General features: G+C 39.6%; 2 protein-coding genes and 1 long non-coding RNA gene across 35 annotated transcripts; 2 read left to right on the top strand and 1 right to left on the bottom strand.

The window, feature by feature from the left end:
* The first annotated feature begins 11,382 nt into the window (after positions 1–11,382).
* On the top strand, positions 11,383–21,199 carry LOC131233327 (serine/arginine-rich splicing factor SC35-like). 26 transcript variants are annotated; one of them, XR_009165213.1, is made up of 12 exons: positions 11,383–11,541; positions 11,634–11,712; positions 11,805–11,884; positions 11,993–12,059; positions 13,198–13,269; positions 17,566–17,775; positions 17,858–18,038; positions 18,132–18,266; positions 18,535–19,596; positions 19,842–19,920; positions 20,034–20,101; positions 20,721–21,199. XR_009165213.1 is itself a non-coding variant. In XM_058230072.1 (8 exons), the coding sequence occupies exons 1-8, from the start codon at positions 11,466–11,468 to the stop codon at positions 18,135–18,137; spliced, it is 771 nt and encodes a 256-aa protein (XP_058086055.1). In that variant the 5' UTR covers positions 11,383–11,465; the 3' UTR covers positions 18,138–18,477. The 26 variants fall into 26 exon arrangements, 1 of the variants encoding a protein (XP_058086055.1); XR_009165205.1 differs by having other exon boundaries at positions 20,676–21,199; XR_009165189.1 differs by having other exon boundaries at positions 20,646–21,199.
* A 4,324-nt stretch (positions 21,200–25,523) lies between these two features.
* Positions 25,524–28,540, top strand: LOC131233395 (uncharacterized). Its single transcript, XR_009165236.1, has 2 exons — positions 25,524–25,641; positions 28,168–28,540. It is a non-coding gene; the product is annotated as an uncharacterized LOC131233395 (long non-coding RNA).
* A 3,953-nt stretch (positions 28,541–32,493) lies between these two features.
* LOC131233278 (uncharacterized) lies at positions 32,494–47,528 on the bottom strand. Of its 8 annotated transcripts, none has more exons than XM_058229943.1 (11): positions 47,298–47,528; positions 46,897–47,113; positions 46,352–46,477; positions 46,109–46,264; positions 41,178–41,307; positions 40,615–40,656; positions 37,887–38,066; positions 35,920–35,997; positions 33,847–34,019; positions 33,687–33,753; positions 32,494–33,511 (listed from the first exon to the last, which is right to left on the bottom strand). In XM_058229943.1, the coding sequence occupies exons 1-10, from the start codon at positions 47,375–47,377 to the stop codon at positions 33,718–33,720; spliced, it is 1,218 nt and encodes a 405-aa protein (XP_058085926.1). In that variant the 5' UTR covers positions 47,378–47,528; the 3' UTR covers positions 32,494–33,511; positions 33,687–33,717. The 8 variants fall into 8 exon arrangements, 5 of the variants coding, with proteins under 5 accessions (XP_058085926.1, XP_058085934.1, XP_058085911.1 ...); XM_058229951.1 differs by having other exon boundaries at positions 32,494–33,500; XR_009165165.1 differs by lacking the exon at positions 32,494–33,511 and adding an exon at positions 37,742–37,784 and having other exon boundaries at positions 33,571–33,753; positions 47,298–47,518.
* Positions 47,529–53,449: the final 5,921 nt, after the last annotated feature.

Raw genomic sequence — 53,449 nt, 5'->3', positions numbered from 1 at the left:
TAGGAACTTCTTGTGATGGGAAGGTAGGTGGGACTCACTATGATGTTTTTGAGAAATTTATCTTGTTTATTCATTTTTCCATAACATGTTATGACGTGAGCTCAAAAATAAAGGACATCAAAAGGTCAGTGAGCCAATGACGAGAAACAGTGAGGATTGAACATCCACCACTAAAATGTTTTGGATTTGACAAATATTTTTGTGTTTTCAATTCATCCTAGGTATGGATGAACCTACGAATGATATATAAATATCATGGCGGACCTTGGCAAGGTTTCAAGGGTAAGCATTTCCATACTCACTTTTTCTTGCTGATCCACTTGAGTTTCAGATCTGCCTTATTTAATAGACCCATGTCTTAACATGATATGACAAAACATATCAACAAGATGAACTTTCCACAAAAATCATGGTGGCCCCACCTAGCTTCCCAAAAGGCTTTTGCGGGTAATCCGCGTCCCTACATGGCACTAGATGCACATGCGGTTTTTTTTTTTTTCCCTTACTGGCATAGGGCCCAAGCTGGAATGGGACTTGGATTCCATGGTGACCTCTCGTGTTGAGCTAGGTATTGGATAGTACTGGAAAAGCTCCTTAGGCCTTCTAATGATGTATGTATTTTGTTCATCATATCCATCTATTTTGCCAACTCATTTCAGGCCATGGCTCTAAAATGAGACAGAGCCAAATGTCACGCCCCGAACTCGGAAATCGGACTCACAAAATTTTCGATCGCCGAATCCGGCGCCGACAGCCTCCGTAGAACCCCATTCTCGGCTCCCGATACCCATTCACCAGGTTCCGATCCTGGGATACTACAAGGAGGATTTATAATCATCAGTCTGATTCATAATGAGCATAACCCACGAACAATAACCACAAGAACACCATCACAAAATCCACTAATATAATCATTTGAGTACAATGCTGAAAGGGAAATACATAAATTGAAAATCAAGCTCCAAAAGATCACTGCATGCTCCAAGCTCAACACTGCTGCACCCTAACATCACTTGCACGCATCTATTGTGCAGAAGCTTATAGAAAGCTTAAAGGGTGGTGTAAGTGTGTACACAAGGTAAGTGCCAAGTATTCAATACAATGTCATCATCATACAAACTGGAAATACTGGTAATCTGTAAATCGTACAATATCGGAATAAGTAGAAATATTGACAAGATCATGAATTATCTGAGTAAGCAGAAATACTGACAAGATCATAAATCATATAATAACAGAGTAAGCGAAAATACTGAATAGTCCATGAGTCAAACCATATCAATGTACACAATACAGGTCAGCTATACAAATGAGGAGCCAAATATCAGATGCCGATGATACAACGTAATCTACAATTCTTGATGAGTTCACGTATAACATCAGCCGTACTTAGACCATATAAATGCAGAAACACAGTAATCCAAAATACCATAAGCCACGGATGTAATGCAATATACGGTGCGAATGGAATGACCATGCTGAAGTGTGAAGTCGGGATGATAGTACGTAGTATCGCAGGCTACGGGGTCCACCACAAGGGACTTCTATTCAAACCAGTCCCATACCTAAATTTGGATAGTCAGACTTAATGTGGTAAACTTCTGATCTCAGGTTAGTCGCGCACCCCAACCGAAATCCTGGCCATTGCGAAGGCACACATAACAAATAGTTACGCACCACCAACCTGAGTGGATAGTGAATGAATGAATGTATGAATGAGTATGCAACTCCTGCTCACTAAATCCATATATCATTACAGTTCATCTCTGGGATCATCACCGGGGTTTAGTATACTCCAAATGGCACTGCCTCTCTCAGAGAAATCCAAGTGAGCGTAAGAAACCTCACTATCCGTTCGGCCAATAGTCAGCAATACCTATCCGACACAGTCGATATACGAATCCATTCACGAGCTTATGTCAAACTCCATACTTTATTGCTTCCCTACCCATCGTGGCGAGTTCAAGGCCACACCCTCCCAAATCGACCCTACAACACGTGGGAGACGCAGCTCATTGGTATATCAGAGCACTCGGCGCTTCATTAATCCACTCGGTCTCGAACGTTGGGGCGTCTCCGCTACGGAGGTTTAGGAATTTTCACCTATGGACATCCTATATACATGACGCCAGTATGCTAGAACCAAACATTTCCTATGTCCCATATAGCCATCCACGATATGCACCGTGGAGGCTACGCCCGATGTCGCTACAGGGCATACAAACCTCATAATGCGAGATGCATGAGTCTAACTATCAAGTCATGCATCTGCGCATACCGCGTGCTCATGTGAGATAACATCCGCCTATCGTGGAGATCTCATAACAACACATATTGTCATTGGACATTATGCAATGTATCTAGACCATCATCTCATAACGGACCACATGCATGAGATTGGTATGAGCATGTATCATGATGCTATTCTGTCAATGTACTCATAATCGGTATCAATAATCGGCATTAAAAATCGACTTCGACAATGTGGACATTTAACCAACATTACCCTTAAGGAATGACCCACATAGGGCCAAACATATAATGGGCTCAACTTGCACTCATACAAAGGCCTGGTATACAATCATAGTGAGTCTGTACTCATAGAGGACACATATATCACAAATGTGCCCCGCTCAATGAGGCTTAACATACATCACTAATGGGCTCCTTCGCACGGCCCCCAAATGCATCACAATGGGCCTCAGTAATCACCTAAGCCTCAATATACATCACATGGGCCTTAAAAGGCTATAATACAAGGACCTTAATGTCCAAAGCATTCAATCTTCCCATAAATGGAAAGAAATACCCCTAAAGAATCATATCCCACTTATAATGCTATCAAAATGCACTCGATATTGAAATTGGCCATACCATGACAACGATCGTATTATCATATATAATGAATGCATCGATAATGCGCCATTAATCACCACATCAATCTAATCGATCGATAATCGAATCGAAATCGGCCTCGCTAATCGATCGATCGATAATCGAATCGAAAATCGGCCACGATAATCGAAATTGATCGATAATCGAATCAGTAATGGTCAGAATCGACAAATCGGTCATTACAATCGGATCAATCGATAATCGAAATCGGCAAATGTCACGTCGATCGAAATCGGCAATCGGTCACGATATTCGGATCGATCGATAATCGACCTAAGTCACGATAATCGAAATTGATCGATAATCGACCATCGCAATCGGCTACGCCGATCGAAATCACAATCACCACGTCAATCGGGATTAATCGATAATCGACCTCAAGTCACCACGCAATCGATCGATCGATAATCGGATCGCAAATAGTTCCACGATTTCAAATCGACCTCGATGATAGGTCGATCAAGGCTTAAGGGGAGGTCACAATGTGGACATTAAACCATCATTGCCCATCAATGTGCTCATTTAACCAACATTACTCCCAAAGGGTGGCCCTCATAGGGCCAAACATATAGTGTGCCCACCGTCTCGCACCAGGGCCTAATATACATTACATGGGTCTCAATTGCATCAAATGGGCCGATCAAATGGGTTGAATCAAATAAGCCGAATCAAATGGGCCGATTCAAATGGGCCGGTACAAATGGGTCGAATCAAATGGGCCGATCAAATGGGCCGAATCAATTGGGTCAATCGATGGGGCCGAGTCGAATACATCATGCATTCATTGCAAGGAATCATTATGGTGCATAAAAAAATGAGTCATATCCAAAGGATCATATGGACCATGCCACAAATGACAATGGTGACAATGATTTCCATCGTTATATTTCCGGTGGGCCCACCACAGTATTTATTTTCCATCCATACTGTTCATAAGGTCACAAGGACCTGAACATGGAAGGAAAATAAATATTATATTGAATCAAAACTTCTGTAACCCAAAGGGGTTTCAAGGGTGGGCATTCAACACCACTGTTTTCTGTAGGATTGTCCACTTGATATTAGATCTGTCTTATTTTAGTCTCAAGCCCAAGGATGAGTTCACCAATTGTATAGACGGTTTGGATAAAACACACGTGGCATGGTGGGCCTGCGTCCAATCTAATGGACGGCTTGGATATGGACTACATACATCAAAAAGAAAGGGGGGTCCACCATCCCACCATATGAATGGTGTGGATAAGACCCATACATCACGTGTGGCCCCTCAAAATTGGATGGACGGTAATGATACAGCACACGGATCATGGTGGGACGATGCACGTCAATGCGCGGCAGTTACATCAAAATTGTTCCACCGTAAGATGGATGGACAAACTCCTAGATACGTCCAACGCAACAGGCCCTACAGAACTATTACGGAGGATTCCACCCTTTTGAGGTGAGAGAGAGTCTAACTTTTTTATGGTAAACAAGCTAGCGCAGCATAAGGCTACGTGAAGACACCATTATTTTTTGGCATCACTCCTTCAATCGGGTTTTGCCAGCTAATGTATGTGGAGGAGAATTTTACCTCGCACGACCCATTTATGGCCCATTTACCTTTTGAAGCCCACTTCTTTTTACCTCACCAAAGAATAAGCCCTAGCTGTATGGACGACTTGCCAAAGGTTGAAAATGCCCCCGCTTTTCCTTCCGCAAGAGGATCGGTGCTCGAAGACGAGTTATACAAACGGTTCAAAAGAGATCAAAGTTGCATGGGCCCCACAGTTATGTATTTATTATATCCACAGCGTTCATCCCTATTTCGAAATCATTCCGGAGCATTATCAAAAAAAAGAAAATCATATCCGAAGATCAACTGTACCACACCACAAAGAGCAGCAGAAAATTGATTTTCACCGTTGAAACTTTTGTAGAGCCCACCATAACATTTATTTTCCATCCTTTCTATTCATAAGGTTACCAAGACGTGGATGAAGAGGAAAAACAAATTTCATAATGATCCAAAACTTCCGTGACCCTAAAAGGGTTTCGATGATAGATTCAAAGAAGCATGGTAATGTCTTATGCTATGGTCAGACCTATGAAGAATTCAAAACTTACCTTCCCAACTCAGACCATTAGCGTACGGACAGAGCATTTGAGGACGAAAATACCCCTGCTTTTCTAAGTAATTATCGTTTCTGCAGACCTAAGACTACGGATTATAACCGTAGCGATAGGTAGAGTCAACAGGGGCATTTTCTTACATGGAGAACTTTATTCTACCTACAAATTTTCTAATACATATTTATATAAATATGTATATATTAGCATATAAAAAAATTTCTCTCTTTTTTTCATTTCTTTCTTTATTCATTTAACAAGAATATCTTCTAAACCGAAATTAGTTACTTGATGTACCCTATATGATTTTGGGGTAGGAGAAGCTACTTTAGCCAACCACCCTAGTTATTTTCCAAGATTCCATCAGGTCGATGGTCGAAAATCCATTTCATTCACTTCGTGGTAAATTTCAATCAATTAGCGGTCAATTTCATTCATTTCATTTACTTCGCGATCAATTCCATATATTTCACGGTTAATTCCATGCATTTCACGGTCAATTCCATTCACTTCACGGCCATTTCACGTGCATGTCATGGTCAATTCCCTTCATTTAACGGTCAATTTCCATGCATTTCACGATCAATTCCGATGATTCCCCTTTACGGTCAATTCCATGCATTTCATGGTCAATTCCCTTTACTTCACGGTCAATTCAATGTATTTCACGGCCAATTCCCTTTACTTCACGATCATTTCAATGCATTTCATGGTCAATTTGTTTCACTTCACGATCATTCCATGCATTTAATTCCATTCACTTCATGGTCAATTCCATGCATTTCAAGGTCAATTCCCTTCATTTCACGGTCAATTCCGGTGATTCCCCTTCACTTCACTGTCAATTCCATGCATTTCACTGTCAATTCCCTTTACTTCATGGGCAATTCAATGCATTTCACGATCAATTCCCTTTACTTCACGGTCATTTTAATGCATTTCACGGTCAATTCGCTTCACTTCACGGTCATTCCATGCATTTCACGGTCATTTCATGCATTTCACGGTCAATTCCCTTCACTTCACGGTCAATTCCATGCATTTCACGTCATTTTGCGATTCCCCTTCACTTCACGATCAATTCCATGTATTTCACTCCAATTCCTTTTACTTCACGGTCAATTCAATGCATTTCATAGTCAATTACCTTTACTTCACGGTTATTTGAATGCATTTGACGGTCAATTGCTTCACTTCACGGTCATTTTGTGCATTTCAGTCGATTCGCTTCACTTCACGGTCATTTCATGCATTTCACGATCAATTCCCTTCATTTTATCGATTCCATGCATTTCATAGTTAATTCCTTCATTTCACTCGATTCCATGCATTTCACGGCAATTCGCGATTCCCTTCACTTCATGGTCCATTCCATGCATTTACGGTCAATTCCCTTTACTTCATGGTCCATTCGATGCATTTCACGGTCATTTCCATGCATTTCACATCATTCCGGCGATTCCACTTCACTTCACGGTCGATTCCATGCATTTCACGGTCAATTCCCTTTACTTCATGGTCGATTCAATGCATTTCACGGTCAATTCCTTTACTTCACGGTCGATTCAATGCATTTCATGGTCAATTTCGCTTCACTTCACGATCGTTTCCATTTCACGATCGATTCCCTTTACTTCACGGTTCATTCAATGCATTTCATGGTCATTCCTCCTTATTCACGGTCATTTATGCATTTTCACGGTCTAATTCGCTTCACTTCAGTCATTTCCATAGTGATTAACTACATGGGTTTAAATGCATGGAAATGACCATGAAGTGAAGCAAATTGACCGTGAAATGCATTGAAATGACCGTGAAGTAAAGGAATCGACCATGAAATGCATTGAATCGACCGAGAAACGATTAATTACACGTGAAGTGAAAGGGAATTGTCGAAATTGACCATGAAATGAAGGTAATTAACAGTGAAATGCATGGAAATGAGTTACAAAGTAAAGGAATTGATCGTGAAATGCATTGAAATGACCGTGAAGTAAAGGAAATTTACCGTGAAATGCATTGAATTGACCATGAAATGCATGGAATTGACCATGAAGTGAAGAAGAATCATCGGTATGTGAAATGCATGGAATTGCCGTGAAATGAAGGGAATTGATCGTGAAATGCATGAAATTGACCATGAAGTGAAGGAATTGACGTAAAACGCATGGAATGACTGTTAAGTAAGCGAATTGACCATTGAAATGCATGGAAATGACCGTGAAGTGAAGCGATCGTGAAATGCATTGAATAGACTGTGAAGTGAAAGGAATTCACCGTGAAATGCATTGAATTATGTGAAGTGAAGGAATTAGACCGTGAAGTGAAGGAGAATCACCGGAATTGATGCGTGAAATACATGGAAATGATAGTGAAGTGAAGGAATTGATCGTGAAATGCTTGAATGATTGTGAAGTAAAGGAATTGGCCGTGAAATGCGTGGAATTGATCGTGAAGTGTAGGGAATCCCGGCTCGATGAAATGCATGGAAATGAGAGTGAAATGAAGGGAATTGACCATGAAATGCATTGAATTGGCCGTGAAGTAAAAGGAATTGACGTGAAATGCATAGAATTGAATTGTGAAGTGAAAGGGAATCGTCGGAATTAACCGTTAAATGAAGGGAATTGACCGTGAAATGCGAGGAAAATGACCGTGAAGTGAAGGGAATTGATTGTGAAATGCATGGAATTGACCATGAGGTGAAGGAGAATTACCGGATTGACCGTGAAATGCATGGAAATGACCGTGAATCAAAACGGAATCGCTGGGATTGACCGTGCAATGTATGGAATTGATCATGAAGTAAATGAAATAAATGAAATTGACCGCGAAGTGAATGAAATGGATTTTCGACCATAAACTTGATGGAATCTTGAAAAATAATCAAGTTGGTTGGCTAAAGTAGCTTCTCCTACTCCAAAATAATATAGGGTACGTCAAGTAACTAATTTTGGTTCAAAAGATATTCTTGTTAAATGAAGAAAGAAAGAAATGAAAAAAAAGAGAGAAAAAAAAATTATATGCTTATATATACATATTTATATAAATATGTATTAGAGAAAATTGTAGGTAGAATAAAGTTCTCTATGTAAATAATAATAATAATAATAATAATAATAAATTCTTAGAGTGGCACAGATTACAGTTATGGCTACGGTTAGAATCCGCAGCTATTGGTCACATCATCAAAAATTACAGGATTTTTGAGGCAAACTCGCTGGACAGCTCGGACCTTTTTCGATTAATCGAAAGATCTTCAATACATAACTGTTACGGAGGATTGCACCGTATTTCTTACGGTAAACAAGCCAGCGCAGCAAATATCTGCGTGAAGACACTGTTATTTCTGTTTGACATGACTCCTTCAATCGATTTTGCCAATGTGCGTAGGCAAAGTACTCTGCGAGTCCAAAACTCAGATGCACCGCAGAAAACAGTTGGCCACGTGTTGTTTATATGTATTCCAGCTGGCTAACAGAGTGAATCCTAGGAGGAAAAAAACAAATGTAAGCCTGATTAAAACTTCATGGTATCCATGGAAATTTAAATGGGAATTCATGTCCTAACGGGATCTTCGGACGGACTGGATATCACACCGACGTCATGGTGAGCCATTGAAGCGTTTTGATGGCCGGTAACCCCAAAACCGTTGGGCAACGAAAGCGTCTAGAGTTCTCCATTGGTGTGATGGTTTGTCACCATTTTGAATATTAAACTGAGCAATCTAACTATCCAATTAATGGCTATCATGGTTAAAGGTAAATCACTGTGCTATTCGAATTAGAAGGGAAAATTAGGATGATCGCGAGGGTATTCATATGGAAAAATTGATTTTATGCATCAACACGGCCTGAACAGAGAATTGGACGGTTTGGATTGCCGTAAAACCATGCAGTATGTGAAGTTGAAGAGTCACCACCAGTTTTTAGATGGTGTGAAACAAACAAAGGAATCAGTACAGAGTGGGTCACGTAGTGGCCCGCCCTCGGAACCACCGTCGATGGGAAACGGACTGGCTACTCCCCCTGCCACCAGCCAATGGCTGATGGTCGGTGCTCTGTGGGACCCAACATGATATATATGTTTCATCCATGCCGTCCATCTATTTTTTCAGATCATCTTATGATATTAGACCAAAAATGAGTTACGTCCCAATCTCAAGTGGACCACGTTACAGGAAACAGTGTTGAATGAGCATCGACCATTGAAAACCTTTTGGGGGCACAAAAGTTTTGGTCAAGATGATTTTTGTTTTTTCCATTCATCTGGGCCTTAATGACCTAATCAACAGATTCGATCTCAAAAAAACAGTACAGCGGGCCGTAGGAGGATTTTAATGGTGGATATCCTTTCACTATTGTTTTCCTGTGGTGTGGTCCACCTGAGATTTATTTCCCCCCTAAAATGATCTGTAAAAATGGATGAACGGAATGGATGAAACACATACATCATGATGGGCCCACATAGCACCGACCACCAGTTCTGAAAATGATGACCTATCAATTTTTGGCCTAAATTAGACGGTGGAAAAGGCCAACACGGCAACGGTCTATATTAGCCAAGAAGAAGTCCTGATGGCGAGGACACCGGCACCCGGGATATCTTGGGATGATCTCTCGATTGTAGGATGCAGCAGATGAATGGTATGGATTACTTAGGAATGGCCCACTTGTCAAAGCTGGAAAATCCGCGTGTCGTGTGCAAAGGGTGCGCGGATTACGTACTACCCAGCCTGTTGCGAGCTCGGGACAGGCGGAGGCTCTGAGCAGCCATCGAGGGTCCACTTGTATGTATGTATTTTATCCACACCGTCCATTCATTTTCCTATATAATTTTAGATTATTATGCCAAAAATAAGACAAATCCAAGGCTCAAGTGGACCACACTAAAGGAAGCAGCGGTGCTAAGGATGCCCACCATTGAGTAGGGCCCACTGTGGATTTTATTTGCCATCCAACCTGTTGATATGGTCATATACAACTGGACGAAGTAAAAATACAAATATCATCTTGATACAAAACTTATGTGGTCCCCAAGAATTTTTCAACGGTGGAAATGTAATCCCGTGTGGTCCACTTGAGCCTTGAATCTTCCTTGTTTTTATTCTTCTAATGTAAAATAATATGGAAAAAATAGTTGGACAGTGTGGATGAAATCCATATATCATGGCAGTCCTTCAAAGCCCGGCTTGTCCTGAGCTTGGAACAGGTTGGGGCAGTACCTAATCCACGCCCCAAACAAATCAGCCGTTTAGATTACCATACGTTGTAGGGATAAAAGTTGGGCGGGTTAAACCTGACTGCCCCTTGACCGACCCGACATTGGGTTGGGTTTTGGCAAGATGTATCCAGTTCGATCTTAAACTTAAGCTATACAAACACCAACCCATTAAATACTGGGTCAGGCTCAGGTTGAAGTCTTGGGTTGCTCAACCGAACTTGAACCCGATGAATATATAAATTACTTATAAATTATAATTAAGTGTGGATCATATATATTGAAGATAGAAAAAATTCCGATGTTACTGGGTCTCATTGGTCCACATCATTTATGATGGCTCAAGCCAACAAGAAATGTTGAATTTCTCTCTCCTAAGTAGATTCTGTGCTATACAGCACAACTTTTAAATGAGTAATTGTTTTATATTTTAGCTTATTTGTTTAGAATAAATGAAGTTTTTTATATTAAATAAATATATATATATATATATAACCAATAAAATCGTAAAGATAAAAAATAAGACGTGTATTAAAATATAATAAATTAATGTAAGCATTGAAATATTAATATGTATCAACCTGACTTCAACTTGACCGAAAATGTTTGGGTTGTGCTTGAGTTGAGAATTCCAAAACCGAGGTCAAGTTAGATCCGATTAGAGTTAGGGTACAAGAAACTTGGGTTGGGTTATGGTTGAGCACCAATTCGACCCAACCTGCCTGACTTCCAGCCCAGTGCATCGCCCCCACTCGGCCCAGTTGAAAAACCGCGCATTTCCGTTTAGGGACGCGCAGGCATACCATATGAAAAGAAATCCGTAAGTCAAGGATCCACCATGCGTCGCTGCCCATCGGGTCCCTCATTTCACGTGTTACGAAGATCGGACCGTCCAAGTTATATATTTTATGCTATAAGGGCCACCGCCTGAAAATTTCTCTGGATGGATGATTGTGTCCGTCACTAATTGTAGATTAATTTATAAAGTAATAAAAAGGAAATTTTCAATGGCTTGAATTCAGCTCTCAAAAAAATGAAAGGATAGGGTAATCAATGGAGCTTATTATGGGAAAACAGCTAATTTATGGGTCCCACTGGGGTGGCGACACACGCTGGATCGTGCGTCGCGACAGAGGGAAAACGAAATCCTTCAAGAAAGTTCCTCTGCTCAAGCCCCTCTTTTATCTCTCTCGCACCCAACCGCCCCTCTCCCTCCCTTTCTATCTGAAAAAGGCAGAGAAATGTCGCATTTCGGAAGATCGGGCCCTCCCGATATCAGAGATACCTTCTCTCTCCTCGTTCTCAACATCACTTTCCGTAAATACCCTTTCCTCTCTCTCTCTCTCTCTCTCTCTCTCTCTCTCTCTATCTCTCCTCTCTGTGATCAACCGTCTGTTTGTGTGGACCAGGAACTACAGCCGATGATCTGTTTCCCCTCTTCGATAAGTACGGAAAGGTCGTCGATATCTTCATCCCCAGAGACCGACGGTACTTCTTCGAGCTTGATTAGGGTTTCAGTTCCATTTTCCATTTTTCTTTTTTCCATTCCTCTTATAATTTTTATAATTTCAATTTCGCAGGACGGGAGAATCCCGAGGATTTGCGTTTGTTCGGTATAAGTATGCAGATGAGGCGCAGAAGGCCGTGGACAAGCTTGATGGCAAGTCCTCTTTGTTATTCCTTTTCTTTTTAAATTATTTTTTGTTTTCAATTTGGATGATTTTCACTGATCGATCGGATTTCATTTCGGTTCTTGCCTTTCTTTCAGGAAGGAATGTTGATGGTAGGGATATTATGGTCCAATTCGCAAAATATGGGCCCAGTGCCGAACCTATGTAAGTTCTTTCGAACGATAGATTTCAAAGAGTTCCTTTTATTCTTTACGCTTTTCTCGACGGTTGTAGGAAGAGAATTGCTTCTGTAATATAGAATTTGTTGTCTGATACATGTTACCTACCGCTTATATTTCTTTCACAGTTTTTTTCTGCCTTCTGTTTTTTATTCTTTTCATTCCAATTTTCCTTTGATTGGCAACCGTGAATTTATTAGAAGTAAAAATTAGAGCCATACAAATCCATTATGGCACTATATTAGATTCCCCATCTTCAGGCAACAGTACCACAGCTTATGGTACTGTGCCACCTAATAACTACATGCGGTACCTTTCCAATAATAATAATAATAATAATAAAGAATACAACATGCAGTTCTTTTTTTCTAAATTTGTTGTAGTTATAAATTCTTCTGGCGTGAGTTTGTTACTATAATGGGGAGTAATGGAGATCAGTTTTCCATGGTTTTGGTTTGTTCTATTTTTCTTTGTTATTATTCTGTGGTTGTGTGTTGGACGTCTTAGTAGGGCTGCAATGACCCTGCCAAAGGCCTGTTGGGCGCTTTTATTTGAGATCCTTCCATGTGCATGAGCCAGGCTAGCGTGGCCTGAGCCTAATTTTTGGGCATGACAAAAACTGGTTAGAGCAGAACTGACAGCCCCACGTCTTTGCTATTTACTGTATAAATCCACCTTCATGCTTTGGAAATTCTACTGGTTTAGCAGGTTGTGCCTGCATGCGCATTTGAACTGAATTGCGAACATTCAGTTCAATCAAGTAGAAATGAATTAAAATGGCCATAGTGTAATAATGTTACTTAATATTCTCAACGATGTAGTAACTTTCAAATTGCATTTGGAATCCTTTCTAATCTCAACTTGGAAGTAACATTACTACAATTTGGAGCCAACTACCTACCTGTATGAAGAAGAAAGTGCCTATCTTAATTATGAATGATAAGGATGGTAATTGCAATTTGGTAACGCCCACTTTAATAATTAGTTATTGGAATTCAACTCAATAATGCATCAGAATGCAGCCTCAGTGTTTTGAAAGATCTGAAAGTGGAATGTACTTTTGTATGGTTATTTGATGGGCTTGGTTTGTGATCACTTTGTGGATTATGTTTTCCTATTGGCAGTCACAAAGGAAGAGTGGTAGAGATGCTTCCAAGGACTAGAGGAAGGTCAAGAAGCCGTAGCCCTAGGCGAAGGTAAGGATTCATGAGAGCTTTTCATTACCTGTTGTGTGAAAGAATTTTAGATTCCAGGAGAGTGGGCCACAAGTAGTCGAGTCTTTGATCAAGGATGTACTTCTATCACAGGCAATGTATTTTTTTATTTTTTTAATTTTTAAATTTATTTATTCATTTACTTTTCATGAAGTAGTTCTTAAGTTCTTCTAAAATCCACTGACATGTATGTATTTTAGTAGAATGTGCGGGTAGGAATAAGTTTCAATCTAGTTTCAACTCTAGTTATGAGAAACTTGACACTATTCTGAATCATCATAACATGTCTCTCTTTATTCTTTTTTTTTTTTTTTTTTTTTTTCTGATTTTTGGGGAACCTTCCAATTGAAGGATGCTTCCTGAAGTGATTGGTCCAGAGCTCAACTGTTCAGGGCTTACCTTACAACTGTAAAGTTGATTGTTCTATTCCCGCCTACCAATAAAGAAGGGGATTATTCCAAATAATTTGAGAAAACTCATATCTTCTGTGCAAAGCAATGCTGCAAGAATAGATGATCCAGTCCCCTCAGCCCTTAGACATAAAATACAGCCATTTGGAATTACGCCCCCCCCCCCCCCCACACACACACACACACACATTTGAAGGGTAACACCCCATCTGTTCTGCAAATCTAGCTGCCAAAGACATAACATTCTTTTATCCCCGTCTGCCACCATACACCGAGCTTTGAGGAAATCCCAATTGACATTGACATAACCTAATCCATTCTGAATAACTTGAAAAAACTCTGGCATATTCCCTGCACAAAGCAACAATGTGAGAATAGATGATCAACAATCTCATCAGCCTTTATACATAAAATGCAAGCATTTGGAATTACCATAATTTTGTTCCTCAAATGTGTGATCGTAAGAACCTTGTTTTTACCTACAAGCCATGCAGAGGCCACAACACGAGGCGGCCCTTCAAACGTCCAGATATGATCAATAAGATTTGGACCAGGAGGAGGAAATCTCTAGATGAAATGATTTTTGGTAGATGGTCAACCTAAGCTGCCTAGATCATAAGAACTTTGATTTTACCAGCAAACCATGTGGAGGCCACAACGGCAAGGCAGCCCTTTGAACTTCCAGATATGATGAATAGGATTTGGACTAGGAGAAGAGGAAATCGCTAGATGAAATGATTTTTGGCAGAGAGTCGACCTAAGCTGCCTAAGTTTCATGCCACCCATTCCAATTAAACATCAGCAAGCTCTGAACATGAAGCAATTCCATGAGATGAACACACTTGGTGATCCCAACATTCGAGAGGTTTCTATGGAGTCTTGGACCCCAAACCACATTACCCCTCGTCATCGAAAGACGCTGGGATATGAGGGATCCTTCATATCAATTCTAGAGAGATTAGTTGAAGCTATGGAAAGGGACCAATCCCCTCACCACCAATCCAACCTGAATAAGATCTGAGTGCTCTACCATTCCCGCTGGATGGAGTTTTCCTTTCTAAATTGGATATTCATTTTAAGAACTGCATTCCAAAGACTAGGAGCGCTGTATTGAGAGAACTACTGAGAGAACCGCACCCCTCTACCAGCCCATACTTGGTGCAACCTGGTTATCATGTCAATAATCATGACACTCAAATCACAAAGAAATGGACAATTGTACCCCCACAAGAATATTTGATTAGAGAGAAATAACTTTATCGATATCAAACTTCTTCTTACAAGTAAATTTTTTTGGAAATGCTTCCCTCTTACCTCCCCCATTATAGACCCTAAATGAATCTTTAATGAAGATTCTCCCGACTAAGAGCCTGATTTCAATCATTTTATTCTACCTAAGATGGTAATCCTCAAAATCTTCAATCACATCTTTAAATTAGTGTCATACCATCCATCACATCCTCAAAATCGTCAACCTCATCCTCCATTACATCTTTAAATCAGTCCCAATCCATCACATCATCCTATGTCCTCCCACAAATAGTAAATTGTAGCTCTTGATATTTAGGCTCCAAATGTATGAACAAACAGTTCAAAATCAACACATGATGGGTCCACACCGATACTTGCTAACACACTTCTCTACATGCCACCTTCCTTCCCAAATCCCCATAACCATTTGCTGAGAGAAGCCATATTTGTAGTCTTAGGCTTTTGATACTTGGCCATCGATAATACTCTTTTGGTTTTCCCACCTGTTCTACTATATTTGTAGACCTTAAGCTTCTTCCAAATTTCCAATCTAACCAGGTTAGAGTTTGTTTTCCAATCCCTTGCCAAAGAAGATCCCTTTAGGTCCCTTCCAAATCTATTTATAACTCTATCAAGACACCAAAACAAGGACATGAAGCATAATTAAGGCCTTGCTGCCTAAAGCGGACTTAATCAGGGTGATATGGGCCCCAAGGTATAAATAGTGGCTTTTCCACCCAGATTTTTCCTCCCCATCTTCCCCACCAGTGCGTAGAAAAGCTCAGGGCTTTTACTTGAAGCAGTAAATGACTAAGCAATGATAGGAAAAGAGGAAGAAGAAAAAACAAAAAAAGAGATTTCTTTTAAAATTTTGGGTCTTTATTGCAGCTCTAAATGACCGTGCAGTGATAGGAAAAAGAAGAAGAACAAAGCAAACTGGCAAACATGCACAAAAAAAGGAGAGTTTTTTATATTTCTGATTATTTTTCTCAACGTATCTGAGCTGTGAATATTGGTCTTACATAAATTTTCCATACCAAACTGCAACTATGATATCAACTGTGCACTGAATGGCCTTAAATGTAGCTCGGCCTTGTTAGAAACATGTGGAACTGATTGAATTAGGGCCCTGAAAAAAAAATACAGCATATGCTATAGAATGCCATAAAAGAATGTCTGATGATTTCACCTATCAGTACATAACACACAATCTCGTTGTATTTCTAATGATAATGACAGTAGAATGCTGTAGGTGCTTTATTCTACCATGATGTTAGTCATATTACATTTACCATCGTGTCCTTTTCCCAGTTACATCACATTGTACTTTTACCAATGGAAATGGCACTTGCTGTGCTGTTGGAGAGAGAGGAAGTGGTTTGCAAGATGCAGCAGAAGGGGGGAGAAGTGGTTGAAAAAAGAGTCCCTTTTAATGAGGGGTTTGTCATAATTTCTCCTGGTATTGTTATTTTTATATCGGGATTGCATTTTTTGAATCTGAGGTCTTGTTTCAATGATCCAAACTATTAATATGATGGGTCTCATTGTGGATGGGGATACCTGGGAACAGAAAATCTAAGATTGGTATATTTCAATCCTTTGATTGTTTAGCTCCTCCATTGAACATGTCTTGTTTCCTTTAAACATTCCTTTGTGGACCATCCAGTTTGTGGCCCATCATATGAACAATTTGTGGATAATTGCAAAATGGCCCTCAATCCAATAGCAATAAGTTGCATGGTATTTACAGGGCCAGCTTTTGACGCAATATTTTGTGGGTTTGGGCATGCATTAAAAAATCTCTGCTGTCCTCTCATCTCAAGGGCAGTGGGAAAATCCCAACTGCACATTGTGAACATGAGGTTGTACTCGCTGTAAATTATAAATACCCTTGACTTTAGCTAAAAACCCTTCCCATATTCTCAAGTAATACAAAGTTTTAGTCACCTCAAGAACTAATTGTCTTCAACTTTTGACCCTGGATACTCTTGTTATACATTAGTAGAGATTAAACATTGCAACTTGATGATTGCAAAAAACATGACACCATATGATTTTATTTTTATTTTTAAATTACCATAACATGAAATCATTTGATATATTATTTACTTGAATAATTTGCATCTTATGTTGTTGACCCTGATTAATTGGGTTAAGGTGATGATGATGGTGGTGAATTTTCGTTTTATGTTGTTCAGTATAACATGTGTTATTTAAAAATGTTCGTGTGTCGACAGATCTTTATATTACATTTTTAGTTATTTTAGTGTATAATTTCACCTCCACCACCATCATCTAAGCCTTATCCCAACTTTAACGTATAATTTAGCTTTACTAAATACTTCTGCTATTATATTTGATTCAGGTCCATGACCTTGCTGAGTTACTGTGAGTTGTTTTAGTGTATAATTTCACCATCACCACCACCACCATCATCATCTAAGCTTTATCCCAACTTTAGTGTATAATTTAGTTTTAACAAACACTTTGGCTATTATTATATTTGACTCAGGTCCATGACCTTGCTGAGTTAATTGCGCAAGTTGGGGGTTGGTGATTTTTGATGAAGAATATCTTCATGCGCATTTTTTTGAACAATTTATTGTTACATTTTCAGGTATCGAGATGACTACCGTGGGAGGGATTACAGAAGGCGAAGTCGGGGTCGAAGCCGTGATAGGTATTACCGTGATAGGTACTATGGGAGGGAAAGAGATTACCGCCGTCGTAGCAGGAGCCGCAGTGTCAGTCCTGATTACTACAAAGGCCGCAGTAGAGGCAGGCATGATGATGAACCAAGGAGGAGCAGAAGCAGATCAATAGAAAGGTACATTTGTGATGCATCTTGTTCTGAATCTCATTTAATCCCTTGTTGGCAAGCATATGTTTGATTTATGTTCTCTTTATAGTGCATCCCCTCTGCGTCGCAGTCTTAGTCCCCGAAGGAGCCCTTCCCCGCGAAGGACACCTTCCCGTGACGGAAGTCCTGATAGGCGCAGTCCTGATGAGCGATCCCCATCTCCAAGGAGTGTTTCACCACGAGGTCGACGTGCTTATTCCCGAAGTCCATCTTCACAGTACTCTGATGATGTATGCTCATCTTCTTACTTTGAAACTTCTGCTTTCTATTGCGACATGAGTTTGTTCATTTACCTGCTTGTTGTTGGAATTTTCTTTTTGCAGGACTGATCACAGTACTAGGATCCTTGCAAGGAGATGTCTCAAGGCAGAAGATATATCTTTGTTTGCTATTGACGGTTACCAGAATTCCTTTCAGATTCTGAATGCTATTTTGTTAGCCCTGGGCTTCTTATCAAGGTTAAATTTCTGGGCTGAGCTTGATGCATCTTCCTCTTTGTTGGGAAGATTGGTCATATGTGGACTCTTTGGTGTTTCTCTTTGAGATGTGAAAGGCAGTTGGTAGTGAGGTTTAGAACCTAGGGTACCTGAGAGTAGTGTTTATATAGAAATGCTATGGATGCCTTTTCTTCTAGACATATCTTTATGATTTTTTTTTATTTTTTATTTTTCTTTTTTTCAGTTGGTATGACTGACTCATGATAGATCATATACTGGGGTTTTATAGTTATGTTCGTGAAAGGAGTGATTGTGGCTGATCAGCGAGATGGTTGCAGAGTGGTGTCCTTGCTTGTTGCTGATGCTATTTATACTTCCTAAATGATGATGATGATGTTCGTTTTGATGCCGGTAACATCTAACAGTATGCTATCAAATCCGCCTAGACACCAGAAGCGCATTCCAAGTTCTAGATGAAAAGTGTATGGTAAATTATTCTTTGACGATCTCCTGATTGATAAGCCTAATATTTTTAACTCTCTATCTAACATAGTATTATCCATCGGGATTTTGTCTTTTGGCCTGATCGTGCTCCCTGGGACTTTGGTGGTTTTGAGTTATGGGTCCTGATCCTGATAGTAGTTGTAGCTGTGACGAACAAAAAGATGGTCGAACGGGGTACGTGTCTTTACCTGTAGCTGATGCTGCTGATGGGCCAGCTACGTGCAGTTCACTTCCAACACTGACGCTGATGCTAAAGATGAAACCTAATATGCTGTGCTGACCCTTTCATCTAGCTGCGAGATTGGGACAGGGTAAAGGATGAACACTGATTGCTTACTTTTCCAGTAGGGTTTCTGTTTGGATTTCACCTGTTTTTAGTGCAATCTAGTCTTAGGGCCATTTTTCAGATGCCAAAAAATGAAGTCACCTGATTTAAGCTAATCATAATTATGTATTAGAGATCATCATTGTTGGTTATTGAGATTATTTTTAATCCTTTGCAAAAAAGAATATGATCTCTATACATAATTACGATTAACTAAAATGAGACAATCATTTTTAGGCTTATACCAAACAGGCCTGTAGCTGTTAGGATTTTCTGGCTCACATTGCATCATGTACTCGGATGTGATAGCATGCGGGGTCATGATTGTAGCTGTGAAGTGCTAAAGATGGGGAGGGCTGGTAAATGTTATACAACTGTGGGCTGTGGTGTTGATGTTGTCACTATCCTTGGTGGGTGTGGAGTTGGGGTCGAGTTTATTGATTTTGGTGCTGCTAAGTGATGCCTGAGTTTGGTTGGTGGATCACTGTCTTCTCCAAGTCTCCAATGGATCAGCTTCCATTGGTATGCCATTTTACTTTGCATACTCGGAGTGTTTGTTCTTTAACATTCACACACGATATGTATCACTGATAGCAGCCTGCCTGCAAATGTTCGTTTCAATGACAAAACTGTTTTCGTGTGATGTCATCCTATTATGATGTTTTACCTAAATTATAAGTTGCATTACTCCAAGCTCTCCAGTATTATTCTCTGATATCTGCATGAAAAAAATACATATTTACTTTGTTAGTTTTGGAGCTGATCAGATGCTGTTATTGCCTTGATGTTTGCTGTATGAGGGGAGCCATTTCTCTTTTCTACATTGACAACATCGCCATTGCTTGGGTTAGTCATGTACCTATTTATGCTAGACTGCTTCTGGTTGCAAATATTTTCTGTGCTATTCTTTTGGCTGCATTTTCATGCTGTGCATAATTATGTAGATTGGGTCATCTCAGGTGTTATTTCCTTCAAAGATTGGAATCTTCCTGTCTGTTTATTTGAGGCAATGCTTTCTTCTGATATTGTAAGACTTGCAAATGTTTTCATTTTCTCCTTTAAATGTTATGCAACTTGCACGATGAGGCATTGCATTGTTGTGATGTGCCTGGCAAGTGGCAAGTGCAAATTTGCCCATGGTTTGGTGATCTAGACGGTTGACAACACCCAGGTATGGATGGGGGATGCCTGAAAAATATATATGATTGGATGTCTACCCATCGCATCATTAGCCTTTTCTTTGGCTCTTGCTCCATTCTTGTCTTAGCCTTCTATTTGAAAGCCACTTAATCAAAACGGCTAGGTCTTGGTTTCTAGGGAATGCTCGAACCATGGTAGGGCAATGGGATCAACAGTGTGGATGACTAAAAATTGCGCCATGTAAATTGTTGCTTCGGAACCCTATAATTAACCATAATAAATTGTGAATGGAAGTTGTGTTTGCATTAACAAAAGTGAGGATGCTTGTGTTTTCTTCCTCGTCTTGAGTAAATGATACTTGCGTTATGTTTTATGTTTGTTTAGTTTTTAACTCTTTTTAACGGTCTTGGGTGATGTGTTCATTGTGTAAGATACTGATGTGAGGTTTGCTTACGCGGTAGTGCCGAGTGAGCATTTTGCTCCCTTGCTGTCTTCCATCCCTACAGCGCACCTGGCACATGCCCATGGTGGTACCGATCCTTCACTTAGTAGGTTACCATGGAGTTGAGCCACATCCCAAAAATAATGGTGATCCATCTTAGAGGTTGAACCTGGTCTGCAAAGGATGCTAAAGAAGGAAGTAGAAGTAGTAGGTTTGACTCTTGAGCTGTGGACCTGTGGTACATGCATCCGGTGATTGACTAGATCAATGGCCTGATCATCCTAGAAGTTTGCCCTATGTATGGTGAGGACGTAGGAAAAGAGGGAACTGCTTAATTTCCAAGACTGTATATCATCTTTGCTGCTAGGGGCATTTCCCTAATTTCAAATCTTACAAGTTAGGTGGCATGCTATAAAAGGCAAAGAGATGGCAATTTTCTGTTTGCATAGAAGAATTCCCCTTGTATGTGTTCCTTCAATGGACAATTAACTGTAATGATTGTTTTTTCAGTATGATGATATGCCAAAAGACTAGATTTTCCTACATTCTCTTCATTTCTAATTAGTATAGGCCAAGTGTTGGGGGCTTGGTTATAATTAGTGGGGCCAATTTCTTCTCTACTCAGCTTGTTCCGTATGTAGCGGCAATTTTTATTTTTTTTAAAAAACTGTGTTTTTGCCTGTGACTATGGTAATTTATGGCTCTTCTTAGTTGGAATATGGAATTTGTTGTATTGTCGCCACTGTTTATTTGCGGCCAGCAGTTGAGGATACAATTCTGAGTGGGCTCATGGGCGCAAAACTGCTACCTACAACCCCTTTTACATGTACGAGTTAGTTGATACTCTGGCGTATGATGCTTGATATAGCAGGGACTGGCCTAAATTGTGGAACCCACCGTTACTATGTCTCAATTTGTGATTAGTACCCACCCTTGAGAAAAAGGCACCCCATCGTGCACTCCATCTTCCAAGATAAATAGCATGGTATGCATGGCAATTTAGTAAGCAGTGCTCATGTTTGGTTATTCAAAACGTTGATATGATGGGCCAGGAACCAAAAGCCCCAGACTTGAAGTAGGCAGAGAAATATTTTGAAATTTTTTTTTTCCTGTTGTTTTGTTGGTATAGTGGGAGCAGTTGTCTTATTTCTTCACCTGTTCTTTGTTGGACGCTTATTAAAAGGTTTTAAGAATTTTCAGTCTGGGAGATGGAACAATAACAAGCGACATGTTGGGTCATTGAGCAATTAGGTGTGTCACTAAGGCGGGTCGGGTTAGTTTGAGCATCAGCCCTTGCGCCTTAAAAGAGGACGCCAACCCAAATGTCAACCAACGTGCCCAACCTGATGCAACCGGACTCAAATTACATGTGATCATTCCCAACCAGACCTAACCCGACATGAATTTTCTCAACCTGAACCCAACCTGAGGCCGAGCCGAAGTTTCAGGCTTATGAACATTGTCCCAGTTTTGCAAATTGATAATACAGGCTGTCCAAGCATTTTATAACACTTCTTTAAAGTAGTCACTTGAATCAAATGGCTTATGCGATGGTCTTGTAATGGCCCTGCGTAGCTTCCGTATACAGGAATTTCTCGTAGGCTGAGGGCACAAACAATTCTTTTGTCTTTCAAAAACATTGAGAAGGTTGTTCCAATACATCCTGAAATATTGCATTATAATACAACCTTTGTTTTTGGGTCTTCTGATGATCCAAACCATTTATATCACTAGTGTCACATTGTATGGTGGAAAGACAACAAATAAACGTTCTCAATTGGATTATTTCATCAGTTCGATAATTTGGGATGGGGATTGCCTACTAACGCAGTCAATAGCCAGTAGCTACTGGACCCTGCTCTGTGGCCTCCATCGTAATGTATGTATTTTATCCATGCCGTCCATCTATTTATACAGATCATTTTATTGCCTAATCCCAAAAAATGAGGCAGATCCAAATCTTAATTGGGCCACACTACAAGAAAACAATGGTGATTGAACGCCCACCATTAAAAACTTTCTAGGGCACACTGTATTGTTTATTTTCCATCCAACCTGTTGATTAGGTCACACAGACCTGGATCAAGGGAAAACAAACATGCATCAGGTTCATCCAAAACTTTTGTGGCCCCAAGAAGTTTTTAATGGTGGCCATTCAATCACAACTGTTTCCTGTGATGTGGTCCACATGAGATTTGGATCTACCTCATTTTTGGGATCATGCCCTAAAATGATATGAAAAAAATTGGATGGATGGCATGGATGAAAAAAACACGTCATGGTGGGGCCCAAAGAGCACCGTCCAGTTGCCACCGGCTACTGACAGCGTCAATAGGCAATGGGCGTCCGATAATTTGACTATTCTCTTCTGCTTTGAACATAAAAAGGTGGTCGCCTAAATCTTTGCATAATCAATGCCTTGAAATGTTGAGATTTTTGGGCATCCCTAAACTAAGAAGAGACGAATCAAATAAATGTTTCGTGTCATTGAAAAAGTTCCGCATATAACGGTTGGAGTTCTAACATATATAATTATTATTATAATATGCCGGAACGTATTTGAGCAAACCTCACGCGTTGATGACATCACCGTCTTCGTCATCTTCATTGTTAAATTCTGTTGAAGTGGGGGGCCATAGTTCGGTAATCCAGGCCATTGGTCTGTTGCATGCCGCAGTCGATTGAGCATTCCCCAAATAACTCCAAGATTGCGAGCTCCTGGCAACCAATTTAAGTAGGCCACAAAAAAAAAAACAGAAGATCTTTTTTACACATGGATCATCTGTGGTGGGACGCAACAAGCAAACGGTCTAGATTACATGACCATGGTTCCCACGTGTCAGTTCTGAAAAACGAGGTATACTGCACAAAGCATAAGGGTCGAGAATCCTGTAGTTCTTCGATAGTCCGTGTCAATGCGGATTCGTGGATCCGTGACTGTGGGGCCCACCTCGATGTATCTGTTTTATATCCATCCGGCCAATCCGTTTTGCAGCTCACCCAAAAATGAAGCAGATCCTATCTCAATCACATGCAGCACAAGCTTTTCCAAGGTAGGCCTACATTAACGGCGAGAAAGGCTGCATAAAAAAGCAATGCTTGAAAGCGTGTGAAGAAAAGGTTGTATATTTGATGAAAATTGTCCAAAACTGCCTTATTAGTAAGTTATCACCTTTCCAAGTCTTGGGTTGGTCCCTTGCGGAAGCGAGTTGCATCCTGCACCCGCCTGTATGATAAATTGATAAACCATCAGGGAAAGGCTCTGTGCAGCCCACCATGATGTATGGGTTTTATCCACGCCGCCCATTCATTTTTTAAGATTATTTTAATTTCGAGGTTCAAAACCGAGGCAGATCCAAGGCTCAAATGGACCACGTAATGGGGATTTAACTCCCACCATTAAAAACTTCTTGGGAGTTGTGGTTTGGATCAGGCTGATATTTGTGCTTTCCCTTCATCATGGTCTATATAACCTTATGGTGGGTGTCGTTATCATCGCTGCTTTCTGTGGTATGGTCCACTTGAAAATTGGATCTTCCTCGTTTTTGGACTGATATTTAAAAATGATCTATTGGCCTCGTAGCCCCTTGCCAGGCAGGGGCAAGACAATCTGCCTCCGTGCCAGGCACATGTACCTTGAGCTATTTGATGTTCTTGCAGTGAGTTGACACGCGTGCACTTAGGGCTACATGCACTCAGGAAAGGGTATACTATTCAAAGACTAAAGATTTAGTAAGCTGTCCCAAATTGAGGGACCCACTTCAGATAGATCATCACCCAAAGGTCAGATTAATTAAATAATCCTAACATTTAATGGGAATTCGTGAGTTGAATTTGGACCATTGACTATTTTCATTGAACCGTCCATTAGATGTAATCATTTTAAAAGGATTTTGCTCTAGTTAGTTTTGTATAAAAAATTTAACATCATGGTGAATTTTTTAACCATATTTCGAAAATGGAGGTAACATCTAAGGATACGCCTAACCGTGAGCAGATTTCATCCTGCCCTGTGGGGTCCACCGTGATGTATGGGTTTTATCCATTGCCATCCATCTATTTTGCCATATCATTTTATGTTACGAACACAAAAATGAGATAGATCCAAAGCTCTAGTGGACCACACAGTAGGGGTTGAATGCCCACCATTAAAAACTTCTTGGAAGCTGCCGGAGTTTTGGACAAGCTGATATTTGTGTTGTCCCTTCATCCATATCTACGTGACCTTTAACAGATTGGATAGCAAAAATGAATATCCCGGTGTCCCTTGGGAAGGTTTCAACTAGTGCTGCTTCCTATGTTGTGATTCACTTGAGTTTTGGATCTACTTTATTTTTGAGCTCATATATTAAAATGATTTGAAAAGATGGATGGATGGCCTGGATAAAATCTATACATCACAGTAGCCCCATATAACCCTGCCTGGACAGATTATTGTTGCAATCTGCTTCCTCCATACAGGGTTGTGGCCCACCGTGATGTATGTGTTTTATGCATGCTGTCCATCCATTTTGTCATATCATTTTCTGTTGGATGCGGATTATGTTCTGCCCCACCTGGATGATAATATGTCCAGATAGGGCTGTGTGGGGCACCGAGATGTATGAGTTTTATCCTCGCTGTCCATCCATTTCTCCATATCATTTTACTTTACGAACAAATAAATGAGATTGATCCAAGGTTCTAGTCTACCACACAGTGGGGATTGAACGCCAACCATTAAAAACTTCATGGGGGCTGCAGAAGTTTTGGATCCAAGGCTCGAGTGGTCCCCACGGAGGGTGTTATTCGTCTTAGAGTCAAAAGAAATGAGCTCTAAATGAAAACCACAAAAAAAATAAAAAAATAAAATAAAGGCTAGATAGTTTTTTCAACTACCTCCCTTGATTCTCTTCTATAAATGGAGAGTCCTTTCAATGAATCAAAAGAAAAAAATATGGCCTGCTCCAGTCTTCCTCTTACTCTTCTTTGCCTCGTTGTATCTGGTAGCTGTCTTTCTCATTTATCTACGCTCTTCTTCTTTTTTTTTTTAGGTGAGGCTCGACTACAACACAATGTGTAGGGCCCACCGTGAGGTGTGCATGATGTCCACTCCACACATCATTTGAACCCTCTCATGTTCTCTTTAGAGCCCAAAAATCAGATCGATCTAATACTCAGGTGGGCCACACCAAAGGGAACAGTTGAAATGGTGGGACGCCTATTGTTAAAAAACTTACAGATTTTGTGTGATCCCAGTGTGTTTTTTATGTTCCATCCAATCCACTCACAAGATGTGCTCCGCCAGGAGGAATGTATACATAAAAAATCGGGACATTCCAGAACTCAAGTGGGCCACACGGACCACACCATGTGATTTTAAAGGTTCTAGGCATGATTTTTCCATGGTGTTGCCCACCAGAGTTTTGGATTGGCCTAGGTTTTTGGCCTCCAACGAGAATATGGGGGGATTACATTATATACGGATTGGATTTCATGTACAGATGAAGATGGGCCCCACATATCATGCTGTAGGTTGAGCTTTACCAACAAAGCTCTCTAGTGGACGAGCCTCATTGATCTTTGGTTCGGCAGAGGATTTGTATGTTACCCTCGGGTCTTAAGTTTGTACAAGCGGAGCCCACAGGTAGATTATCCAGATCCGATGGACCCAAGGGTGCATGGATAATAGCCCTAGATTCTCCTTGATGGGACAATTCTAGCCATCCATTTCTCGGAATTTTTACATTGAATGTGGACCGTTATTTGCAGTCCCACATGGAACAATTTCGAAGCATGGTCCATCGACAGTGAAGCCATCAGAACGAATGTGGATCACCTATCCATGGCGTGGGCTTGCACATACTCGAAATGCCATGGGTCAATACAAGCAAGTTGATGTATACGCTCTAGCATCCTTGGAACCTCATGTTTGCAGATGGGCCAATGTTTGGATGATCCAGGCCTTGATCTGATGACCCTGTTGGTGGGTGGACCATGACCCAAAAATCTCTTTGATGGACCGAGAAAAGGAATGCCCTGTCACCCATTTTTTGGGTGAATAAAAGGCAAGAGATTGGATGGTTAGGATCTTCCTATTTTGAATATTTTTGAATGGTGTCTCTCAAATTATGTTCATCCAATTATTAGACGTGCCCTACATGAATTTGAAGTTTTTTTTTTTTTGGTAGTTGTTCATAGTTTTAAATGGTGTGCTCCACCTGATAGTTTGATCCACCTTATTTTTGGGGTGTACAATTTTCATGGTGGAACAACCCTTCTGTACGGATGAGATGTCATATAAACACTATGGTGGTCCCCACACGCCAACTATTTAGACATAAGTAGTTGTGTGTCACCATTTCTCTTCTTGGTTTTTGTTTTTTTTTTGTTAGCTTGTTAGTACACCCACTGTCATTCCACACTTCACTGTTTAGCCACCCCCATCAGGGATCGATACCAAGACCTCGGTGTTGAAGCTAGATATCTTTCACTCAATCTACCACTTGAGCCATGGATCAGGGTGTCATTTCTCTTCTTGGTTATAAATGTCGTTTTCTATTGAAAAATTTAAAGGTAAAAGGTTAAATAGTGGAATCTCTCTCTTAAGCTTGGAAATCTAATTTAACATTTTCATTTTCTTTAAGTGGTTTTACTTTTCTTATATTTATTTATTTATTTATTTAAAATTTTAAGCAAAAGCTAGGAAAAGAAAATCATTTTTTCCTTTTGTGGTTTCCTAAATCAGGGAAACCATCACACATTAGGGAACTTTGTATTCTTTTCTACAGTTTCCACCTAAGCAAACAGAGGAAAAACAAAAAAAACCTTGAACTAAGTGACCACTCGGTATCACTGCCACATATAATGTAAGCAGCGTTTGGCTAATTTTACACTTACAATTAATTATTCATGGAAGGGGCATAAACTTTTTTAAAAAACAGATGTGTGTGGCCTTTCAATTGTGAGTATATTTGTAATTTTAATCCTTTCATGTAAGTAGCTTGTTCTCACTGACAATGTTATCATAGGGCCATGCAATGAGGATTTTGTGGGGCTACCATGATGATTACGATGAAATTCACTTTACACATTTATAAAATAATTAAAGTGAAGAGGGGTTAGAGGTGAAAGGTTGGGAAAGAATGTTAATAAAATGACAGTAAAAAATGTCTCTTTGTGTGTATTTTTTTTTTCACACGGACTCACACCCCACGCACACTCACACCACGGTAGATTTTCACCACAATATGTATTTGAGCCTATGACCTCACGTTGAAACTCTAGTGAGTCTACCATTAAGGCAAGAGTAAGGACCTTGTAGCCCACATCTTAAAGTAATTATATCCTTCTGTTTTTCTCTCTCTCTCTCTCTTTAATCTCTCCCCATGAGCTGCAAGATGAAGAAACTTTATTTCCTTCTCTCTTTTCCCCAAAAGTAATATTATAAAGCAAGAAGTCGCTATTAAGCTAACCCTTGTTTTGTCTATCTTTTTTTTTTCCTTCTTTCCTTTTCTCTGACGATGGAAAAGGAGTGCTCTTGTTTGGAGCGATCAACAGCGGTGCTGAAACCAAGATATGCCCACAGATTTGTTATAGGTCCAAGTATATGATGTGCAAATCTTCAGGGAATGTGAGGCTCACTCCCACGTGCAACTGCTGCATGGCTCCAAGCGGCTGCACCATTTATCTCGCGGACGGGACTGTTCTTTGCTCTTCTTAGAACCATTTGGTTCTTGGTTCAGTTGGTATGTGTGTAGCCAGCTGCTTTGGGTACAGAATAATATTATAACTCAAATTCCCTTCATAGAAAGCTTGAGACTTTGAACTTTGATGTATTGAATTGAAGTTTGTGTTTTAGAAAATCCTGGATTTTAATGAAAAGTAGCTAAGGTGTTTTTATTTGCTCTAAGTGCTGATAAAAGTACATGGGGGTGTTTCCATGTAAGGTTTACTAAGCCTCTCTGGGTCATGTTGTTTTGGACTAACTATTTTATTTTTTATTTATCAAAAAATTAAAATAGGAAGTGAAGATAGAATGTAATATATCTGAAGAATTTACGATAATTTATGGCATATGTAATGTACACATTGAATATTTAGCACATATAACATTTTAAATATTGACCGTAAAACATGTGGGCCCCTTGGGATGCATAAAACGTGCCATTTAAGACGAGCTAACTCAGTTGAAAAAGAGGTTTGGTCTAATACATTCCCACATATGGCAATGCGTTACACAACGGGAATGGATTAGGTGCAACCCTTACTGCGTGGTTCACCTTGATGTATATAATCTATATCCAATTCATCCATCCATTTTTTCATATCATTCTATGGCACAAGCCCAAAAATAAAGCATATCCAACTCTTAAGTGGAACATACCATTGGAAACAATGGTGATTGAGTGGCCTACTATTAAAAACTTCTTAAGCCTGCTGTAATGTTGATAAGGTCGTATAAACGTGGATGAGGGGGTAAAAATATATCAGCTTGATCCAAAACTTTTGTGGGCCATTAATGGTCAATCACCACCGTTTATTATGGTATGGTCCACCTGAGAGTTGGATATGTTTCATTTTTGGGCTCATGCCATTGAATGATCAGGAAAAAAAAAAAATGAATTGATGGCATGGATATAAGATACATACATCAAGCTAGGCCCCAAGGTAAAAGCTGCACCATCTTAAGTGAGGCTGGGGTGCACCTAATCCACTCCCAATGATATTGATAACAGCTTATTTTCAAAGCAAAATAGCCACATTTGGAAGCATTGAAACAATTCGATTTGAGAGATTTTATTCGTTGCCTATCCATTGCAACAAGTGAGATTAATCGTAGGGTTTCAATCATTCCAATAATCAGTAGACATTAAATGGGGAAATATAAAATTTTGATTGGCTAGGATCTTACAAACTGCTCGATTTTCGGTGAATCCCTCATGCTGATGGAGACGTGGCCCCAATATTACAAACCAACTTCCAAACCGTCCAAAATTTTGGCCCTGCCATGAAGAACCCATGGTGCAAAAATGAGGTCGATCTGCTCAGCATGTGGGCCACACCATAAAAACCGATAAACAGCCATCACATTAAAACTGAGTACACGTGAGTCTCCAACAACCGAGGCGTAAAAAGGTAGTTATTTGATACTCTGGCCACGAATGATGCTTGATACGCAGGCACTCAGAAATCGGACACATTTCACAAATTAACTAAAACTAACCAACTGAAGTGCCCAACTCCCTGTCGTCAAGTTAAATGCCGAAGATCAGATTCGTTAAACAATTCTATCCTCTGATTTGTGGACAGTCCATTGTTGAGATGGGACCATTAGATATTTTTCATTTTCAACCATCCAATAAATTTCCACCAATCCAACAGTCAGATAACCAAATAAGCTTAATTTTTAGCTCATATGCATATAAACTAGGCCTCATAATTTGGACAGTTTAATTTGAATTAATAATATTCCAAGTATGCAATTTCTAAGTAACTTATTAGTGCCTGCGTATCATCCATCACACTTATCAAAGTTTTCCTCGCGCAAAAATCACACATGCAACTGCATCAATGAAACGTTGACCCACCTCATCTGGAGCCTCGAATACGTCCTTTGCGACAAAACTCTAATGCAGACGCAACCACATGTACTAACAGTATGGAACATAGCCATGAGATCCAATCCATTCAACAGGGGTTCCTACTATATATACCCTCGACCATGAATCAAACCGGTTCACTAATCAGGTGGGCCACATTTTAGAGAACAAAAACAAACGTATGGCAGAAGAAAACCCCTCATGTCTTACTATTTCCAAATAAACCCCTAACATTTAGGGTCAGTAGCAAAGTTCCTATTGTTAATATGTCATTACAACCATTTACAGTATTTCGTATATGACCAGAATGCCCATAGCTAATAACTTAACAAACCATTCTTGGGGCCCGGCATTACCTTCATATGCTATCCTACCCGTTCATAAGGTTATTACCAGTGGGATCAAGGGAAAAGACGGAGATCATCCTCATCCTTGACTTGTATGGGCCACAAGAAGGTTTCAATGGAGGGTGTCCAATCTCTACCATATCTTGTCATGTGGACCTTGAATTTTGGATTTTCCTTATTTTTATGCTTACATCCTAATATGTACTGGCGCAATGGATGGATGAAGTGGGTGTCTCATAGGTGCCATGGTGGGCCATATCATTTCCATCCCTTGTTCTTCCATCACTTTTCCATTCGTCACAGTCAAAAGACTCAAAAGTTTAAATGAAGGCGTTTTTACCACATCTATAAGAGATAGGGGTTTATTTAAAAATATTAGTAAGGGGAGGGGTTTCCCTGTCAATGGGACAAGAGAATATACGTCAAAATCCTTTTTTATTTTTTTAATCACCCACCCATGGAAATTTTGGATCCAATGCAAAATGATCCAAAATCGAACAACAACAATTCCCACGTGGCAATATGGGATGGATGATCCAAGTAATTAGAATTAAGGACCATAGTTTAGATGTATCATTAACCATAAAATGGCATTTTTCTAATTATATAACTGTTGTTTATTCAAATGTTGAAATTTAACTTATCCAACAGTCCTATTTCATCAAACAAATGGACAGTTCAACCAATCTAATTTTGATTTTGTGGACTTAGATACAGTGGTTTCTACAATTTAGAACGTGTAAACATTTTTAAAAAATATGGTTCCAGAATAACAAATAACTCCCCACTATTAGTGATACATCCGGATTATCGTAGCAAACCTCTCTAACTGTACAGGCTAGAGGTTTCACCTATTCATTAGTAAAGGTAGAAAATAAATAAATGGAGGTTGTTTTTCCTACTATCTTCCGTAATTTCCCTTGTAAATACAGAGCCCTCCTTTCATAGATGCAGAAAAGACGGTTCCCACCAATCTTCCTTCCTCTGCTTTTCCTACTCGTCTCTGGCAGCTGTATTCTTCTATTCTCCACGCTCTCATGCAAGGGGCAACCATATGATCATTGGCCCAGGAAGATGTGTGCAAACAGCCTATGGCTGTGACAAGGTACATAGCCTGCAGATCGATTATCCAAGACCTGATGGACCCAAATGTGCGTGGATGTTGATGCCTCCAATATCTTGTCAATGGGAAAATCGTAGCCGTGCACTCTTTTGGTTCATCCAGTTTGGAAGGTAATTTACAACCAGTTTGCCCTCCAAATACATCCCGCTTTCGTGGCTAAAACAGGAAACAAAAACTCCTAAACGCAGAAAAATCATAATAATAAATAAATAAAAAGATAACCGGAAAGAGTTCCAGCGCACGGGTGGTAGGTGATTGATCAGTCCATATAATAAGCATTCACATAGAGTGACGCTACAGGCAGATTTCAACCAGCTTACCTCATTTTCTTTCTCCTTTCAAGCAGTCACATAGAGTGACGCAACAACCAGCTTTTAACCAGCTCACCTCATTTTCTTTCACCCTTTTGTTGCTCTAATGACGGAGAAGGAATGGTTCTGTTTGGAGTGATACAAAGCGGTGTCAAAGCATATGCCCAGATATTTGCTACAATGCAGACTATATGACATGCACATCTTCAGGAGCAGAGAAGCTCACTCCCATGTGCAACTTCTGCATTGCTCCGAGTGGTTGCACCCTTCATCTTGATGATGGATCTACTGTGTGTTCGTCTTAAAAATCATTTGGGTGTAGATGCTGTTTAGGTGTTGTAGTAAACTGCTTCGGGTGTTGAATAACAGAAGCCATAATTCCAGGTTTAGAGAGCTTGGACTTTGATGCGTTGAACCGATGTTTGTGTTTAGAAGGCTCAGTGTTTGGTAGACTTTTAAAAAAAAAATAAATGTAAATTGACCATTTCAATAAACCTCAAAACAGAAACAAAGAAGCCCAAAAAGATTTAACAACAGCTGGTGACCCTCTCATCCCGCAACAACAAAAAACAGCCAAAAAGAAAGAAGAGCAATAACTCCAGAAACCATGGCTTTCTATACAAAATCCAAGACAGGAATCATTACAAAATAACTGATTCCAAATCTCCAATCAGCACTGCATATGATGGACGGGTGAACTCCAACAAGACTAGCGCCCATTCCAGAACCAAAGACAATATTCCGATTGATGAACTCCAACATGCCACTCTACCTTCAAATATTCTAGCATCTCTCTCCAAGGGCCCATTTGGATACCACCAAAAAAGTAACCTTTTCTACTTACAACAGTAGATAAGTGAATTGTTTCAGGTAAGTTTGGTTTATGATGAGTTATAAGTAACTTTTTTACTTATAAGTACAGTCACTGTGGGTAATTTTTTAAAGCATTTCTACATTCCATAAGTTGCTGAAGAGAGGCATCAGGAGAGAAAAGAAAGGAGAAGCTGGTAAGAATGTTGTTTGCCAAACAAACTAATCTTCTTAATAAGTAGAAACTAAGATAAGCTACTTCTGTAATAAGTAGCTTATCTTAAGCAACTTATGATCCAAATGCCCCCCCAAATATCCCATGAAATGGCAAATGGCAACAGCATTTTCCAAATAATTTTGCCTTGATCCCAAAATGGCCAATGGGCCATCCGCAATTTCTTCCAAACTGTCCATCCTCTAGGTGCTATCGTGAATGGCAATGGTCCATAATGCAAAATAAATAATTGTGACTATCTATATCAGATTTGCAGTAATTGGAGATGAAAATCTCCAACAGATCATGCTCAATTCACACAAATCTTGGGATGAGATCATCCTCACAGCATTATAATTTGGATTGTGGGCCATCCACAGCAGTGCCCGGAAACTGGGCAGTTCCAATCATCCAACCATCTCTGCATGTGAGCCCATGGGATGACGCATGCTGGTGCCCTGAAATAAAACTTAGGCAAAACAAACCCGATCATATAAGCCCTACGATCTAAAATGGCAAATAATGAAATACGATGGAAGATGGTAATCCAGGCATTGAGAAACTACTGTACTTCGAGAACAGTCTAATACAATAATACTACTGGTGCAGAGCATTGAGATCAGGATTTCAAATTTCACGCTTACCTTTTGGGGGGAAAACCGAATATGGCCAACTTCACGTAACAATAAACTTTTTGCTCCGTACAAAATCCTTGAGAAATTCGGCAACATCACAAACTTCCTCTTTCAAATTTTCTTACGTAGGTGAAGAGTTGAAAAGGAAAAAAGTTACATCCAAGCTTACTTGGGCATGTCCCTTCTTTAGTTCGCATCTGGTGCAGCCTCCCCTGTGATTTGATTTTAAAAAGAAAAAGTTACATCCAAGCTTACTTGGGCATGTCCCTTCTTTAGTCAGCATCTGGTGCAGCCTCCCCGGTGATTTCATCATATGAACCCGTTTGCTCATTAAATGAGAACCTAAAATAAAATGAAAAATAAAAAAGAACAGTGACATTCAATCAACCATGTCACAAGTGCAAGTTACGCATGACCTCAAATACACATGTGACTGCTAGTGTGCATGCTTGGGTAATTTTAAATGAATATCTACTGTAAAGATTCGACTCCACGAATCATAGATCAAAATCACTGAATTTTGATGAGGAGAGTGACAAAGAAATAAAAGCAGTACTCAGTATTCATGGTGGCCAAGCTCCCTTGAGGAATTTACAGGCTGTTGTATTCACTTCATATCTGAAAAGAGCTGGGTGCTGACCACTTCTAATGCAGGTGTGGGATTCTACCTTGCTTAGGTGTATTATTTTGCATGTTGACAGCTTTCTCAATAAATTACTTCATCAATTAAAAAAATAAGTAAAAAGTAAAAAAGAAAAAGAAGAAGAAATAAAAATGGTTCTCCCTTGTAACAGTAATTTAACATGATTTACAGAAGAAAAAGAAAGGCTCGAAAATAAAAAATGCTCACCAGATCGAACATGTGGGATATATCGTACTACTTGTGTGTTTCGTATCGCACAGGTAGGATGCAAGATATATCGTGGGATATATCGTTGATATTTAAAACATTGATCATAGTAGAACATATCAATGTGCATTTTACAGATTATGCAACTGATTTCTATTTTCTTTGATTTTTTTTTTTTTAAAAAAATTTCAGACTATATAAGATCACATGATGTGCTTAAATGTCATTACTCATAATTGATTCAATTTTTTTTAAAAAAAAAAAAAAATCGAATTAGTGACTTTATGTTTATATTTTCTTATTTTGGGCAGGTTTTGGAGCTTTGTAGGGTTTAGAACTTAATTTCTGCTTTATTGATTAGATTCAAAAGTTCGAACTTTATTTCATTAATTTATTTACATCTGGTTATAAGTTTCAAGATTTAATTAATTCATTCTACTATAAAAACTGTATTTAAACTTAGAGAATCGAGTAGACTCTCACATAGGCCATGTCTACCTAAGAAAATGTCTGGTACTGGGCAACAAGGAAGTGATGATATTGGATGACAATATTGTCAGACGGTAGGTGGTAGTAGGCACCAAATGAAGTGTAACTATTGTGATAGAGTAATAACTGATAGAATTACGCGACTTAAACAACATTTGGCACATCGAAAGGGTCAAGTTGCGGGATGTACCAGAGTGCCAAAAGAGATAGTGATCTTAATGCAAACCAGTTTGGATGAGTTGAAGGGAAAATGAATTGTTGTGCAGAAGAAGAAAGATGAGATTCTGGAGGCAGCCATGTTTAGTTCTGAATATATGGGCGTTCGTGATAAAGATATATCTATCATTGATATTAGACAGTTAGAAAATTAAATCTCTGAGTTTTACAGTCAATTCCAGGTTGTCATGTTCATAAATTCTTCAGGCAACCCGATACAACTTTCTCACCGAAGAGTGGACCTTACACCACCATAAACATGTTCAAAATTATAAATGAATGCATATTTGGATTATTTAGAATTTTCCAGATTTAATGGATATTTTTTCAGATTTTTTTTACTGTTACAGGGGGCATATCGGCTGTTACGGCCCCATATCGGCTGATACTCCGTTACGCCGTAAAGGTAACAGTGGGCACCATTACACCCACCATTACCAATACAGAACACCTTGCCTTGCTCCAAGCAGGTGCTTAGCTAGTACAATTGAATGGCTAACACACCGATGACAAGACAACTTGCGAGTCGTGACCATTAAAAGTGCTACTGAAAATATCAGCGACTATAAACCTTTATTTTCATACTCTAGAGTAAGCTTACTAAAAATTCCATAAAGGAAAAACTAAATGCTGCCAATCATGAGAGAGCAAGAAGGCAACACCAAAGAAAAATACACGAGTAGATACCATTTTCCTGATGTGGCACAGCAGTATAGCCCTGATGTAGGGTCGTAGTAGTACCCCGAACTGCTGCTATAGTAGTAACTGCCAAAAAGAAATAAAAGAATAAATAAGTAGAATATAAAATAACAAAAGATGGTCTAGTAAGATCATTTTAGAAATTAATGCGTGGGAATATGAGAACAGTGCACAGAAACTAGAATATGTTTTCATGTAATAATCACAGAAACACTATAGAACTGAACGTCACCAAAACCAAATATAATGGAGAAAGATACACAAGCCAGATATGGTAAACATTATCATCTCAGAAGCAAGTATCATTGAGCAGCAGAAAAATACAGAATTTTACATTTACTACATAGACTTGATACCTCATAAACAAATCAGCGATTAAGGAAAACCATTGTTTATTCCAAAAACTAAAACTAAGTGTGGCACTGTGGCTTATGACAAAAAGGTTTTAATGGTGTTCTGTTCTCCAGGAGAAAGATTAAATGTTTAAACTCATGATGCCTTTCAAAACAGACATTTGTCCCTTTTAACTATGAATCACTGGGAATTGTATATTGTAGGCAAGTAAAATTTTTGAGCATTTTTTTGTTGTAATATACCAGAATGTACAGCTGTCCTGGCCAATATTTGGAATTTTAGTTCCTCCTTTAATACAACCTTTTCCTCATCTTCTGAGCAAGTAGAGAGACACGAAGTGCCGTCCATAGTGCTCATATGTGTGCAAGTTCAAAACCACTCAAGCATGCCCCACCGTGCAAATACCCTGGGTGTTTGCCCCAAAAAAAAGAAAAAAGAAAAGAAAAGAAAAAAAAAGAAAAGCACTCTGGGTTAAGTAAACCATTCCGCTCATCTGGCAAGCCACACATGTACAATAAATATGGCCCATTCTATTCATTTTTTCATGTACATGTATATAGCCCACCTGATGAGTAGAGCAGCCTGATTTTGGGGCCAAAGCATCTACATGATCGATGGCACTGCATACCTAATGAGTGGATTGGATCTAACACATGTGCTACGTGTGAGCAGCAAGTACCCAAAAAATGCAGTAAGCAAGGCTCAGCCAAGTTGTATCCTTTTCTCAAGCCAAACTGCAAATCTGCCCCCATTTCCCATATGGGTGCCAGCAAAATGAGAGAAATTCCAAAAGCTCATAACCAGGAAAATTACAACATTGAGAAGCATCTGAGTCTGAAAGGTCATTGTTCTGAAACTAGCTGCCAAAGAACCAGATAGTTAAACAATCCAGAAAGCTTAAGCAGCAAGAAAAGGAGGACAGTCATGAAAAGTTTGTCAGAGTCATTCATTCCCATTGCAAAGTGAATACGAGTAAACAAACAGTTGATTCATATTAGATTAACATGCAAGAAGCATTATCCTTATTCTAGTAGGCTAATTAATTATAGCACTGATTGCCTACAACTGGTTGCACACAAGTGTCACAAGCCAACACGGCATGTGTACATCTGAGCTATATGTCCACAGCATGAAAATCACCTGTCACAAAAATCAGGCCAGTCTGCTAATCAGGCAGGCCCCCAAACAAAAACGAACTGTTTGAAAAGACCAGCTGACAGTCTGATTCAACGTACAGGTGCAGCCTGCCTGAAGAGTGGACTGGCCTGATTTTTGCTCCAAGTAATCTTCATGGTTAGGGCCTGGCCTATCTTATGCATGACTTAGATGCCCTACACATGTCATGTTTATGCTCCCAGCAGTCATTCCAAATGAACACAGATATTATCTTGTTCTTCTTATTCTTTTGTAACAACACATATAATTATGCCCTCTTAACAGAACAAGAACTGTTTACCCAGATGACTCATCGTACACATAATCAGTTTCCGGTTCTCCACCTGTAGTTTCAACACAAATAGGGAGTAAGGAAAACATCCATGACCCGCTGCTTTACAAAATTTGAAAGCTACACATCCTAGAGTCATTGAGAAGAAACTTACCCTCTGATTCCACATTTTGTGATGGCACTGAGCTTTCTGGTCCAGATTGAGAGCCCAAACCATCCGCGTCAGAGGGTTGATTCAAAGCAGCATTTTCATCATCTTCCCCGAACATATCAAATGAGTCGCCAGCGCTCATGGATGTACCTTCCCTTGCACGAGCTAAGCGCTCATATCCTTCTGGAAGGAAGGAAAGAGATAGCTAAGATAACAAACAAATGTCCAAATGACACACCATGACCAGTTTGCATATAAACACATGCATACGAGAAAAAAGATTTCTTTAGGAAATACTAGTTGAAAAAGTTACATGGGAGAGGTGCACCAGATCAGTTGCTTATTTAAAAATTCAAACATATGAAGCAGCAAAGTTGGATAGATAAATACTATGAGATCCATATAAAAGCAATTGCAACACAAGTTTACACCTCACAGTGTTTTAACTTATAATTGGAAGGAAACACAGGCCAGCGGAGAGTGGATTATAAGCGACAACTAAAGCAGGTGCCTCAGTAGCATAGTCCTTGTAGATTGAACATTTTCTTTCTCAGATGGCTGCTGCCAAGCAACATGGAGATATGAAAAAAAATGTTCTTCAACTTGTTATAAAGGAGAAGCATACCATATAAGACAGACACGGTTAAAATGCTTATCACTTTATTAATTTTAATTATTTTTGGCATATTAAATTTGATCACTTTTGCTATGATTATCCAGGACCGACGGCAGCTTTTATAACAAACCATGCTCCTACATAGGCTATATAATTTCAAATCTTCTGTCAAATTAAGCTTTTCATAATGCATATATTAAATTTGTACTCAGCAAAGATATATTGATATAAAAAGATAAAGAAAGGTCATAATATCCCATCATGGTAGGCCTTGCAAAAACAAATAAAATTTTATGGTTTCTCAGTGCCCAAAAAGAATAGTGGTTGAAGAAAATTTGCAAATAACATATTCTAAATTTATTGTGGTGGAAATTAAAAGGTCCTAAGCCAGACAAGGCATATTACAACCTTGGTTTCTGAAGCAGGAGGCCTTATAATTTGGGATTTTGACATCCTGAGAACAAGTTCACATAGCTGCAGACTGTACATTGACCATGGGAACATTCCATGGTGGCTTATGAACTTATGTTAATGTTTTGGACTGCAGATGCTTCAGGTTAGCTTGGGTCCCCATGTTTTATAGATCTTGTCAAATGGTCACTGATCAAGCTAAATAGGACAATAATTCCACCTGTACAACTTAGATTGAGATGCGACTAACAAAGGGAACTCCTGTCTTGTTAATTGTACCATCAAGATTCAAGATAAAGTATTACATGTAGCAGAAAATCATCACAATAGAAAGTTTAACTGGGCCAGCAAATTTGCAATACATTATTCAAAGTGCATGTGCCACTCAAAGGGCATGGAAATAGAATCAAGATAGACAACAAGGATGAAATGGTCAAAGAAATGCCTTCAACATAGTTCTACATTTGCTTGATGGTGATATCATATCATGTGCCACTTAATGTGCACTGCCACATTGATATAGAATCAAGATAGAATACAAGGTTTCTGTGCTAAATGAAATGTCTTCGCCATAGTTTTACATTTGCTTGATGATGATGTCATTGCATGTACCACTTAATCAGCACCGCCACATGGATATAGAATGAAGATAGATTACTACAAGTATTCCATCGTAGAAGAAATGCCACCATAATTTTACATATGCTCAATCACTATGTCATAACATGGGCTTCCTTGCCAAACGCCAAGCCTTGGAAGTTGAATTTTGTTTTCAATGGATCTGGCTTTTGCCTTCTAGGTTACACATTTTGTTTGCCATGTAGGAAGAGGGGCGAACCCTGCTGAAATGTTCTAGATAAAGGTGTTTGCTGAAGAGCTCTGTCTTGAGAGTTTTTCACACTTTGATCTTTGCTAATAAACCTTCGTGATCTCGTCATGATCATAATCATCTTAGCTTTCTCCCAGAAATCCTGGGTTAGCTTTTAAATAGTAGATTGGCAAAAAATGGTATGATTTGATTCCACCAAACATCAACCTTCCTGTTTCACCCGAGCTCTTGGAATCAATTACTAGAGAGGCTCACATTTACACCATTCACTTGCTAACATGGTCCCAAACACTATTGATCTCCAACCTAACCAGTACATGAATGCCAAAGAAGGCGCACGTTAAGTATGGTCATAGAGGGGCAATTGCCAGGCAAGCACCCATCGACACATAGAAAAGGTCACGCACAAAGCACCCACATGGAGGAACCATCCCAATGCTTAGTTTCTAAAAGCCAACAATATCACAACAAATGACACCATATGCAGGGCATGAAAGAAGATACATGTGACCATACATCAAAATCCACTGGGTATGATATGATAAGAAACTGCCATTGCTTCAGCAAAATCAGAAGGATGTTCAAACAATAAAATGCCATCTTAAAGGGAATTTTATAGCAATTCCTCCAATAAAGGAATAGATTTTTCAGTCTACAGCCAAGGTTAAATACTAATTCTTCAAGAACTCACACTTGATGTATAATCTAAACAGGTCAGCACCTAGAAAGTTTGAAGGAAAAAAAAAAAACAACTACAGCCAACATTGAGAAAGTACAAACATATGATACAACATTTAAACAATTACCACGCTAGCCAAGACAACTATCCACTAGGCATACGCATCTGGAAAAACAGAAGAAAACAAATTACTGACCTGCCTCTCGCTCAAATACCTCTTGCTTCTCATGGTACACATCTGAACAATAGAATACAAGAAATAAAAACTTGATTATGAGTGGCAAAAGCAGCATACAAATTTAACTTGTGCACAACAAGATAGACAAAGAACACTTGGTCCAAGGTTTTAAAAACATAAGAAGCGCAGTGGCTGCTCGATAGTTCCAGACATGCTGTGAGAAATAAAAGTTCAACGTGGATATTTGAAGAATTGAATAGCAAGTTCCAAGGGAAGCCACTCAGATGTTTTTAGCTAAAGGTGTTGCCAGATCTGTGAACTGTGTCAACTAACTAGAACACCTTCCTATTGCTTGCCTTTGGAATAGACTAATTGCCAGCCTTTGAACTAAAAGCTAGGAAGAACAACCTTTGAAAAGATACGACCATAAGCCTATTTAGCCATACCATAGGACCGGGAATCACAAGAATGAAGAAGACCTCCAATGAACATGATCCATGTCTTAATTAATGGTGGTTTCTCGCTTTTTCTTCAATAGAATTTTCATTATTGATAGAATGAAGTTCTTCAAAACACTTAACTGTAATCACCATTCTCCATCAGTTTCATGGCGTCCTCTGTTAGCTGGTCAAACATACGTTTTGTTTCTTCTGGCATCCTTCCTTTCTTGTCATTAGAAATTCCTTTCAACCTTCTTAAAGCTTGTAAAACCTGCAAGTTGCAGAATCAGAATCAAATTCAACTTTCCGATATCAGAATTTATATCGTACACAGAATTTATTATCTTATGGCCTCAACTAAGCACTCAAAAGAAGAAGAAAGAAAGAAGGAAAGAACTCTTATGACCTCAACCATATACATAAAAAGGTGGGAAATGGGAGAAAAAAATAAAAAACAGCATTGCTACCCATTAGTAACTCATAAACATGAAATGATTTTTATTTTTATTTTAAAAGACAAATGAAACTAAAACAACAAAAAATCAACCTTGTGTGTTGTCATTTTAGCTGCCCGCAGATAGTTATAATTTGTAGGAGTTCATAAATGAGATATGAGGGCCATCCATATCTCCATTCACTGCCGAGGCTGACACACTAAACTCAGAAAATATGGAAACCCTATCTTCAGAAACGGTTTCCCTCGCTAAATATAGGAATACATGGTAAGTAATTCCCAGAAAATGCTTAACGTGGCCTTACAAAAATTACCAGTAAAGACAAGATAGAAATATATCTCGTGGTAATAGTACAAGGGATTTCTAATATTAGGTAAATTCTCAAGAACTCAGTGATTTTCCAATGGGACATGTGAAGTTTACTTGGTCAAATGGGCAAAAGAATGCTATTATGACCAAAATAGAGATTCCTTGCTTCTACTTCAAGGGTGGACAGGTTTCCTTGAGTCTCTCAATGTGGGTTTGCCACCTTTAGTCTCTCAACGTGGATTTGCCAAAACCCATGTCAGATTATTGCCCAATATTGTTGGAGATTGAGGAAGAAAAGCTTGGGCCCTAGACCTTTCAAGTTTGAGCTTATGTGGTTGAAAGTGGAGGGACTCTCTAATTTGGTTTTTGAGTGATGGAAGTCTTTTGCGGTGTAAGGTTTTGCAGGTTTTATTTTAAGTCAATAATTGAAATTGCTAAAAGGGAAAATTCGGGTTTGGAAGTAGGAAGTGTTGGGGAATAGAGTCAGAATTGGAAGAAATTTTGTCCAAAATCCAAGAGCTAGATATTTTTGTGGAGGCCGGTCTTTCAGAGGACAATATGGAGCTCCAAAAAAAGCTTAGGCTCAAGTATGTTAGTTGCTTAAAGGAGGAAGAGATTAAGTGGAAGCAATGTTCACAAGCCAGGTGGCTTTAGGAGGGGGACAAGAATACTAGATGGAGCCACATGGCTTAAAGAGGGGGACAAGAATATCAGATGTTTTACGTAGCTAGTGTGCATGCACGTTATAATAAGATCAATGATACAAGACAACTAATCATTTGCTTTAAAAGCTCGAACTGATAAAGTGTGGCGAATCAATCCCTTTTATTTCATAGCCCAGGCTCCACTTCACATTGGCTCCACCTCACACAAGCCACCCGCCTCACACGGGCCACCCGCCTCGAGTGCACCCTTGCTTCACACAGGCCATCCCACGCGAGCCTAATGTGAAGATGCCCCCTTGCATTAATCACCCCCAATGAGGAGTTTCAAACAAGAGACCTCCCACTCCGATACCACTTTGATGTAGGATAACTAACCACTTGCTCTAAAAAGCTCAAACCGATAGAGTGTGGCGAATCAATCCCTTTATCCCATAGCCCAAGCCCCACTTCACATGGGTTAGGCCCTTGGCTGAACCCACCTCGTGGGGCCCACTTCACATGGGTTCTGCCTCACACGGGCCCACCGCCCTGAGTGTGCCCCCGCTTCACATAGTCCACTCCACTCAAGCCCGGTGTGAAAATGCCCCTGCATTAATCAATAGCATAGTGGTGGACGGGGCTTAGGTGGATGAAAAAGACCATTCGTGTGACAAGGTTGTAGAGTTCTATAAGGATTTGCTATTGAATGAGAGATGGATAATACCAAAGATAATTTAGCTACCCATTACATCTCCAATGAAGGTTTGGTGGCTCTTGAGAAGCCTTTTTCTGAATCGGAAATCGAGGCAGCAGTTGATTTGTCGGGGAGGGAAAAAGCCCCGAGGTCATATGAGTTCCCCTTGGCGTTCTCTCGATTTTGTTTGGAAGTTGTTAAAAAGGATGTTTTGTTGTTCTTTAAGCAGTTTCAATGAAAGGGGGTAGATCTCAATGGAAATGGGCGCTCTGTTTATCGCTATAATTCCATAGGAATCTGGGGTCAAAAGCTTAAAAGACTTCCATCCAATTAGTTTGATAGGCAACCCTTATAAGATTCTTACAAAGGTTTTGGCCTTTAGATTTCGGGCAGTTCTTGATGGGATTATTTCCAAAAACCAGGGAGCCTTTGTTGGAGGGAGGCAGATATTGGATGGTGCTTTGCTTATGTACGAATGTTTAGATTCAAGACACGAGGGGGCAAAAGGAATTATGTGTAAGCTCAATATTGAGAAGGCTTAGAATCATGTTTTTGGGTGTGGTAGTAAATGGAGGGGTTGGATTATGGAATGTATCAGCTCAATAAGATTCTCGGTGTGATAAACAGGTCTCCTAAAAGTTCAAGAGAATCGAGCCAAGGGGATCTACTTTTCCTGCTTTTGTTTGTGGCAGTAGCGGATGCCTTGGGGACAATGTTAAAGCGCGGTCAAGATGTTCAGTTATATTGTGGTGGTTTCAAGGTTAGTAGGACAAGTCAGCTGATCTCCCATATCCAATATGCAAATGATACAATCCTATTATGTGATGCTAATGCAAACATGGTGGAGAGATTACGTTTGGTGATCTGTTGTTTTGAAGCTGTTTTAGGTCTAAAAGTTAATGTTGCTAAGAGTATTATGTTGGAAATCCATTTGCCGGCCGAAGAGTTTAGTTTATTGGCCAAGATATTTGGATGTGGGGTGAGTTCCTTCCCTTCCACGTATCTTGGTCTCCCTCTGTGTGAGAAAACCAGCAAAGCACCTTTGGGTCAGTATAGTGGAGAGATTTGAACATAAGCTTGCCAATTGGAAGAGCCAGTATCTCTTGTTTGGAGCTCGAATCACTCTTATTAAGGTTGTCCACTATAATCTTGCGCTATGTTTTACATCTTTGTTCAAAAGCCTGAAGGGGTTAAGGAATTGAGGCGGGATTTTCTTTGGCAGGGAGGGGACAAGAAGAAGAAGTTTCATCTCTTATCATGGGCAAAGGCATGCAAGCCTTTTAATAGGGGAGGTGCGGGTATTAAGGATTTGGGACTAATGAACCAAGCTCTTTTGGGGAAATGATTGTGGAGGTTTGGGGTGGAGGAAGATGCACTTTAGAGAAGATCTATTGCAAGTATGAGTGTAATGAGGGTGGGTGGTACACGTTAGACTCATCTTTATACAAAGCTTCGGCTGTTTGGAAAGGACCACAACTATGAAAGGTAAGTTCTACGAAGGGGTTGATTTCTCTCTAGGAAATGGTGAAAGAATTCATTTTTAGGAAAATGTGTGACTTGGTGGCGACCTCTTGTTGAAAAATATGTTTCCAAGGATAACTCAGTTGTCTCCAACTATTAATATATTGCAATGCTCTAGTTGCTTCTCTTTTGGCGGCGATTCAATTGTGTTGGCCACCTCCATGTCGTAGACCCCTATCCGATGAGGAGACGAAAGAGTTTGTGAGGTTATTACTTCACCTTCAATTATGCTTTCCAGTAATTGAGGACCTGGATAAGCTGATTTGGGGGGGGGGGGGGGGGGGGGTAGAGGATTCTCAGTTCAATCATTTTATGATATGATTGACCATAGTGGGGAAATTGGTGAAGTGAAAACTCGGCACATGTGGAAATATGAAGCTCCCTCCAAGGTTGCGGCATTCAGTTGGCTAGTAGTAAGAAGAAGGTGCTAACTATGGATAATCTCCAGAAGCATTCTATGCTCATCCTGAACGTTTATCTTATGTGTATGGAAGATGGAAGATGCAGAGTTGATGAATCATCTATTGATCCATTGTAAGTGTACAAATCAGATTTGGCCAAGTTTCCTTACAAGTTTCAATGTCGCATGGACCATGCCAAAATTTATTGGAGATCTTCTTCTAGTTTGGAATGGGGTAGATCTTCGAAAGCATATCATCACTTTGTAGAGGCTTAACTTGCTAGGTGTCTTTTGGGCCGTCTAGACTGAAAGGAAAATGAGACGTTTCTGCAACGTCACTCATAGTGTGGAATCCTGTGGATGTGGTTTTGAGTAGGACGAGGGGTTTTGTTATAGAGTGGGCTTCTTGTGCATATGGGTTGAGACATTGTATTTTTCCTTTAGTTTTTTTTTTTTTTCTTTGCCATTCTGCATGCTTCTTTTTAATATAATTGTTGTCACCTTTCAAAAAAAAAAAAAAAAAACCTCCATGGTCACAAATAAAGCAAGTTGTTGTTCCATTCATAAAAGGACCTTGAACAGGAACCAATCTTATACATGATTGGAACATGGATTCAAATGCAGTTTCAGAGGGTGACTCGCCCAACTTGTTCCATTTTTGTCCATTTCAGACAGTTATGATCCCATTTTGGTGCTGTGACACATTTTCTTTACCCTCAAAGCCAATACAAATTGGGCAAATCTTAGTATCAAAACAATATTTTGAACCATTCGGAAGCCCACTCAAATTGGACAATGTGATTTTCAGACAGCAGGCAATAGCCAAATAAAAAGTTACAGAGATGTGTTTATTTAGAATGAAAAATTACAATCTAAATTCTCGATTCCATGTATTTGTACAAATGTGTTTTCTCACTGCTCTATAGGAAATTGTTAGGTAAGAATGCTAGATACCTGCAACTCAATTGGTGAACAGACAAATACATCGGTTGAACATGCTAAATCAAAAACCTCTAACAGACAGTGTAAAACACAAATTAAAAAACTACCGTTTCGCTTGGCTGGAGCAGATTGGCAATCCGCCTCTTCATCTTTCCAATGTCCTCGGATGAAAGGTCTTGGAACTCTTCTCCTTCTTTATCTGTTTTCTTATATCTTTTATCAGCAAGTTTTGTATCAACATCAACACTATCCAACCATGCATCCTAAGTCAAACAGACAAGAATCTGTCAAGCAAATGCAATTATCATGTATTGAAGAATAAAGGGGCATAATTAAGCTAGACACAGTACCTTAATTTCATTTTGATTCACATATTCGACAAAATTCCCATCCGCGTCAAAATACCCTTCTTCCCTTTCTTGCTTCAGATTGAAAGGTTCTATCAAAATTCCGTCATCCTCAAAATTACCATTACCCTGCCAAAGATAATACAGTTGCCATTGATACAAATGAGGTACCGACAAAATGTTCGACCTTGGAATATCTATCTTACCCTCGATTTTCAATTGTCCAACCCATTTTTTTGGTGATCCAAACCATTGACATGATGGACCCACCCACGGATACGCATGCACCAAAAATCTTCCTCGATTGGAGGCTCCTAGCCACTGAATCTTCATTCATTTACTATATTGAATATGGACTACTGTTGAATTTTCTTTCTTAACTTTCTATTTTGTGGCTACCAACTAAAGGGTTGAGATCTTCCAATCTGGCTACCATCAATAGCAGGGCCACAATACCAATGGTTAAAATCACTGGACCATGGGCCACACTCATACACACTGAAACCCGAGCATACTGTACAAACGCAAAGAAGTGGAATAGGGCGAACCTCATAATTTACTTCCGCAGAGGAAACATCTTGGAGAATTCCCGCACCTTGCTCACTGAAGAGCTCCGCCGTTATCTGATTCCGCCGCTTGGCACGCTCCTTCGCTGCGAGCCGAGGGTCCGTCCAACCGCTCGGATGGACTTCGGCCAGCTCCGGGGCAGAGATTCCATCATCCTTTTTCACCTTTTTGCCCTTTGGGAACCTTGGCCTCTTCTCCCTGGACAAGGCAAATTCCAGAATCTAAGAAAAAATGGAACAAAAAGAAATTGAACTATGAAATCCTGGAATTAGAAGAAATCAAATTCGCATGATTTTTCTTTCTTTTCTTCTTTTCCAGAAACCCTAGAAAGAGAGGGAGATTGGAGTTGGAATTTTAGAGAGAGAGAGAGAGAGAGAGGTACGTGGGAGGTTGGAGAGGTTCGTCGTCGTCGTCTTCTGAAAGGGGGCGTTTGCGGTGAGATAGTGAGGGTTTTTCCTCCATCTTGAAAGAGATGAGACCGGGTTTTGATGCAGAAGAAATGATCGGATCCTGTCGCCGCTACCCTAAGCTTACCGCACTGCAATGTTTTCGGAGCGGGAGGGGAATCGGATTGCCTCGTGGAACACAACGCCGACGCAGGTAGTGAGTATACGTGGAAAAGCCATGTGGGCCCGACTACGATGTATCTGTTTTATCCACGCCGTTCATTTATTTTTCCATATCAATTCGGGCATAAGCCCAAAAAAAAAAAACAAAAAAAAAACAAAAGAGTCTGATCCAAGGTACAGGTGGATCACACTCCGTGAAGCAGTGGGGTTAATGACACTACCGTTGAAACCTTCTCAACGGCCACATCACGTTTTTCTTCCATCTAACCTGTTCAGAGGGTCAAACAGAACTGACAATCCCCACAGCGTAAGCCACATTGGGTATTGAATGCCCATCATTAAAAACGTCTAAAGAGCGGTCAAGTTGATAATTGTGTTTTCCCTTCTCATGGTGTGGCCCACTTGAGGTAGGATCTACCTATTTTTTAGCTCGTACCCTAAAATAATCCGGCAAAATGGATGGACCGTCAATAAAAAGGCATACATCACAATGGGTCTCACGGAGCCCGGCCAGGAGCAAGTCCTTGCATAAGAAAGACCCAATCCATATCTGATTAACAAAAGGAACAGTCTACGCTCTGCTTTCAACACATCAATGTGGTCCACTTTATGAGCGGAGCTTGACGAATTCGTATGCCGGGGCACATTTAGCGTTTCCAACTCAACCAACGTCCCAATCTCATATACGTCTCTCCACTCTCTAGGTGGGCAACGAGACAGGCGCCTGCTCACCTGACCAGCCTGACCGGCCTTTGGACCGGTTATCCTGCCCATGGGCTGGGCTTGGACCCGTCATTCATGAATGTATCAAATCTTGGGCTGGTCATGGGCTCCTATCATTTCAGTTTGGCCTACATCTTATATCCTGCAAAAACACCATTCCAGTCATTCGACTACACAGTCCATGCATCACGCTTGTTTCATTCCTCCAAGTGTCTATTTCTTAGTGCATGAGGGGCCCTCTTGATTCGCGGTTAGATCAGTTGCATCAAGTTAAAATAGGGATTTTATCAATTTCCAAGTCAGACTGTGCTGGCCAAGGCCCAGCTAATCTTTCGGGTTCCAGATGTGGCATGCTATCTAAGGATTAATGCAATGGGCCAGGTTAAGCTATGCCCATGCCTGGCTTAACACTTAAGGTTCAAGTCTCAAGCCCGAATGAACCTGTGCCTAACCTAACCCGAAAATTGATAAGATCCTTATTTTCCACTTGAATGTTCCTCATTCATCCTTTGATTAAGTGCACAAAGAAATAAATAATTTAAAAGAAATGAAAACCAACTATTTACATTTCAGATGGATGGTTGCCTCCTTGTCGTCGTCTAAGCCTCTGGGATTGGCTACATAAATCCTTTTATGCTATTCCACTCTATTGAGTTAATACAGTATGATATATTAATGATTGCAAAATACATGACCTGTCTCGCCGTATTGGGGGGAATTTGATATTCAAGTACCACGTTTATGTATAGATTGCTTTCAAATGGTTTCAATAATGAAAGGTCAATTCAGGTGATTGTATTCAGATGGTGAACGTCTTATCAGATAATAGAATATGTTCCTCCTGGTAAAGATCTTATATATTCCAATGTTCCGCCGACACCTCTGGCCTCATTCAAAAGGGGTTTTTGCTTATAGCAAGCAATTGCAACAAACATAGGAAAATACATTAGCCACTCTCGCAACCATGTGATGTCCATCAATAATCATGCAGCCATGATATACATGAAATATTCAGCAATTGTTTCTTTAATATAGCATGATCAATCTCACATCCATGGCTCTTTACGCGTTACATGGGAAATCATGTGTAGAGTCATGCATCCCATCTTGAAGCTCGTCATCAACTTCAAAGAAGGGAATGAAAGTATGTTCCCTCAAATCCATCAAAGTCATTGAGGAAACCCTCAAATATCTTGTTGATCAAGGAGTAAGAGAAGGCATGAAATCCTCAAATATCTTGTTGATCAAGGAGTAAGAGAAGGCATGAGAAGTTTGGAGGGTTTGCCTCGATGGTGTGTAGATAGTATACCAATACAAGACCTCAGCTGGTTGTGAATTGTAAGTTGTTTTGTTTCGAACGTGCACTGCGTCTAGAAGCACACTAGTTCCAAGTGGGAGCAAGGATGCGTGATGCTTGGAAAACGTGTTAGTATTTGCACACGGTTAGGTGGAAATTATGAAGACAATATCCTCATTGTTGTAAGCTCCAAGTTAATTAAGGATGATTGTGGTAATCAAGTCGATGTTCTTAACATTCCAGGTGCATGTTAGGAAAGGATGACTTGACCAAGGATGACATACATTGGATAAAAGAGAGAAAGGAGAAGGTGGTGTGGTGGAAGTTGCAGAGGTGAGTTTGAATGAGACGGAGAAGATGATGGGGAACATTTAGCCATCAAAGAGATTTTAAAATCTAACCTTATGCATGTGTGCCTTAAGTGGTACACCCCTACAGTGAACTTGCGATGAGAAGGTGTTTCCAAGGCAGAGTATCTTGCCCGATTCCGGATTATGTAATTGTTGCTTATAAAATATAGAGACGTAGCATAAAATCTAAAATAATAAACAAAAAATAATATCAAAAGAATATAAAGAGCCGGGGCATGTTATAGTTGTTGTCTTAAAAACATATTTATCACTACAAAAATATTTCAGATGCATTAGGATTTAGTAAGCCTAGCCCTGGAATACAACAATTCTTATTCAAGATGAACAGCTTGGATTTGGTACACTCTCGATCACAACCACACAATATCGAGAATACTTGAACTGATTTGCCCAGAAAGAACTTAGAGAAAAAGAAAAAGAAAAACCAAATAATAGATAATTTGTGGATGATTTTGCAATGGAGAGGTATTTCTTTATAAATGAAAAGTAGATAATCGTTAGGGCTTAAGACGCATGTGAGCAATGTAATAAATGCATGTCGGCGCATGCCGGCTCATTAATTTTAGGTATGTATACAACGACTCTGTCTTCATATGCATGAGTATAAAATATATGCCAAGAAAACCAAAAGCGTCTGATCATAGACACACCACACCGTGCCACACCGCACACGCGTGCGAAGTTGCTCCTATGGCATACCCTTGTTTTCCAATACAAATGATTAATGTGGGGTTTTAATATAAATATTATTTTTCTTAACAACTTTCTAATATGGGACAAAACTACACACAATTAAGACAAGTTGGTTAACAAAGGTAAAATTCAATTTTCTTATATTTCTCTTAAAACTCTTTTAATCTAATAATCCTTCACAATTTGAATATTTAAGGAAACAAATAAGAACTGGTTAGGCAAATCAGCAAAACGAAGTGCATCAGTAAATGTATCTTAAAATATTTGAACCTTGCATAATGTAAATATGTGTACTTTGTTGGGAGGAAGTAACATAAAGTTATGAACTAACTCCTCACAGTAACAATCCAAATACATCACATGCATAACATTTTAAAATAACTTAAAATTTTAAATACAACACATTACACCCACATGTTTTATCATAGTTTCATAAGTGCTATAGAGAATATTCTAATTCTCGTAAGATATTACCCTACTTTCACATTCATATAGGTGAGTCCTTTAGAGATGTACATGTAGCTAAACATTCTACTATATTACAACTATAGAGCTCGTTAAGGACATAGTGTAACCTTCCAACCTTTATTGGAGCTCGTTAAGGATATAGCTAAACATTCCACTATATCACAACTATGCCGCGCAGAAGAGCTCTCCCTGTTGCCTCGTCCTTCACCAAAAAAGAAGAAGAGTGAAATTCAAGATAAACATTATTATCACTCGTAAACTGGCTCACAGAAATCAAATTCTTATTTATCTGAGGTACATGCAACAACTTATTTAAAATAAAGGAATTTGTTGGGGTTGAAGGGGTAGTGGAACCAATGTTTTTTATAGGTAAACCTGCCCCATCGCCAACGTAAATTTGGTCATTGCTAAGATAAGATTCTGATTGCATAGTTAAGTTGCGGAAGTCATTGGTGAGATGGTTTTTTGAGCCAGTATCCGGATACCAGTTGGTATCATGTTGTAGTGAGGGAGATGCCACATAAGCTGTCATATTAGGAGGAGTGCCTTGGCGGGCATGATCGCACATATAATAACATTGGATACCTGTGTGGCCATTTCTTCCACAGACTTGGCATTGTGGTCTCGGGTTGGAGGAGCAGTTTTGAGGCGAACCACCTCTTCCTCTATTTCCACGTCCCCTTCCTATGTTGATGGAGTTGGAACCATAGGACTGGTTCGGAGAAGAGCGTTACTATTGTGGATGTTTTCCACCGCGCGACCTGGAGTCATTTCGTGTGGCCACGTTCACCAAGCCAACAAAGGTGTCAACGACAGTTTGTTGCTGCTCAAGGCGCAACTCAAACGCAAGAAGATGGTTAAACATATCTTCTGAAGTCATTTTGTTAATTTGAGTGGAAATGGACATGACAATAGCATTAGAAGAAGTATCGAGGCCACTAAGAAGGTAAGCTATAAATTTATGGTATTGAAGGGGATGTCCGATGGCAGCCAAGTTGTCCGAGACATTATCTCAAGGGCGACCCAGACTTCTCTTGAAGTTGTGAGGATGACCATTTGTGCTAGGATATTCTCGGATAAAGAGGAAACCAGGGCACTCAGAACAACCTGATCTCGATCATACCAGGTACTGTATTTGGGATTTGGTATTTCAGTGGGAGCGATTTAGGAGGTTGCTGCTTCAGGATTGGGAATGGTGGGGCTAGGACTATAGATGGTTCCATCAACGAACCCAAACAAGCGTTGACCACGTAGATAGGGGACGATCTGAGTTTTCTAGAGAAGGTAATTGTCCTTGGTGAGCTTAATTGTGACGAGGCTATGGATGTTTATGGGAGTAACCGAGTTTGAAGGAGATGAGGCCACATTGGTGGAGAGGGAAAGAAACGGAGGTTATGTTAGGCTCTGATACCATAAAAGATAAACAAGAATGCTGGAAACTCTCGTGTCCAATGCAGCGAGAGATGATGTATATTTATATCAGTAACTGTACAATTATTGAGGATCTGTTTACAGCTGTCTAATGTCTATAAAATCAGATTTACAGGAAACTATAAACAAGGAAATGTATTAATGAGATATACATGGAAAGTAAATAATTTTGTGGTCGTGAATCAAGGTGTAGTTACACTTGATTTGTCGTGATCTTCTGCAATGATTATTTCCGTAATACTATAAGTCATTACATTGCTACACCATAGGAATAGGGTTCTTAAATTTCATATACAGTGGCGATACCAAATCACTCAAAGTAACTTATTGTTACTTATTGAACCTAATTATTAGGATCTCAAGTCATATAGGTTAGGTTCTCATTGCCGGTAATTTATCTAAATGGGACTCAACCTCATTTCCCTCAATTTACTCATCACTAACTCTCTAGCTAGCGCTTTAGTTAGTGAATCAGCTGTATTCTTTTTAAACTTTATAAAGTCAATTGCAATTATCCTATCTCAGATCAATTACTTAACTAATTATGTCTCAAACGTAAATGTATGCACTTACAATTATAGGTCATATTATTTGTCATCGCTATTACAGGTTAGCTATCACGACGCAATGCTATTGTTGTCACTAGTTTACCCCACAAGGATATATCTGAAAATATTTTTTTTAATCATTCAGTCTCTTCACATGCAGTCGCATGAGCAATAATTTCAGACTCCATTATGGATCAAGATATACAGGTCTGCTTTTTAGACTTTCAGGATGTCGTGACTTCTCCAAGAGTAAATACATAGCCACTAGTGGACTTGAATTGCATTGAATTTGATATCCAATTTGCATCATTGTACTCTTCTATTATAGTTGAATATCTAATATATATACTTGATACCATAGCTGTAAAGTCTTTTTTAAGTATCTTTATAATCTAATTACAATATTTCGGTAATCTTTTTTCAGGATTACTAGT

The sequence above is a fragment of the Magnolia sinica genome, chromosome 2 (assembly GCF_029962835.1).
Source record: "Magnolia sinica isolate HGM2019 chromosome 2, MsV1, whole genome shotgun sequence".
NCBI classification, from domain to species: Eukaryota; Viridiplantae; Streptophyta; class Magnoliopsida; order Magnoliales; family Magnoliaceae; genus Magnolia; species Magnolia sinica.
This window is presented reverse-complemented; position numbering and strand designations above follow the sequence as displayed.

Excerpts from the sequence above, each read along its gene's own strand:
- LOC131233278 (XM_058229928.1), bottom strand. The coding sequence starts at position 47,377 with ATGGAGGAAAAACCCTCACTATCTCACCGCAAACGCCCCCTTTCAGAA. Across the intron at positions 46,265-46,351 it reads TGAATCAAAATGAAATTAAG|GATGCATGGTTGGATAGTGT; the intron begins GTACTGTGTCTA and ends TGTTTGACTTAG. Across the intron at positions 38,067-40,614 it reads GGTATTTGAGCGAGAGGCAG|AAGGATATGAGCGCTTAGCT; the intron begins GTCAGTAATTTG and ends CCTTCCTTCCAG.
- LOC131233327 (XM_058230072.1), top strand. The coding sequence starts at position 11,466 with ATGTCGCATTTCGGAAGATCGGGCCCTCCCGATATCAGAGATACCTTC. Across the intron at positions 11,713-11,804 it reads TTCATCCCCAGAGACCGACG|GACGGGAGAATCCCGAGGAT; the intron begins GTACTTCTTCGA and ends TCAATTTCGCAG. Across the intron at positions 13,270-17,565 it reads AGCCGTAGCCCTAGGCGAAG|GTATCGAGATGACTACCGTG; the intron begins GTAAGGATTCAT and ends TTACATTTTCAG.